Source organism: Phoca vitulina, unplaced genomic scaffold, assembly GCF_004348235.1.
Source record: "Phoca vitulina isolate PV1807 unplaced genomic scaffold, GSC_HSeal_1.0 scaffold19, whole genome shotgun sequence".
Lineage (NCBI taxonomy): Eukaryota > Metazoa > Chordata > Mammalia > Carnivora > Phocidae > Phoca > Phoca vitulina.
In genome coordinates this window covers 4,459,438-4,531,526 of record NW_022589722.1, presented here as the reverse complement: position 1 = coordinate 4,531,526, position 72,089 = coordinate 4,459,438, and positions in this window count along the sequence as shown.

Here is a 72,089-nt window from a genome sequence, read left to right as displayed (position 1 = left end):
GAGGGCATTAATTGGTTTTGTACCTACCTTAGCAATGTTACTTATTTATTTATTTATTTATTTATTTATTTATTTATATTTTTTTATTTAACAGAGACAGCATGCGGTGCGGTGGGGAGGGGAACAGAGGGAGAGGGAGAGAGAATCTCAAGCAGACCCCTTGCTGAGCCAGGAGCCCATCCCAGGGCTGGATCTCAGATACTGAGATCAGGACTTGAGCCAAAACCAAGAGTCGGATGCTTAACCGACTGCACCACCCAGGCGCCCTAGCAATTGTATTTAAATGAATAAAATACCCACTTCAAATGTTCTTTAAACCAATTTTACCATCTGCTGTTTCCTTAATTAATGAGCTGAATATATAAACATCATGTTTTTTAGCCTTTTGAAATTATACTTAGATGTTTTACAAAGTGTATCCTGGGGTATACAAATCCCCAGGATGAGATGTTTTATGGAGAAAATGATTCCATGTGCATCCTCTTGCCACCAGCCTCTGAAGACATTTCACACACACACACACACACACCTGCATTACATTCCTAAATGTACTTGACCCTGGCAACCCTCTCCTTTCTTTCCTTTTTTTTCCCCTTTGGTTATCATGCATATGTCACATCTTACTGACTTTTTCTCCAAAATATGGCTACACTGATCCACCTCTCTCCAGCTTTGATAACCCCAACCCTACTTGAAGTCATTATTTTCTCTTGCCTGGTTTTGGAAACACGGTCTTCCACGTAGGCTGCTCTCCAGCAGGTTCTTCATACAGTAACCTAAGAGATCTTTCAAAAATAAAATTATGTCATGTTTTTACCTTTTTAAAGCTTTCCACTGGCTTCCCACTGCACTCCAACTAAAACCCAGGCTTCCTCCCTGCCAGGCCCTGCATGTAGTGCCCGGCACCCGTCCCTCTTTGTCACTCTCTGTGCTCTAGCCTCACCAGCCTCCCTCCTCTTCCTACAATACTCTGTGCTTCTTCCACCTTAGGGTTTTTCTTCCTGCAGTTGTCTCCCCCCAGATTTTACATGATGGTTTCTCAGTTTAAATGTCACCTCCTCAGAGAGGCCTTCTTGACCACCTGGTTCAAAATAGACCCTCCATATATACAAATAGGCAAAGTAAAAGAAAGTCTACATGACTTGGCTTAAGGGTGCCGAAAATGTGTTGTACTCGACGTGTCTCATGTTCTTTCCTGTAGGATTACCTGGAAGTCTACCATTCTTTTTTTTTAGGATACTTTTTTAAGGATACTTTTGACCTCTTTTGAAATATGTGAATTCCTAGAAGGATTAAGGTGAAGATGGGAGGGGAAAGACTCATGAATGGGGCAGCAATTGGACCTGCAGATAGGCTTCATGTGGTCTAAACAAGTGTTTAAATATTTGAGTTATTGCCAATATTTAAACATTAAGAGGTTTTCAAGTAAATATCTCTTTTTTGTGTTGAAATCAGGCTGATTTTCTCCCTTAGTGACAATGTCGTGGAAGGGCAGCCCTGCCTGATTCATGACATTCTTGGAGGTTACCTGCCTGCACTTTGCCAACCCTAATTATTAGGCTGCCATCCTCGCTTACATAATAATGGATTCACTGAAAGAATTGTGTCGTGTAGCAACTTAGGCAAGACCTTTGAGTTTTCTAATAGGTAGTGAGATTATCATAAAATATAGGGTTATGGCTAATTATAGATGTACAATCTGAGTCTTAGGAAATTAGAGACTAGTCATCCTCCCTCTTTTTTTTGTTTGTTTTTATTATTATTTTTTTACTTAAATTCAACTAATTAACATATGATGCATTATTAGTTTCAGAAGTAGAGGTCTGTGATTCATCAGTCTTATATAATACCCAGTGCTCATTACATCACGTGCTCTCCTTAATGTCCATCACCCAGTTACCTCATCCCCCCACCTCCCTCCCCTCCAGCAACCCTCAGTTTGTTTCCTATTATTAAGAGTCTCTTATGGTTTGTCTCCCTCTCTGGTTTTGTCTTGTTTTAGTTTTCCCTCTCTTCCCCATGATCTTTTGTTTTTTTCCTAAATTCCACATACGAGTGAGATTGTAAGATATTTATCTTTCTCTGATTGACTTTTTAAAAAAAGATTTATTTATTTAAAAGGGGGTATTGGGTGAGGGTAGAGGGAGACAATCTTGAGATTCTGCGCTGAGGGTGGAGCCTGCCCTGGAGCTCGATCCTACAACCCTGAGATCATGACCTGAGCTGAAACCAAGAGTCAGACACTCAATCCACTGAGTCATCTAGTTATCCTCCCTCTCAATGAAAGAATTATTTAATCTTTATGGACATCTTTTGAAGACAGTAATATTACCCCCTCTTGGATGAGGAAAGGGGTCCTCAGAGAACACAAATCTAGTGAGTGGCAGAGTCTGGGCCCTATCTCACTGAATTTGCTCCAACTCCAGAGGCCCTTCCACCATACTCCACTGCTTCCCTATACAGAAGCAGATTCTGTGTGTAGCCAGTACGAAAATTTGACAACAGCCAATATGTATCTCTGCTCAGTTCTCTGGGCCTACATCCTTGCTCCAGACTTTGACTCCAGGCACACTTCTGGACCCTCTGTGTCACTACTTCAAGGACTATGTAATGTGCCTGCCCTTGATTTAAAATGTGATCTCCTGGTTCATGTTCCTTTCTTGTTACTGTTATTCTTCATTCTGTTCACTCTATGTCTTCTTTTTTTCAGATATTGTCTTAGTCTCTATAGATTTTTCATTAATTTTCCAACTTTATTGAGATATAATGACATATAACATTGTATAGGTTTAAGATATACAACTATTGTTTTGATATGCATATATGGCAGAATGATTATCACAGTAGGGTTAGTTAACACCTCCATCCCCTATCATAATTACCATGTGTTTATTGTGGTGAGAACATTTAAGATCTATTCTCTTAGTAACTTTCAAGTATATAATACAGCATTGTTAACTATCATCACCATGCTGCGCATTAGATTCCCCAAACTTACTCATTTCATAACTAGAAGACTGTAGTCTTTGACCAACATCTCCCCATCCCTCTTCCCCACTGCTAGCACCTGGCAACACCCATTCTGCTCTGTTTCCATGAATTCAGTTTTTTTAGATTGCACATAGTGATATCATACACTATTTGCATTCGCTGACTTATTTTGCTTAACATAATGCCCTTATGGTCAATCCAAGTTGTTGCAAATGGCAGGATTTCCTTTTTTCTCATGGCTGAATAATATTCTAGTGTGTGTGTGTGTGTGTGTGTGTGTGTGACATCTTTGTCCATTTATCTGTAAACACTTAAATTGTTTCCATATCTTTGCTATTGTGAACAATGCTACAATGAATATGAGTGTAGATTTCTCTTTGAGGTCCTGATTTCATTTCCTTCAGCTATATGCCCAGAGGTAGAATTGCTGGATCATAGGGTAGTTCTATTTTTAATTTTTTGAGGAACCTCCATACTATTTTCCATAATGGTTGCACCAGTTTAAATTCCCACCAAGAGAGCAGTGTTCTGTTTTCTACATTTCCTTGCCAGCACTCATTATTTCTTATCTTTTTGATAACAGCCATTCTAACAGGTGTGAAGTGATACCTCCTTGTGTTCTGATGTGCATTTCCCTGACATTAGTGATGTTGATGTACCTGTTGGTCATCTGTAGGTCTTCTTTGGAAACATGTTTATTCAGGTCCTCAGCCCACTTTTTAATTGAATTGTTTTTTTTCCTCTTGAAGTGTATGAGTTCCTTAAATATTTTGGAAATTAACTGCTTTTCTTCACAAAAATTCTGTAAATTAGGTTTTTTTTTTTATTATCTTCTTTTTACAAATGAGGAAACAGAGGTGCAAAGATGTTAATTAACTTGCCCTAGGCCATAAAATAAGTACATGGTAGAGCTGGTCTTTGATCCCAGGCAGTGTGAATAGCACACCCATGCTCTTAACCACAGCACTGCATGTGGAATCAATGTGAGAAAATGATTCTAGGTATGGGGAAAAGGGAACTCAATTCATTGTGCCCTCAAGAGTCCTGATTACTTAAAACACAGTATAGAAGATGAGAAGTAATGAAAAGAAAAAAAAAGGATAGCTACAGAATGCCTACACGAAGAAAAAACTTGGGTGGAAATCTGGTGAAGTAGTTGCTCAGATCTCATCTCAGTGTTTCATTTACATAGTGAGCACTCCATTTTAACTTAGTATATGAGATCTGAACTGGCATGGTGGCAGTGGTAGTGGCAGGCAAGGGCCAATGAATAGACAGGGGTCGAGGCCCTGCAAAGCCAGCTCTTGTCATTGCCAAATCTGGATAATTCAGCTGGAGCAAGAGCATGCATGGCCTCCAAAGTTGACCCAGCTAAAGCAAATATGACTAATCTGGGATTTGTGTGCAGAAGAAATCGGGAGAAAAGGATAATGAAGGGTCATGATGGGTAGGGAGGAGATCTGGGGATTTACTGTGGTAGACTAATAGGTATTAAGAACTCAGCTAGAACAGGGGCCACCAGAGTACAAAGGAAGAGACAGTGAGAAGCTGTACCTTATGACTGACATGGGCATGAGGGAGTGGAACAAAGTCAACTCTAACGTTCTGAAACTCAGTGACTAGAAGTTTGATAGAACGAGTAACAGCAGTGGAACCACATGAGGCAACAATGCTGATTGGGCTCAGGGTCTCTCATGAGGTTGCCGTCAAGATGTTGGCTATGGCTACAGACTCTGAAAGCTCGACTGAGACTTCCAAGCTCACTCGTGGTTATTGGCAAGAGGCTTTAGCTCCTCACTGGCTCTTGCTTGGAATATCATTGCCAGGAGACCCCTCTTGGAGGGTGGCTATCACTGCCTACGTGGAAGCGCAAAGTAAGAAATCTTACTCACCTATTTAGGGTGGTGAGGTAGGCTGTGGTAGTATATCACATTGTTTTTCTTAAAAATATCTGTTGCAAATGCTTTTAAAAACCATAGCTTTTGGTGAAGAAACAGGGCATTAGAGCCTGAAGGATAGAAAGAGGTCTGGCAACAACAGATGAGTTTTCCTAAACAAAATGTTATGGTACCTAACACCCCGACAAGAGCTACAACTTAAAATCATTGCAGTCTGGCTTTTAGGCTCTTTGACACACTTGCCAGACATGATCCAATCGAACTTCTGAGTGAGAAGAGCCATGCTGAAATATTTTATTTATATTTACTACATTATACATTATATATTCTATTTCTATTATCTCCTACTTTAATATTATTTCTTATATTATTTATCATCTGTATCTTATATCTTATCACCTTTTTTTCTACTCTCTAATCCAGTATTTTCAAAGAGTGGCCAAAAAAGACATCTGGTTAGCATGATGACCAAAATGAATGGAATTGACAAAGCTACTATTTGGGGGATGGCTGAACATACACATTAGTATATTAAATGTTCTGAAAAGTCCTGCAGTAAACAAAGTGACCTCAGTTTATTTGGCTACAAGTTGTTGTTTTTTTTTTTAACATAATACCTTGATAATCAGCTGAATTAGTGTTCCTTGGAAAACTCTTCAGAAAAAAAAAAGATGACCCAGTCCTTCTCTCTTCCTCAACTTTTTTTTTCTTTAATTGGAGTATGGCTGATACTCAGTGTTACATTATTTTCAGGTGTACAACAGTGACTCCTCCTTAACTCTTGTTCTCATTATGTTGCTGAAAACCACCACAGTAGCCTTCCCACCGGTCATCTGCTTTTATCCGCCTGCCCAATCCAGTTTTAAATAAGCAACATGGCTGTTCTCCTAAAACAAAATCTCCTCATCACTCTCTCCTCTTTAAAACCATCTGATAATACTCAGGATCAGATGCAAACTCTTTAACCTGGCGTGAAAGATCCATCTGTTGCTTCTCCGGGCTTGAATCCTGACATCTCCCTACACAAACTCTGCAGCAGCTGCATGGAGTTCCCAGAGCCTCTCAGACATAACACATTTTTTCACCCTGCCATACTTTTTTCCCTGAAAAGTCTTTTCCTCTTCTCTTTACTTGGAAAGATTATTAGCCTTTAGGATTCTTATATCATCTGAAATCTTTTTTTTGCACTCCCTCCCCAGACAGATGCAATTTTTCAACTTTTGCTGAGACTACTAAGAGGTACACTTTTTTTCCCCCCAGGCATTGCTAAGTTGGTAAAGGGCATGTCTGTAGCTACCTACAGGGAGGCAGGACATGAAGAGGGTGTATGTGCGCAAGAAGACAACAGTGAGAAAGGAAGAGGTTAGACCTGCTTGTGAGGTCATTTGAATACCTGCTCCCACCCTCATTTGGAGTTTTCAATTGTGTGAGCCAATTAATATTTTTTGCCCTTAAATTAGTTTGAATGTGCTTCCTGTTCACTTGGCATTTAAAATATCTTGATAATAAAGCAATTGTTTACATATATGATTTCCAAGTAATTTTTATTTATTTATTTATTTATTTATTTTTTAATATTTTTATTTATTTATTTGAAAGAGAGAGAGCATGAGAGGGGGTAGGGTCAGAGGGAGAAGCAGACTCCCTGCCGAGCAGGGAGCCCGATGCGGGACTCGATCCCGGGACTCCAGGATCATGACCTGAGCCGAAGGCAGTTGCTTAACCAACTGAGCCACCCAGGCGTCCCTCCAAGTAATTTTTTAATAACACTTTTTTCAACCATAGCTCCTGGCATATTATGCCATGTACATCTGTCTTATTTTTCATTGTATGAATCACTGAGCCTCATAAATCAAGTATGTGATTTCCCAAGGTTAAAAGACTACTGATACTAAGTCTACCATTTTTTTTTTTTCCAGAGATAGACAAATTGATAATAAACTTGCTTTAGAAAAATAAGTGAGAATAGCTAGGACAACACTGGGGAAGAAAGGGAGAGGGTGGCCTCTCCAATGGGTACTAAGACTTACTATAAAGCCTCTATAACTAAAACAGTGTTATACTGGCACATGGAAAAACAGACTGAATGATGGAATCGAATAGAAAATCCAGAAACAGGGGCACCTGGGTGGCTCAGTCAGTTAAGTGTCTGCCTGCGGCTCAAGTCCTGATCTCAGGGTCCTGGGATAGAGCCCCGCGTCAGGCTCCCTGCTTAGTGGGGAGTCTGCTTGTCCCTGACCTCTGCTCTCTCTTGCTCTGCTTTCTCTCAAATAAATAAATAAAATCTTTTAAAAAAATCTAGAAATAAAACCAAATTAATTCCTAAATTTAGTTTATGATAAAGAGGATGTACTAGTTTCCTAGTACATTGCTGCTGTAACAAATTACCACAAATTCAGCGACTTAAAACAACACAAATTTAATAGTCTTGCAGTTCTATAGGTCAGAGGTCTAAAATGGCTCTCAGCGGGTTAAAGTCAAGGTGTCTGCAGGGATGCATTCCTTCTATAGGTTTTAGGAGAAAATCCACTTCCTTCTTTCTCTAGCTTTAACAGACCTCTTGCATTCCATGGCTGCTGGCTTCTTCCTTCATCTTCAAAGCCAGCCGTGTGCCATCTTCAAATCTTTCTCTGACTCTGACTTCCTCCTCAGCCTCCCTCTTCCACTTTAAAGGACCCTGTGGTTACATTGAGCCAATCTGGATAAGAGTAAGCTCCTTATTTTAAGGTCAGCTGATTAGCAAACTTAATTCCATCTGCTAGTCAATTATCCCTTGTCATGTAAACACATTCAGAGGTTCCAGGGATTCAGACATGGATGTCTTTGTGGGGAGAGGGCATTATTCTACCTACCACAGATGGCATCTCAAATAATGGAAGAGGATGAATTTGTAAAATAAATGATATCAAGATAAATAGTTTATGGAAAAAGATAAATCTGGATTAATTCCTTAAACCATATACTAGGATAAATTCCACATTTATGAGATTTAAATATAAAATTATGAAACCATATATGTACTGCAGGAAATATGTATGAATCCTTTATAAATAGAAGTGGGTAAAACTTTCCTAAATATGACTCTAAATCGAAAAGCAATAGGGTAGATAAAATAGTGTGTTTGTACACATGTATGACATATGCATATAAGCATGCCTAATAAATTCTATATATACACTCATATATATATAGAATTTTTGCAAGATGCAAGAAAATAGACAAACTAAGGAAAATGCTTTCAGTTTATCTCACAAGCATTCCTAATACTTAAATAACTAGAGAATTAAAAAACCCAACACTTCTATAGAAAAAAATGAGCTAGAAAAATGGATAGTTAAAAAATTCAAATGGTTTTTAAAATATGGAATGATGATCATACTTGATCATAATAAGAGAAATGCAGACTAAAACTCACCAAGATAAAATTTCTCACCTATCTGATGGGCAAAAATCCAAAAGTCTGGCAACATGCTCTATTGGCATGGCTGTGGGAAAATAGGTATTCTCATATACTGCCACTGTGAATGCAAAATGGTACAATGTTTATTGCAAGGATTTGGAAATATCTAGAAATTACATATGCATTTGCCCTTTGACCCAGCAATTCCACTTCTAGGAATCAATCCCAAAGTTACACTAGCACAAATTAAAAAGGCATCTGCTCAAGACTATTTATTGAAAGACTGTTTATCCTATGAAAATCCTGGAACCACCTCAAATATACATCAAAAGAGAAGTGGTTTAGTAGACTATCATAACCATCCAATGAGGGCACTATGCAGCTACTAAAAAGAATGGGAAAAATCTCCATGCACTACTATGGACATGTCTAGAATATACTGTGAAGTGAAAAAGCAAGGTGGAGAAAATATGTATTGTACACTATATTTATCTTAGTATGCTATGTAAATAAGACAATGAAGCAAAAAACCATAACATTAAAAAAAAAAAGGTTACCTCTAAGGAGAGGGAGAAAAGAGGGTAAGAAGAAAGGGATAAAAGCTAGACTTCTTGGAGTGCCTGGGTGGCTCAGTCAGTTGAGCTTCTGACTCTTGATTTCAGCTCAGGTCATAGCCTCAGTCAGAGTCATGACCCAGGATCATGGGATGGAGTCCTGCATTGAAACCTGCATCAAGCTCTGTGCTCAGCGTGGAGTCCGCTTGTCCCTCTCCCTCCCCGCACTTGCATGCTCTCTCTAAAGTAAATCAGTAGAATCTTAAAAAAAAAAAAGCTAGACTTTAAATATACCTTATTCATATATTTTACTTTGGAACTACATATTTTGCATAATTAAAAATTTTGACTTAATTAAAAAATCTCTGTCACTAAAAAGACACACACACATGCATACACACTTACATTTGTATATTCAGTTTGTCACATAGCCACACAGGGAAGAAGTATTTCATTTTACATGACTTTAAAACCCAGAAATTTGAGTGTATGTACTTAATGGTGTATGTCCTAAGGACAAACGAAATGGTAATCAAGAAATCAATCAAAAATTAAGAAAAATCTTAAGCTATTATCAGTAATAATTATTAGTCACAGTGTTGGCATTTTATTCCAAGAGTGTTATATGTTAATCTGGATATAAACAAATCAGTAGTTATGTGATGATTTAATTCAACTAACCTTGTGTCCTTGAGAGTGCCTCAGACTGCCACCCTCAGAATAGGAGATAGGAAATAAGAGTATAAGATAGGAGAGATTAAATAAAATCCCTATAATCTCAAATTTAAATAGGAAGATACTGTAGGTATCTTAGTTTGTTCAGGCTGCTATAATAGAATACCATAGACTGAGTGGCCTAAACAACAGAAATCTATCTCTCACAGTTCTGGAGTCTGGGAAGTCCAAGATCAAGATGCTGGCAGATCTGGTGTCTGATGAGAGACCACTTCTTCATTTGCAGATGGCTATCTTCTTATTGTATCCTCACATGGTGAAGACAGGCTAGAGAGCTCTCTGGGGTCTCTTTTATAAGGGAACTAATCCCATTCTTATGACCTAATCACCTCTCAAAGACCCCCCTGCCTAACACCATCACCTTGGGGGTTAGGATCTCCACATATGAATTTTGGGGGACACAAACATTCAGTCCATAACAGTAGGGATCTTGATGTAATTTATCTCAAAAATAAATCCTAGCTTTGTGTGTAATTTATAATTTGTTCACTAGTCCTGGCACAGAGCTCATATAACCCTTGGAATTTCCTATGTGATGAGAGTGAGAAAGGTGGCGTTTGTTGTTACAAAGGTGACTTTTGGATACCTTTGGGGCTGGTTGCCAGGCGAACTAACCTTGTGACTAGAGGGTTGGAACTTTCAATTCCACTCCCCAACCCAACCCCAACCTTCATGGAGGGGAGAGGGGCTGGAGGTTGAAACAACTGCCAGTGGCCAATGATTTAATCAATCACACCTATATAATAAAGCCTCTATAAAAACTCAAAAGGACGGGATTTAAAGAGCTTCTGGGTTTGTGAACTTGTGCAGATTTGGAAGAACGGTGCACTTAGAGGGGTTGTGGAAGCTCCGAGCCCCTTCCTGTACCTTGCTCTGTATCTTTTCCATTTGGCTGTTCCTGAGTTATATCTGTTTATAATAAACCAGTGACCTAGTAATTGAAATGTTTCTCTGAGTTCTCTGAGCTATTCTAGGAAATTAATCAAACCCAAGAAAGGGGTCGATGGAACCTCTAATCTGTAGCAGGTGAGTCAGGAGCACAGGTGACAACCTGGGCTTGTGATTGGCCTCTGAAGTATTTGTGTTGAGGTGCAATCTTGTAGTGTAGAATCTGATGCCATCTCTAGGTAGATAGTGTCAGACTTGAGTCAAATCTAAGACATCAGAATTGAGTCAAATTGAAAAATTCCTTGTTAGATGTGTGGGGGAACCCACCCTTCACCCCCATGGTGGTATTGGGTGCAGAACTTTTACTTAGTCTAATGGAAAGGCCTAAAAACCATGACTAACCAAAGAGAAATGAGCTCCCTTGCACTCAGGCTTTTATCTTGAAATACTGTTTCTCACTAAAACAAACCAAAGTGCTTGGAACTAAAAAATGTGCCACATGAGTCTGAAACATTTTACCCTTCTAATTAGCAAGGAAGTTATCAGACACGATGAAGGTCAATGTTAAAAGGATTCAGGAATCATCCTAAAGAGGAACCACTGGCAAAAGATCGAGCAATTCTAATAATACTAGAAAAGAACCTGTTATATAGTTGTTTTAGCAGGGTTTTATATATACAACTATGTAAACTCTGTTATTTTCAAAGTTTCTTTATATTTATGGATTTTTGTCTTTTTCTTTTAGTTACTGTGCAAGTAACCATACATTACAGTAAATCAGTGTTATCAGAAAAAAGATGAAATGATGTGATCATCAATAAGGATGCAAGCTGCAATACTTTAATACCAAATCTGTTTAAATCAACAGGTTCATAATAATACTTATAAATAATACTTACAAAAAATAAGTCAATAACCATCAGCAAAATATATTGGTCCCAGAATGCTAGGACACCTACTCATTATTTTTAGATCTGGTAAAAAATAGGAGAGGAGGGAGGTATCAAGCACTTACTATGCCTTTCCTATTTTGTACCTTTGGGAAACCAAGTGGTAGATGAGGGGACATTTACCTTTTTAGAAGTATTCTAGAAAATAAATGAAGGAATGACAGAATTGCAGCATTATCTTTTCACTGCCCTTTGCACCCCACTGATCCCCATCAGTGATCCAGACATTGAGCATCATTGGCAGCTTATAAAATTAAAAGAAAGACTATGTCCCTCCCAATGGAACAATTCAACATCGCCTATAGAGAAGTCTTGTAAAAAAAAAAATCAAATCTAAATCTGACAGAGAACACGGGAACCTACTAACTATACCACAGGGATGCAGTTAGCAAAATCCAGACTGAGGGAAACACTAAAGATCAAATGACTCAATTCTTCCAACAAATAAATATCAAGAGAATAAAATGGAGGAGCCTATCAACTAAAATAGACTTAAGAGATTTATCAACCAAATGTAACATGCCTAGGTGGTAAATAAAGGGAAAGAATCAAGCATTTATATTTTGTTTTCTAGTCAAACTGGGATAGCCCTCTCCCAGCCCCCAGACACAGCTCCTGCCATCTGATCATTCTTTTTCAATCTGTATTTTGGACATGGAATGGACTCCATGGAGATTTATTCTCCCACTGATGTTGATCTCATTATGATAATACTAATGTATTATTATGATAATAATGATGGTAAGATAACACAACTAATTTCTTGAGTCCCCCTCATGCCTGAGGAACTGCATATTATTTCATTTATGCTCTCAGTAACATTAATGTGGGTACGTTATTATTCCCATTTTACATATGAGGAAACAGAGGCTTAGAGAAGTTGAATAAAGTTTTCATGATCCAACAGCCAATATTAAGCTGGAGGATTGTGCCTGAAGACAAAATTCCCTGTCCAAGGCTGTTATCTTCCTCAACCACTTAATTTACCAAAAATGTAAAGGAAGAGATGACCTTTTTGGTTACATGTTCTCTGACACTCTAAAAATAGTTAAGCAAGGGGCTCCATAGCCTTTAAAATAAATAACATTAATAGGAAATACAATGAAATTTGGACCCCTTTTATAGCTGAGGGATTGTGCCTTTGCATCTAGACTGGAGTTCTGCTTTAAATGGATTGCCATTTCAGGATTGCTTCAGGGACCAATAGTGGTACAGATAAATGTTTTAGTCCAAGAATATTAACCTGAATATAAAAAATGTGCTATCTAGGGACATAATGTACTTTTGCATTAGAAAGTAAGAAAGGAAAAAAAATTAAAACTAGAGCAGAGAAGTAGAAAGGTGAAGAGAAAAATAGGTTATGGAAATGAGAAGTCGGCTGGGAAATAAGCTTAATGAATAATTAGTGAGAGGGACTGGGGGGTACATTTAAGGTTGGGCTCACTTTGCAAACTGCATACTGCATGAAACTTGGAAGGACACCAAGTACTGTGCAAAGTTTGGTGTTTGTTTGTTTTTTTTATATTGATGACAACAATTCAAACATTGCTAATGTGTTATAGAAGCCTGGGAGGCCACTACATGGATGAGGTGATGATGTTTATCTTCTATCTACTTAGCGTATGACCTTTGTGTTTTGGCATTCAATCAGGGCTCCTCGAAGACCACCTGGGTGATGATGGTGATTATCTCACATTCTATTCAGGACGCACGAGAATTTGGCAGTATTGTAACAAGTTTCTATCACGGACTATGACTTTTATTAGAAAACAAGAATAAATTGGAAACTTTGATCTCCAAAAGTCATTCTTGAATCTATGAACAAGCTAGCCACAGAAGGATGGTTAGCAAATGGATTTTTAGGTTGTATTTCAAAATATCTACATAAAGTTTGATCACTGTTGTTTGTTTTGTTTCATAAATTGAATATTAATGAATGTGAATAAAATCACATCTTAGGATATACGGGACTATTGATTCAAAGCTCAAACAATCTCAATTTAAATCTTCCTTTGTCACATGGCTCACATGAATCTATCTCCCTGGGTCTACCCCTTGGTCATACATTCCAGTATTTTCTCATATCTTCTGTTAACAGTCTGACTTTGCTTTAAAATTCAAAGCACAGAGATGAGAGAATTGTGTTTCCTTTACCTCTATCTACTTCTTTTCCAATAATTCTTCATTCGTTGAAGTCTGGTATGCTCATCACCACAAAGAAACTTGGTTTATTCTTGAGTTCTCCCTAAAAAAACAAACAAAAGCACAAACTGATAACATTCTGGAATATTTTGGTTAGTTGTGGATGACAAACTGGTTTATAAAACTACCAATCCCAAGGAATAACAAAGTGCACTGAATATGTCAGTTGCTCAACTAATGAAGTTTAGGATTTGATCAAATCCTATTCTCAGAACACATGGAGTTCAACCCAAGCAGTCATTATTTTCATTTTGGCTCTGAATTAGGCCTTGATTAACCTGAATGGCTTATCCTGCAGAATAACAGGGCCCCACCCTGAAATCGCGTAGCCCCTTATAGTATAGGATTTCCTCTCTACAAGGCCAAAAAGTCATTGCACTTGCTATTGTGATGACTTATTATATTAAGAACTCTCCACCCTGTAAACAAGATAATTTAAAACACATTGACGTAAATTAAAAACAAAAGTCATATCATATAAATAGGAGAAACAATAATTTATCAGTTTCTTAAAGAGCTCTCTGTGAACATGAACTTGAATTTTATATATAGCCTTTACTTTTGTAGTTGTTGTTCTCAAGTTTATTTAGATGTTTAATGTATAAACCTCTTTGACTTTCATAAACTGTTTTCCTGATTACTGTATTTTCTTCCTTCCTACCTGTGTTATAAACAATATAAACATTTAACAATTCATCTGTTTTAATTATCCAATCTGAGCTATCCAATATGCTAGCTATATGTGACTAATGAATACTTGAAATATGGCTAGTGTGAATTGAAATATAGTGTAAATGTAAAATACACACTGAATTCAACAAAAAAGATCATAATATATCATTAATATTTTTATGTTGACTATTACATATTTAAATAATATTTGGAATATGTTAAGTTAAACAAAAGATATCATTAAATTTTAATTGTTTCTGTTTACTTTTTAAAATATTACTACTAGAAGATTTTGAATTAAATATGTGGCTCACTATATATTTCTTTTTTTCACTATATATTTCTATTGGAAAGGACTTTTATAAAGAATATAGATCATTATTAATGTATGTCATATCTGGAATAGAAAGTTAATGAATAAAAGAAAACTTGTGTAATCATCTTAGGAAACCTTACAGCATTGGCAGATATAAAAACACTAAGGATCCAACTATTCTTTCCTTCAGGAAACTGATGCGTTTACTGATAATCTTAGTGGCATTTCTGATGCTGTCCATATTCCAACCACGGAAACCCGAGTGACTATTTTAAGGTTCCAGACAAATTCTTTTTCCAACATGGGGTACTTAGAATCCTTTCTCTACCTGGGGCATTCTGGCTCGTTTCTCATTTGTTCTCCAACACATTGTGCCTTGCATTAAGTTTGCCTTTCATTATTGTTATTGGTGTCTGAATAAATGTGTAACAGTTTGAAGGTAGAAGCTAAGACTCATTCATCTTCATATCTACCATATTGCCTGGTAGACAGCAGGTATCCAATAAATGATTGAGAAAGAAAGAGAAGAAAGGAGAGAAGGAAGGAAGGAGAATCACATGATCACTTCTGGCCTGACTGGCAGCATTTTAATTGTTGTGTGGGGGATGGGTGAGAGGAGGATGGATGAGGGAGAGGCTATGGGAACATCTCCAAATCCCTATTCCTTTCAAATATGTCCATGTTCTTTATCCAAGCCAGTGGGTGTTCCCACCAATCTTCCCACAGCCCAACCAACCCCTTGTTGGAGTGCGCAAATGTTTTAAAAATTTTTATTATCACTAAACCCTTCTCCTGGCAAAGGGTTTTCTACATACTTCTTCCAGATGAAACTTTCCTAGATGCACACTGGAAAATAAATGAAGCACACGTATCAATCACTTTGAAGATACAAACGGATTTTGTTGTTGCTGTTGTTATTATTTAGTGTGCTTGTTGGGTTTTGACCTCTGTGCCAGCATACATTCTTTCCTACTGCACTTGGGACATTTGTGAAAATTGATTCACACTGAGCCCTGATGAAAGCTTCAAGAGATTTCAAAGGATTGGTATAATATGGGCCACCTTTTCTTATTAAAATACAATCAAATTAGAAATCAATTAGAAAAATGAGTAGAACTCTCCCATATTTTTGAACATTAGGAAACTCACTTTAAATTAGACATGGAACAAAAAAATGAAAATGGGAATTAGAAATAGAACTGAATGGTTATGAACATACTATATATATATATATATATATATATATATATACACACATATAAACTTGTAGACTACTTTAAGCAATACTTAAAGAGAATGTTATAATTTGAATTTCTTTAATAAGGAAAGAAGTATGAAAAATGATGAAGCATCTGTTTCAGTTAGTTTTTCTATGGTAACAAACAATCATGAATCTTAGTGTTCTACAGTGATACAAATTTATTTATTTCTCACAATACATGTAGCTGGGTGTGAACTACTGCTTGGCCCCAGTGTTGATCTGGCCTGTGGCTCTGCTCCATGCATCTTCTCATTCCAAGATCCAGGCTGAAAGACCCTCTGTGGAGACCAGTCTGTTCTTGTTTTTATGGCTAAAGTGAAGAACCAGAGAACTGGTGGAAACACACTCGCACCTCAAAGCTTTTACTCAGAACTGGCACATTGTCAAAGCAAGTCCATGCCCAAGCCAAAAGTCAATGGATTGAGATGTATTACAAGGAAGTATACTACCACCTGCTATCTTGATCAAAAATATTCAGTTTCCTTCCTTCTGCAATCAAACTCTATTCATTGCCACCTCTGAAGAAGAGATCCTGAGTATCTCATTCAATCTCAGCAAAAGTTCAAAACCTAGGTCTCATGACAATCTTTCTATTAGGTGAACCTCTGGAGATCTATCAAATGAAATGCACTTACCTCAAATAGCTACAACAGCTACAACAAACACTCCCAATGGAAAGAAATTTTACTTGATTAGGCCTTATTTTGCTCAGTCCATTGTTTTCCTAGGTACTGAAATCATTTCTCCAAAAGAGTCTTCTATTATATTCCTAGACCACATCTCATAAGGGCATTGGATAATATGCATCTTTAGGAGTTTAGCAGCTTGCTAAGCCTGTTTTCCCCTTGTAAAAAAGTGGGGACCCGTAAATTGTCTTATGCCTTAACAGTTAGTCTCTTTTAATCAAGCCTGTTGGAACTTCTGGCAAAATATCTCTTAAAAATATGTGCTTTTAAAAAGGTAGTTGATTTCAATCAGCAGCATGGGCAAATAGCTATACCACTGGTCTTTTGAGATGTGGCTTTCTTTCTAGATTTACAGATAACTTAAGCTAAGAGACTTCAAGGAGACTGTGGGTATCTTTTTTTTTTTTTTTTTTTTTGGTAAGCCATTTTATTCGAACTAACGTGATTTTCTAGGGGTCACCTTAAACCATTCAGAGTTTTTAACAAAGGTTATGAATGGCAATGCCCCTTTTGGGGCATTTATCTTCATCTGAGCCTTAATGATGTCTTTGTTGCTCAAAGCATTTCTGTTTATTTTACTAATTAGAAACAGGTCTGTTTTTCAACTTTGTAATTCCTATAATTTCTGGTCGCTCTCATTTCTTTTTTTCCCCTGCTTGCAAAGCAGCCTAGTGCTTTTCTGAGTTCACCTGACAATTCTGGGGGAAAAAATAACCAAGTCACACTAGTAACATTCTATTTTGAAACCTTTTTCCCCAAAGCCACTCATTCATTAGGTAGATTGTCTGCTAAGTTATTGCAGGTGACAGTTTGCTAAATGTTTTGCCACTTCATACCGTGGCTCACTACTTTTCCGTCCTCCAATAATCAGTCGTTCCTTTATAACTTGCCCTTTAGTCCCAAGATGAATACATAGATTTTTGTTATTGTTGTTATAGAAATATGTCACCTTAAGATACCAATATCTGTTTTAGTCAACTTTGCTATATAGTAACAAATAAGCTCAAAATCTTAGTGCTTATACCAACAAAAATTCATTTTTTGCTCATGTTACACAGAATGTTAAGTCACCCACAGTTCAGCTACCTGCTTTAAACAGGATAGGCTCTGCTCTGCTGTCTTCCCATTCTGTGACTGAAAGCTTGGCTTCTATGCCAGCAATTCTCAATGCCTCTCAAAGCTTCTACCTAGAATTGGGAGTAAAAGAACCGGCACCCTGTCCCTTCTGCTCGTGTTCCATTTCTCAAAGCAAGTTACAGAGTTTAGACTACAATCAGTGGGCAAAGGAATACAATCCTTTTATAGGGAAAATGACATGAATTGTTGCAAATAATAAAATTTACTACACAATCCCATCTTAAGTGATTTAAAACACAGAATAAGCCACTCTCATAAAAATGGAAAGAAAAGTTAAAAAAAAAAAAGAGCAAACAAACATCAAAAAATTACTAACTAAACCAAATCCTTAAAAAAAAAATAATAAAACCGAGAAACCTCTGGAAAGCTTGGTAAAATAAAATGAGAGGCCAGAAATGGAAAAGGAGGCTATAACCAGAGATGTAGCAAAGATTATAAAAAAATAAGAGAGACATAGGAACAATTTGATTGGAAATGTTAGATAATACAGATAAACTTGAAGAAATATGTGACTAATCACAACTATTTGTACAGAATGTAAACACAGTAAAGAAATTGAATTAGTAATTAAAACCTACCCTAAGTTAAAACACCTAATCCAGACAGTCTTATAGGCAAGTTTTATCATTCAAGGAACAAAAGCTTTGATTCTACACAAAATATTGTAGAGAATACAAAATGAAAAAAGAGAAAGTAACTTCCCCAAATAATTCTAGAAGGCTAAGTTAACCTTGGGGAGCAAAACCTGGGAAGAACAGAAAGAGAAAGAAAATATACAGAACCATCCTATTCATGAACATGAATTAAAAAATTCTGTGCATAATACTAGCAAAAACCTAGGAATATATTAAAAGGTAAATATATTTTATGAACAATTTGGGTTTATTCTAGCAATGCAAACTTTAACATTAGCAAGTTAGTAAAAAAATTAAAAAAACATTAGCAAGTCAGTTATAGTAGTTTTTAATATTAAAAGTTTAAATTAAAAATATTAGATTATTATCTCAATAGAGTCATAAAAAGCCTTTGATGAAATTGAACATTGGTTGATAAAAGCACCTAGTAAGAATAAAAAAGAACTCTAACAAATAAATAGGATCTAGACAAAATACTCAGAAAATAGTAGAATATTAAAAATGTTCCTTTTTTATAATGAAAGAAAAACCTGCCTTCGAGCACCACTTCTGTTCAACTTCATGTCTAAGGCAATAAGGCAGGAAAAGAAGTGAGAGCTATAAAAATTGCAAAGAGGGCGCCTGGGTGGCTCAGTTGGTTAAGCGACTGCCTTCGGCTCAGGTCATGATCCTGGAGTCCCGGGATCGAGTCCCGCATCGGGCTCCCTGCTCTGCAGGGAGTCTGCTCCTCCCTCTGACCCTCCCCCCTCTCATGTGCTCTCTCTCTCATTCTCTCTCTCTCAAATAAATAAATAAAATCTTTAAAAAAAAAAAATAAAAATTGCAAAGAAAGAAAAAATATATTATTTGCAACATAAAGTTTAGCAATGTTTCTGGATACAAAATCAAATAAAAAATTTACTTTTCTAAGCACAGGCAACAAGAAAGAAGAAAATGTAATAATAATATGCCACTTATAATATCCTCAAGAAATATTAAATATCTAGGCATAGGTATAACTTAAGATGTGTCAGACCAGGATAAAAAAACACAATTTTATTGAAAGATATTAAGGAAATTTGCATAGAGAGATTTATCACTTTTATGACTTCAAAACCTCAATATTAGATAAATTTCAAAATATCAGTGGATATTTTTGTGAAACTTAGTAAATTAATTTTAAATTTTATATTGGAAAGAAAAGCCTGAGAATAGCCAGAATTCTCCTGAAGAAAAGGACAATGACTGAAGATCCATTATCAGTTTTCAAGACTGATAAAGCTTTAATAATTAAGATGGTGTACATTGGTGCAGAGATAGACAAATGAACCATTAGAATAGAAAAAAAAAGTTTCCAGAAACATACCCTGACAGTATGGAACATTGATTTATAGTAGGGATTGTACTGAGATCTCTGGAGAAAGAATATGTTTTGTATTAAGTAGGGCTGGACAATTGGTTTTTCATATAGAAAAAAAAGAAATTGGATATCTTACCCCACAGCTTACAAAAAATCATCTTCTTCCAAATAGGAATTAAATGGATAAGGTAAGTTCACTTAATTCTAGGTGAGTTAAGGATTTAAATGTAAAAGTCAAAATGATAAAACTTTGAGAAGACCATACAAGATATTTTGTCTTAAGAAATATATATTAAATAAGATATTCAAATTATCCCTACTAAAATAATTACAAAGTTGACTATATTATAATTAGAAGTTATGCTTATTGAAACATACCATAAACAGAGAAAAAACATGTTTGAAAATGTATTTGCAAAACACAAAACGCAAAATGGATGTATACCAAAAATATAAAGATTTCCTACACACCACCCACCCCATAAAAACAATCCAAAAGAAATGAAAAATGGATAAAAGCCTTGAAAAGACTTGACTTTACAGAAGAGGAATTCTAAATGATCAGTAACTTAAGAAATAATATTCAGCCTCATTAGCAATGTGGAAAATGCAAATTAAATCCATAATGAGATAGCATTTCATGTCTACCAACTAGGAAAAAAATGTTTGACTATCTCAAGTGAAGCTATGGAACAACCAGGACATTTATGCACTGATAGTGGGGGTATTAATAGGTATAACAACTTTGGGAACAAAGTTACATTTTCTAGTAGGATGAAAATGTATGTATCCTAAAATACAGCAATTTCACTCTTTGGTATATACTCTAGAAAAATGTTTGCACATATTCACTAGGAGTTACTGTTATAAATAGCAAAAAAAACAAAAAACAAAAAACAAAAACAACAAGCAAACAACAACAAAAACTCAAACCTAGAAACTAAACAAATGCCCATTATTAGTAGATGTGATAAACACATTCTGATGCCTTCACATAACAAAGTACTATGTATTTGAGAAGAAAATCATAAATTATTCACAACAATTTGGATATATTCAGGAACATAACATTTATGTTATGAAAAACAAATTTAAAAGATGCCAGCATATGTGGTAAAACTATAAATAAAAGTAAGACAGTGATAAGACAAAATTCAACATCATGCTCCCCCTGACTAGGGAAAAAAATGGGTAAGATGAAAAGCAAATGAGAGACAACAATGGCAAAAATAAGGTATAGTTCTTTTTATTAAACTGGGTGGTGGGTATGGGGCACCTGGGTGACTCAGTCCTTAAGTGTCTGCCTTCGGCTCAGGTCATGGTCCTAGGGTTCTGGGATCGAACCCCACATCGGGCTCCCTGCTCAGTGGGAAGCCTGCTTCTCCCTCTCCCACTCCCCCTGCTTGTGTTTCCTCTCTCGCTGTGTGTCTCTCTGTCAAATAAATAAATAAAATCTTTAAAAAAAAAAAGTTTAAAAAAAAAACTGGGCGGTAGGTAAATGGGAGTTCTTTCCATTTCTTATGTATATATAAAATATTTTGTAACCACTCAGTATCCCATTCATGAAAAAACAATAAAGAATGCAGGATACAGAAGAATTAGCCACACATCAGGGGACACCAGCATGTTGACCCCATGAAACTTTTCTTTCAGGCCAATGAAGACCCAGAGGACAGCAATCGGACAAGAGCTCTGGCCTGACACTGTGAATGAACATAATAAGCTTCTCCTTCAGTATGCCATCTGGGGGAAGGAGTCCAGGAAGACCCCTCCTTTTGAGAAGGCAGACACAGCCCTCATGTAGAATTTGAGCTTTGGATTGACAAAATATTTTCACAAAGAAAACTGTTCTGAGTTGAAAGAGGTTGAATTATCTTCAGTTGACAAATTTCCTCCCATTCCAGTATTTTTAATAAGAATAGGGGCTCCAGGGGTGCCTGGGTGGCTCAGTCGGTTAAGCATCTGCCTTTGGCTCAGGTCATGATCCCAGAGTCCTGGGATCGAGCCCCGCATTGGGCTCCCTGCTCAGCGGGGAGCCTGCTTCTCCCTCTCCCTCTGCCTGCCACTCCCCCTGCTTGTGCTCTCTCTCTATCTCTCTCTCTCTGTGTCAAATAAATAAATAAAATGTTAAAAAAAAAAAAAAAAAGAATAGGGGCTCCAGAGGTAACCTAAAATAAAACTCTATTTTTTAAAGGTTTTATTTTTATTTGACAGAGAGAGAGAGCATGCACAAGCAGCGGGTAGGGGCAGAGGGAGAGGGAGAAACAGACTCCCCACTGAGCAAGGAGCCTGATGCAAGACTTGATCCCAGGACCCTGGGATCGTGACCTGAGCCGAAGGCAGATACTTAACTGACTTAGCCCAGGCACCCCTAAAACTCTATTTTTGAGACAGTTAAGTCATTGGGTATACCCCATTTTACTCTCATTCAAAGTACTGCAGGAAGCTGTGCAGCCACTCTGGAAAAGAGTATGGAGGTTCCTCAGGAAGTTAAAAATAGAGCTACCCTATGACCCAGCAATTGCACTACTGGGTATTTACCCCAAAGATACAGATGTAGTGGAAAGAAGGGGCACCTGCACCCCAATGTTCATTGCAGCAATGTCCACAATAGCCAAACTGTGGAAGGAGCTGAGATATCCATTAACACATGAATGGATAAAGAAGATGTGGTATATATATACAGTGGAATATTACTCAGCCATCAGAAAGGATGAATACCTACCATGTTCACTGACATGGATGGAACTGGAGGGTATTATGCTAAGTGAAATAAGTCAATCAGAGAAAGAATTATCATATGGTTTTACTCATATGTGGACTATAAGGAATAGTGCAGAGGACAATAGGGGAAGGGAGAGAAAACTGAATGGGAAGAAATCAGAGAGGGAGACAAACCATGAGAAACTCTTGACTCTAGGAAACAAACTGAGGGTTACAGAAGGGGAGGTGGGTGGGGGAATGGGGTAACCGGGTGATGGGCATTAAGGAGGGCACATGATGTGAGGAGCACTGGGTGTTTTACACAATTAATGAATCATTGAACACTACATCAAAAACTAATGATGTACTATACATTGGCTAATTGAATTTAAATTAAAAGAAGAAAGTACTGCAGGAGTAAATTCGAGGCTATATTGCAGCAAGTGAGCAGACTGTCCCCAATCCAGACTTGGGAAAGAGGTGGTCAGAGAAGGCTTCCTGAGACAGTTGACAAAGTGAGACCAGGGAGAATAGTCACGGAAGTTTCTTAGTCAGAAGGAGAAGCACATATAAGACCCAGCCTCTTATTTTCCACTGACCCCAGGAAGAATTGATAGATGTATATGGTGCCCTACTTCTCTATGAATTAGAGTGGTAATCTTTTACTAAAGACTTATGATGGCCCAGGGGAGCTCTGTGCATCTTTCTTTAGTTTCACACAACCCTGTGAGCTTCCCAAACTCACAGCTCTTACCACCATCGATTATAACATCCTCCTTATTTATCTTCCCTTCTAGGTTGAGAGCTCCTGGAATACTGCTTTCACTTTGTCTATAACGCCCAGCTAGTGCTTGGCACAAAGTGTTAAAAAAATGTTTAATAAATGTTGAAAGAATAAAAAACAGGATAGAAGGATCAAGGGGAAAAGGTGTATCAGTGAGCTGGTACAGTGGTCCTTTTTTCCAAAAGGAAAAAAAAAATCTAAGAATGTGCAAGAAACCAGTTCAGAAGCAAATTGGAAATAAGATATGTTTTAATTTGAACAAAGTCCTTTTAGTCCCCATTGACCTCTTGCTATTTAATCCATCAAAGAGTGGTGCTATCCTTTAGTAAATTGCTTCCAAATGTTGTTGGTTTATTGGTTCTGGGAATCAAGACAGGCTTATCCAAAACATGATCAATATTAGATTGAAGTTTGATTATGAGATCTGATTCTAGAGAGGTGATCCCAAAAGGTGATGGATTTTCTATATAGGACAGCATATTTAATTGTATTGAGTTGTACTGCTAAATTGGTGATTCTTATCACTGAATTAAAATTATTGCTACTACATTAAGCACTTCCTATTGTTCCAGGTGGTACAACTCTAACAAATGAAAATGCCAAGGACAATAAAATTTTGCGTTACATTCTAGGCTTGTAAAGAGTGATATAATATAACTCCAGGGGTTTGGGCAGGTACTATTAAGGGAGCTTATTATTGGGCTCTAGCTTTGAATGGACCATGGGTTTCCCTTTTAAGTAGGAGCCTGTATCATAGGACAAAAGAGCTTTATCTCTTGTGACGGGAAGGCTAAGAATAACTGTTCTTTATGAGTCATGCAAACACATTCCAAAAAGGGCTTTCTTCTATTCAACATCTGTAAAATCTCTTCCTGTCCTTTCCCACCACCTCAGCCCAGGTAGAGCCGACAAGCAACGGATAATAGGCAGCGGTTATTTTTACTCTATTGAATTCCAATAAAAGAACAAAAAATAATTCACAAGAACAAATAATATTTCGGTTCTCTGTCTTCAGAGACAAAATGTGGCCAAGAGTGACCTTTGGGGACCGGAACTGTAGAAGAATTTTTTTTCCCTAGCTCGTAGCTGCTGCCAATTTCTCACCAATGGAGAGAATTCTAGCTCCCTGGTTGAATACTCCTTTTAGCATCTTTTGTAGGGATGATCACTTGATGTTTGGAGAAAATCTTTTGCCCCAGGGGTAATCAGTCTTACCTGGGAAGCTCCCTAATGCCATTTTTTTCCTTCATAAATGAATCTAATTTGTAATATTTTAGAAAGCTGACATACAATATGAAGATACTATTTTCATATGTATTTAAAAACCAAAAAGGAACTTTCTTTTTTAACAAAATCTTAGATTTATCTATAAAAACTGATCAGAGAGACTACTCTTCAAAGCAAGGGCAGAGGGTGATGATTTTTTTGATGGAGTTTTTGGCTGAAGAGTTCTCCAGCCCTTCAGTCGGAGGAGGGAGGAGGTTGGCTCTGATGGAATCTTAGGTACTCATCTTAGACATAAAACTACAGAGTACTGAGGAAGGGATGTCTGATTTCATACTTTGCACAAGCCACTGTCCTTGCTCATGTGTGACTTCCTGCACTATATGCAGAGTGGACACAACACTGTGTAGCTATACAGTTCAGAAGAATGGCTTGCCTCTCTCTCTCTCCTTGCTAAAATTGTGAAAGTAATAGGCAAACCATAAGAGATTCTTAACTCTAGGAAACAAAGAGGGGAAGGAGGGGAAGGGGTAACTGGGTGATGATGGACATTAAGGAGGGCACGTGATGTGATGAGCACTGGGTGTTATATGCAACTGATGAATCACTAAATTCTACCTCTGAAACTAAAAATACAGTGCATGTTAATTAAATTGAATTTAAATAAAAAACTTAATAAAATAGAAAGAAAGAAAGAAAAAGAAAGAAAGAAAAAAGAAAGAAAGATTTTGAAAGTAAAAAGGAGAGAGATGGTATGTATTTATGTAGATTATAAATAAAAACCAGTATACTAAAAGAGACCCACTTCGAGCCTTTTTCACTTATTCTAGAAAAAAATTTTTTTTCTCCCAACAAAGTTTTCTCCATGAAATGGCAGTTGTGCAGCATCCTAAGAGTCCTCTCACAGACAGTCAATAATATTTGTTGAATGAATGAACATCCTTTGAAAAAGAGAAACAAACATCGACACGTTCTCCAGCTGGATGTCTATGTTCCCTGGAGGCCTGACCTCCAAGTGAAACAAATCAAAACCCGTCTGGCTGGGATATCCCAGTTTCTTAGACCAATGCAGCAAACCAGCTCACTTCGGGCATTTACTGCAGCGAATAAGTAACAACAGCTGCTTAATGAATCCTCAAATTACAGATTTTTTTTGCCCTTGTATCCCAGCACGGTGGAGCTAATGAAGGGTGAAATTTACAAAAATAATTAAAATGATGCCAGCTTTTACAAGAAAGAGGAGGGGCCCTGACTAGCAAAGACTCAAAAGACCAGCAGCTGCAGATGCCAATTTGAAAAGACAACAACCTCTCTCACCCTGGAGGGGCGGGCTCATTGTTTGACCGTAGCCCTTTGGGGAATGAAAACCCTCTTAGGCCCAGAGCGTGAGCCGAACATGGGAAGGGCTCTTCCATGGCAATTATACCGGTGGCCATGATTTTCTGGTTCCAGTTCTTTTTGTTGTGTTCCTGCGCTGCAAAGCAACAGAAGGAATGGGAATATGCCTGCAGGGCTTTTGATGGCGTACACGGAGGCTTTTTTTCAGAATGTATTTCTATTGCCATCTGCATCAAAATAACATTTTTTTTTTAAACATTCAGTTTGAGTGCCTTCAATTCACACAAACAGTTCATATAAATAGTTTAATGTCCCTCATTTTCCACCTCCCCCTAGCTGCCCCATATTCCTCACCTAAATACATGTTCTCTGAATCCTTTGTTCTCTCTACTTATCCATGTGCCTGCCTCCTTCCCTTCTCATCCTGATGTCCAGCAGAGGGAATAGAATTTTTTTCCCCAGTTATAGGATTGTTAAATTATTCTTAGGTGCAGTTTAGCTAGACAGGATCACCTGATAAGTATCTGTCCATTTCCACAAGAACTATGAAATGTGAAAAGTTGATTGAAAAGTGAATTTTATTCCTTTCACTCCATTGGTTCCATTATAAACTTGGGATAATGTTGCTTTGGGAGAAAATAATCAGTCCTGAAAGATAATTTTTAAAAAGTCACGGAAGAAGTATTTTTAAAAACGGAAGCATGAAGTTCTCCATTGTCACGGGAAGTATTACCTTGTCTGAAAATTCTCATTGACATAGTCATCTAGTGTGCTCAATTAAGTACTTTTTTTAAATTGGCTATTTGTTTCCTTTTATAGAGGCTGAAAGAGATGGCATTTCAAATGCACACAATCTTCCAGGCCCTAGGAAAGTTATGGAAAGTAAGTTTAGGTTGTTTGAGATTTTTTTTGCTTCTGGAGGTAGGCCTGTATTACTGTCATCTTCCCAGGGAAGGAATAGCTTTTCCTGTGGCTCTTTATGACCACTACCATTTTAGGCTCACCCTTATATCAATCTGTGCAGTCATGCAGTCCATGCCTTGCCTAAATGGTGAGCATGATAATAAGGCTTGGGTGCACAATATATGCTTCTATCACCATCAACAGGGTATTTTCACCTCTGTGCAACATCTATTTATTGAGCATCCACTGAGCTCTACTAGGCCCCAAGATAGTATGCAAAAGGGAGCCTCACCTTCAATGACTAGCTTGGCTAAAACATGATAAGCATTTATACCAGTTTCAGTTGCAAGTGACAGAAAAATGCAGAGTAGCTTACACTAGAAATAAATCTACTGATAAATGAATGAAAATTATATGGGCAGAGCCGGCATCAGTCTTGGGGGGATTTAGGGCCTCAAACAATGTCAGGTCTATTGAATTAGTTGTGCTCTTTTCTGTGGGTTAACTTCTTTCCTAGACTGACATGATGGCAAGATGGTCCAGAAGCTCTCCATATCATATCCTCTTGGGTGGCAAAGGGACAATATTTCCTTTTTTTTTTTTTTAAGATTTTATTTATTTATTTATCAGAGGGGGAGCACAAGCAGGGGGAGTGGCAGGCAGAGAGAGAAGCGGGCTCCCTGCTGAGCAGGGAGTCCCATGGGGGACTGGATTCCAGGACCCCGGGAATATTATCTGAGCCAAAGGCAGCAGCTCAACCAACTGAGCCAGCCAGGCAAAGAAACAAAATTTCTCATTGATAATTCCTGCCCTAATCTGGGAATCCCTCCTGACAGAAACAACTCTGCAAGTCCCTTTCAAAAACTGAACAAGGAAACCACAGTAGTGGGATTATGATGATTAGTGAAGCTGGGTCATATGATCTAGGAAGAGAATTCAGTGCTCTGACTGGTCAGGCCTGGGTCACATGTCCAGAAAGAGGATTCAGTGCCCTGATTAACCAGGTATGGGTAAGAGTCCCACAAAGGGAATCCAGTGCTCTGATTGGCCAGACCTGAGTCACATGTTTCACCATTTTTATCAAGGGTAGAGGCCAATCTCCTGGACTGAGCATTGGAAAAAGTTATTCCCCAAAGGAAATTCATAGTACTTACCAGGAGAAGAATGAATAAAAAATATACACTAACAGTCTATTGGCTATGTAAAAGGCATATTTAAGTATTTGCTATGTTCTGAACATAGTGCTAAGCACTTAATATGCTTCACCTCATTTGTTTCTTTCATCAACTTTATGAAGTGGTTAATTACATGATCTACATTTTATATTTTTTTAAAAGATTTTATTTATTTATTTGACAAAAAGAGCACAGAAGCAGGGGGAGTGGCAGGCAGAGGGAGAAGCAGGCTCCCCGCAGAGCAGGGAGCCCTATGTGGGGCTCAATCCCAGGACTCTAGGATCATGACCTGAGCCCAAGGCAGATGCTTAACTGATTGTGCCACCCAGGCACCTCTCTGCATTTATATGTAAAAAGTCAAAGTTTCAAAAATTAAGTAACCTGCCTTAGGTCATACAGTTACAAGGAGGTGAAGCCAGGATTGGGGCCGCAATGTCTGATTTTGGAGGCTGCACTGTGAGACACTATGACACATCGCTGAAAAAGATAGTGACAACAACCACAACATCTAATTCTGTTGGTACTTACTATGCAAAGGGCTTTATGTGGATTATGAGCAAAGTGCTGCATCCAAGCACAGTAGAGCAGCTTGTCTTCCTAGGAAGGTTTTACACAAATTCGGAAGTGGACACAGGAGTTGAGACTCCCCTGGGGGTGAAGTAAGGTGAGGGAAGCAGTTTGCAGTGCTATGCCCTGGGGAAGTTTTTTTCAGGAGCAGAAGGATGTGAGCATGTTTGTAGGCTGATGAAGAGCCAAGAGAGGCAATGATTGATAATGCAAAAGAAAACAAGAAATTGTTTATGCAGCAGAGTCTCAGGAGAGGTGGGAGGGAATGGGATTCAGAGCTTTGATGGAGGTCGTCAGGCTTGGATAAGAGGGACACCTTTTCTAAGACAGAGGGGAAGAAAGAAAGAGAGGGACAATGGGGAATAATAGCTTCCTTGTAAAAGAAAATACATCTCGTCGCATTTGTGTTACAGCTTATCCAGTGCTTCATATGAAATAAATGGAATTCCACCTTTAAGTCTGCTTTTATTCCATCTTCCTCAAGGTCAAGAGTCTCTTGATAGCGCCGAATCACCCTGTTGGGGGTTAGTTTTATACAGCGTTTTAAAGACATTTATCATGTGCCATTATGGAATTCCTGTCACATTTGCTTGCTTGCTTGCTTATTTACTAACTTTGATTCGGTAGGTTGGAGGTGCTTTCCCTCTGTCATTCCAGTGTTTTTATGGTGAATGGATTAGGTACATAATTTATTACAGAACGACATATAACTTGTTATTCACAGAACTTATGTATATAAATTAATGCAAATAGGCAAAGAGTATATTTCCATGAAAGAGATAGAATAAACTAATTAGCTACAGTTTGCAATGTAGATAAATTGGCAGCTGGAAGGGACAACCCATTACTTTATAATTAATTGATTCAGATCTTTTTAAAATTAATTAGTTAAGAAGTACATCTGGGCAAAGATTAATGTACAAGGAGCCTTCGGTACTCCCATCAGAAATCAAGGTCAAGCAAATGATTTTGGCTATTTCACCTTTCAACTGACTGGCAGTAATTCAATCAGGCACTGAGTGCTTAGATGCTCCTTAGTTGTCTTCTCCAGGTTCTACTGGGTCTTTCAGTAAATCCACAGGTAACTCTATTTTCCAAGTTTTGACTTATCCTAATTATAGCTCTATTGTTCTGTAGACATTGAAAAAATGCATACTGTATTGAGTGCTTAATACATGTCAGGACCCAGGATGAAACGCTTATATACTTTATTTCAGCTTTCCTCACAGGATCCCTATGAATTAGGTGTTCAAAGAGGTGGCATAAAAGGCAAGGGAAGCAAGGGCAAAAATTAACTATTGGGACTTCATCAAGATGAAAAGCTTTTGCACAGCAAAGAAACAGTCAACAAAACCAAAAGACAACCGACAGAATGGGAGAAGATATTTGCAAATGACATATCAGATAAAGGGCTAGTATCCAAAATCTATAAAGAACTTATCAAACTCAACACCCAAAGAACAAAGAATCCAATCAAGAAATGGGCAGAAGACATGAACTGACATTTTTCCAAAGAAGACATCCAAATGGCCAACAGACACATGAAAAAGTGCTCAACATCGCTCGGCATCAGGGAAATCCAAATCAAAACCTCAATGAGATAATCACCTCACACCAGTCAGAATGGCTAAAATTAACAAGTCAGGAAATGACAGATGTTGGCAGGGATGCGGAGAAAGGGGAACCCTCCTCCACTGTTGGTGGGAATGCAAGCTGGTGCAGCCACTCTGGAAAACAGTATGGAGGTTCCTCAAAAAGTTGAAAATAGAGCTACCCTACGATCCAGCAATTGCACTACTGGGTATTTACCCCAAAGATACAAAAGTAGGGATCCGAAGGGGTATGTGCACCCCGATGTTTATGGCAGCAATGTCCACAATAGCCAAACTGTGGAAAGAGCCAAGATGTCCATCGACAGATGAATGGATAAAGAAGATGTGGTATATATATACAATGGAATATTATGCAGCCATCAAAAGGAATCAGATCTTGCCATTTGCAACGACATGGATAGAACTGGGAGGGTATTATGCTGAGCGAAATAAGTCAATCAGAGAAAGACATGTATCATATGACCTCACTGATATAAGGAATTCTTAATCTCAGGAAACAAACTGAGGGTTGCTGGAGTGGGGGGTGGGGTGGGAGGGATGGGGTGACTGGGTGATAGACACTGGGGAGGGTATGTGCTCTGGTAAGCGCTGTGAATTGTGCAAGACTGTTGAATCTCAGATCTGTACCTATGAAACAAATAATGCAATATATGTTAAGAAAAAAAAAAAAGAAGAAGATAGCAGGAGGGGAAGAATGAAGGGGGGGAATCGGAGGGGTAGATGAACCATGAGAGATGATGGACTCTGAAAAACAAACTGAGGGTTCTAGAGGGGAGGCGGGGGAGGATGGGTTAGCCTGGTGATGGGTATTAAAGAGGGCACGTTCTGCATGGAGCACTGGGTGTTATGCACAAACAATAAATCATGGAACACTACACCTAAAATTAATGATGTAATGTATGGGGATTAACATAACAATAAAAAATTTTTTAAAAAAAAGAGGTGGCATAGTGTAATGGTGAAAGGCAAGATTCAAAAGCCTGACCTCCTAGATTTATATCCAGCCATTCTATTAACTGCTGTGTGATGCTGAATAAATTGCTGAGCCTCTCTCTCAGTTTCCTCATCTGTAAGATGGTGATAAGAGTACCTTCCTCATAAGTTTATACGTATTTTATTTTTCTTTTAGAGAGAGAAGGGGGGGAGGGGCAGAGGGAGAAGGAGAGAGAATCTTAAGCAGGGTCCATGTCTAATGCAGAGTGTGACACGGGGCTCGATCTCACAACCCCGAGAATGTGACCTGAGCCGAAACCATGAGTTGGACGCTTAACAGACTGAGCCACAGAGGCACCTCATAAGTGTACATGTATTAAATTAGCTAATCTGCATAAAGCGTTTAGAATGAAATAGGACCTTCACATACTGATATCATTACTTTTTCCCGTCACATTTCTGAGTACTTACCTTCCTCTAAATAGTTTACCTATATGAACTGACTTAATCCTTCTGAGAATCCCATGAGGTAGACATGCCATAAATCAAATGAATCCCCATTTTACAGATAAGAGAACTGAGGCACAGTGAAGACTGATAACTTGCCTAACACTACCTAATTATTAGTAGAAGATCCAGGATTTACTTTCACATAGTCTATCTTCAAAATTCATGCTTTTAACTACTCTTCCATAGTGTCACATTCTTCCAGCATTGTCTGTACTCCAGACACGTGAAATGGAATGCAGTTTCCAGAAGGAGCAAGGCTCATTTGTGACTGTCATTACGTGAGTTCTTGGCCTGGAATGTTCTGTTTCCCTCGCCCACTTGTTGAACACCCTATTCCACCTTAAATATTCAACAACAACAAAATCACTTCTTCAGAGAAGCCATCCTTAATGTGCTTATGATGGAGTTTTCTGCATCTTCCCCTGAGGCACGGCAGAATCCTATGCCTATCTCTTTTATAACATTCTTACACTATGTCAATCTGTTAGTCAAATAATCAATAAATATTTATAAGTTCATCAATGACCTATCACTGAGTCCCTTTTCTCAAGGAGCTTAAGTCCTAGTGGAGAATGATAAATTCTAAACCTGTTCCAAAAGGAAAAATTAAGATAATTTTGGACATTAAAATTGACTTTTGGAGGATACAATGGGTTAGTGTAGAAAGGGATTGGGTGTGCTGGTTCAACTCAGTTGGAGATGAGAAATAATAGTCAGTAGCCAGGCACATAAAATAAGTGTGGACAGCATTTCAAACAGAAGGACCAGAAGTGCAAAAGTCCTTTCATGGGATCAAGGCTGCTGCATTTGAAGGAAAAAAAGTGCAACTAACATTAATATATGTATAGTCAATATTTATTTACATGTTTATCTTCCTATCTAAACTGTGAATTCTTTCTGGTTAGGGCCACTCATCTTTGAACCCCTACTGTTTAGCAGATCTCCTGGACTATGGTTTTTTTTTTTTTTTTTTTTTTTTTGGATAATTGGCTGAATAAAATCATGACACAAGTGAACTGTTATCTAAGATAACTAATTTCTTTTTCTTTGCTCTTCCTCCTGCCTTTTCCATGTTTGTTACTCTTCTGAAATGATTGCCAAAATTCTCTCTCTCTCTCTCTTTTTTTTTTCTCTAGTCCCCTCTACACATTTCTGTTTCCTTTTGGTTCTACCATCGCCCACATCTATTTCTCCTATCCCTAGATCCCCTTTGTTGTCCCAGGTAATTCCCCCCTAAGCTGCAGGGATCTGGAAAGAGGTATAGTCTTTGGATGGGGATAAAGCTGCCCAGACATGTCTTATCCTCTTTACTCTGACCCCTCTTTCATAGACTCTGAAGAATACCTTATATTCAGGGGGTCAACACCAAAGCTAAAAATATAACCTCGTCCTGAGATCCTCTTTTGGCAAATAAATGCAAGAGAGTTTTCTTTTAAGCCATTGTTCTGGAGACAAGCTTTAGAAGAGGAAAGAATAAGGTGAGCCACCTTGGTGCTTCCAGCTCACCTAGGGAGAAGTTTTGATTGCTCTTAGAAGCTTGATTGCTCTTAGAGACTGAGGTTAAAGAAGTTTAAAAAGCAAAAAGGAAGGACCAATTTTAATAGTTAACTATAAAGGATTCCTAGAGTTCCCTTTCTTCCATCTGGTAGAGAAAAGGAGCAACTCCTGTGCCTTTGTCTTGCAGGGCAGCTTTCTTCTTCTCCCTGGGAGTTTATACAGCTATTCAGGAGCAAAAGATAACCAAGGATGAACTCAAACCTCCCCTGGGGCCTTAAAAGCCATCTCTTTAGTTGCTAATCAGCTGAACCCACACATCTTAGATATATAAATTTTAATCAGCTTCCTTTCCTTTTTTTTTTTCTTTCTTGTCTTTCAGAGACTGGGTTCTACCTACAAAGAGTTTGGAATCAATTTTGAAAATATAGGAGATCAGCAGCTTCTTGCCTGGGATTGTTCTTGAGCTGCCAGCTAAGATGACCTAATTCCCCTTACCTTCTTCTCAGGCACTATGGGGATTTCTGTATGGCCACTTTCATTCCATAGCTGCAAACACAATGCAGCCCAATGACCTTTTGTTGCAAAAGAAAACCTCGTGCTTCTTTAAAAGCTATTTTTTTTAGTGTTTGCTTTAGTTACTAATTGAAAATGCCTAGAATACCTTTAATTCTTCTAAGATATTATAAGAAGGCTCTTGGTGTACAAATGTCTTAAGTAGTAGGTTGCTTTCCAGGAATCCAAAGGTGGAGAAACAATACTGTCCAATTCTGCTCTTGGGCTCTGGACTCAGACTGCCTGGGTCAAATGCCTCCATCAATGCTTATGGCAGTGCCATCTTTGGGAGAGTTACTTAATATTTCTGTAGCTCCGTTTTCTCATACTTAAATGAGAATAGCAGTCCCGTGTTATAGGGTTTGGAGGAGTAAATAAGATAATGCATGTAAAGCACTGAGCATAGTGCCAAACTCGATATAAACACTCAATGGAAGTGATAATTATCTTGGCCATTGGAATAAAGGAGTATAAAGGGAACAGGTAGGTTCTGAATCAGAGTATGTGAATTCTAGTGGTCTCACGTACTTATCCTCAGCTGGAATGTCCTTGCTTGTGTTACCTACTCTCACGTTCCTCAGAGCTCCTGGTGTGATACAGAGTGCAGGCACAATGCCAGTGACATTTCCTGTATGGTCAGAGAGAACGTGCAGCTTTTAATGTGAAGGAAAAACTAAGTGGCATCACACCCAGACAATGGGATAATTACAGTGAAATAGTCAAGAGCATGGACTCTGGAGACAGAATGCCTGAATTCAAGTCCAGACTCCCTTGCTTATTAGCTGTCTGATCTTGTACAATTCATCTTAACCTTTCTATGTGCTTTAATTTTCTCATCTCTCAAGTAGGAACAAGAATAGTCCTCCCCTATAGAGTTGTCAGCGTTAAATGAGAAAATGCACATAGGCCCCAGCTTAAGAACTCAAGGAATGGTAGTTTTTATTATTATTAGCAAAGAGTCCATTTCATTGGGTCTTTCTTTGTAAAAACTCATTGCTTTTTGATCTGTTCACAGGTGTGAGTAAAACCAGTTTGTCCTCACCAAATCCCTTTTAGGTGCCGAGTTACCCAGGGAGATCAGAGTTAAGACTGACACGTTGGAAGGGCTCTTGAAGCTTTTCAACAGAAATCAATTTTTTTTTTGTTTGTTTGGAAAGCAGAAGTGGATATTTTTTATAAAAATTTGACTGGTTCCTCAAATGGACCTCAGTACGGATGTCTCACTCCACATAATGGGCACCCATGAGATGATTAGAGGTAAACTAGTTTACCTGGTCTACTAGTTAAAGCAGATAACCAGGCATCACAAATTGAGAGGCCATTTCTGCCTCCACCACTGGCTGGCTGGGCAAGTCACCTCACCTCACTGAACCTGCTTTTTCCAGCTTCAAAATGAGGATAATAGGATTCCTCTACCCACACAGGGATTTTAGGTAGCTTAGTTAATTGATGTTTGCAATATGCTGGGAGATAAAAGGCAGTACGGAAATATAAAAGTATATTAAAGAAGAACAAAGTAAGATGTTAAAAGTGCCTGACAGTGCAACAGAACTAATAGATTGGGCAACAAACCTGGAAGATAATAAAGTTGGTGTAACACTAAATCATAATATTGATACTAGGGTTTTGAAGAGCTCATTCATACAATAGTGAATTTCTGAGTATTGCAACACCTTCCTTCTTTTCCAAATGAACACTGGCCTTAAAAAATGGGAGGTACTTATCTCAATCAAGGTTAAATCTTTCCTATATTCTTCCATGAATTGATAGGACTGGTTGTAATACTAACGCATGGCATTGAGAGTGCCATTCTAATAATACTTTTTTTTAAAAAAAGATTTTATTTATTTACTTGTCAGAGAGAGAGAGAAAGCACAAGCAGGGGGAGCGGAAGGCAGAGGGAGAAGCAGGCTCCCCACTGAGCAAAGAACCTGATGTGAGACTCGATCCCAGGACCCTGGGATCACGACCTGAGTTGAAGGCAAATGCTTAACCAACTGAGCCACTCATGTGTCCCAATACTTATTTTGTTTTTATGGTGTTTGTCTTAGGTCAAAGATCAGACACTGTCTATCTAGGAAAATTAGCTAGATAAGAATTCTTGAATAAATAATTTTAAAAAGCCATTCTTTCTCATCTCCCAATTCAATTCAGAAACCACTTTGACCTTTTTCTGCTCATGGCAATAAAAGCTGACTTGATCAAAGTGACCTTTTTTTTCTTCTTCTTTTCTGTTCCTATTTCGGAGCCATCTGGCGTGACAGCCATAAGAGCTAAAATACTTTCTTTTGCAGTCTTTAGAAATGTCCCCTAGAGGCAAATAACCATTTGGCAGAACCAGTAAATACAAAGTATAAAAGAATATTTCCTGCTTGTTCTTTCTAAGGTAGTGTGTGGAAGAGTCAGGATGGGGCGGGTAGACTTGCGCCTACTTGGAAGATTTATAGAGCCATTTCAGGTGGGACATACATTTTCAGGCCCAAAGGAATTTGATCTCATTTCCATTCTATAGCAAATAATGGAGCAGCACCTTGGTACTCAACTGTATGGGGTGGCAACCTTGGATAGTTTAAAAAGTTTGCAGAAATCATTCTTCACACTAAAATACATATGTGAGTACTGACTTAAAGTTCTTGGAGAACTCCCAGTCTATCCATTTTTCTTATCAACTTTACCAATTTCCTTTATTGGTTAAAGCACCCTGAAATATAAGACTTTTGAGGGGCTGTGGGCTGAGATCTGAGTTATAAACATAAATCACCTCACCCACTCAAAAATGTAGCTTTGGTTGCTTGGGGTAAGAGTGTCTTGTCTTGATGGCGTTGTATAGATTACACATTGTTCTGTTTTTTACATTATATATTGACCATGTCTCACTAATCTTCTATATAAATATCTCAGCATTACAGAGATCAGGCTAAACTCAGAGATTCATCAGACAGGAGATATTTGAGCTTTTTGCTTCCTTGGGTTTTGCACAGAAAAATTGGGGATTAGTTGGAAAAAGAAAGCCAATTGTCCTTTCATCAGAATTACTCTGGGTGAATGTCAGAACACACTGGAGAGACAGGGGAAAACATTCTAGAAAGGAGGGGTTTCTGGTTTGCCATTTCCCTGGAACAGTGTACAATATATTGAACTTGTTTTTTAAATTTGCTTCAGTAAAAGTGCCTGCCAAGTTCATGTACAAGATCTTATGTTTGCCATAAGGAGTTATTTCCAATTTTTTTCAAACAATAAGCTATAAATAACACAAACAATGACAGGATTGTGTTGATTTCCTCCTGATGTACCCTGGCTAAGCGTCTTGGTCAGAAACCTGAGGTAGACAGCAGGAATTCTGTCTGAACTACAGGGTGATCCATTGCTTTTCCAAGATTAGCCAAGGAGGCAGCTTTCAGGAAGCATGTCTCCTCTCCAGGCACTTACTGTGGGGTGTCTGAATTATTTACTGTGTGAGAGGGCTCCTGGCTTTGAGCACAGGGAATGTGGTTCTTCAGGCCACAAAAGCTTAAAATAGATGCATGTCTCTCTCCCCTCTCACTCTTTATGTACAACCAAATTATCCATCCTTACTTCCCTCCCCCAGGCATTTTTTTTTCCTCCTGGTGGCAAGGGACAATAACACTTAATTTCTACTTATTAGGAGTTGTGTCAGGATGGCTCAGTTTCCCAGGGGAGGGCTTGTGTAATGGGCGGTGCAGAATCACATTCATAAATTCATCGCGATTTTTCTCAGTGCTATTACAAATGGCAGGTGACCAGAAATTAGCATTGCACTGAAGCACAGCCACATAACCAGAAGACTGCTTCTGGGCATGCTGCATAGCTCACGATTTTTCCATGTTCCTAAAGTGTGTGCCTTAATGATTCATTAATTAGAAGTTTTTATCTGAACCAGTTGTCCCATCATTAATTGGTGCATGTTTCATCCAGACAACTTAAGCAACTAGTGTTTTACTCTGATTCCTTGGGTGAAGACTGCATGATATGGGCCCTGATTGCCTTCTTTTCTTCATGGCTATTGAGCCTATACATTCATCTGGCCATGTCAATGACAGCAGACCTGCATTCCCTCAGTTTAATGGGAGATCTTAATTGACCTCAAGGGAATCTGGGAGGAAAATTAATGATATGAGACCAAAGGGAATTATATCTGCTTTCATTTGCCTTGAGCAGAGTAGGTGTTCAACAAATATTTGGTTTTTGTATGGTTTCATTATTATTTTGTTATCAGATTAGAAAGTGGTGAGAGGTCATGGGAAAAAAATCTGGGAAAGTTAGTATTTGTTCCTTAATTTTGGAATTTTGCTCTCAGTTCAACAACTCAGGCCAAGGTAGATGTCTTTGTCCCACCTGAAACCCTATGTTCAGTTTGGTTTAAAGGCACTTGTGGAACATCTATTACATGCTCTGCCAAGCCCAGTGCTGTATGCTGGGAACAGAAAGATGATCCCTTGAGGATCCCATTGTCTTACTGAGAGCCAGTCATGAAAATACACAATTTAAATATGCCAGGTGTGCTTTTGGTAGTGCTTCCCAAAGTTGCTGAGGCTAGCTGAGGCTAGAGTTTGCTCTTGAATGCAAAGAGAAATTAGCCAGGCAAAAATAGCTTTTGCCATGTGTGTTGTTTGGCCTACTTTTCAGACATTATTGGATTGCCAGTGCTTACGAGTTAAGTTTGATTTTTACTTTTCAGTGTTCCATTCTGGTAGCTTTCTTGAGCAGGCAGACCCTCTGGATACAGGACATCCTTAAGTGAAGTTATGTTTACTAACTGCTACAGCTCATTCTATCAAAAGGTAGACTCAAGAATTCTCTGAAAGGAAGAATACCCATGGGTTTGGGACAGTCTTCAAAGTCCCATCTGGACCTTGTCCAACATGCTTTCTAGGTATTCAAAGTCAACAATGGTCTATACCAGGGTTTGCCAAACTTTTTCCATAAGGCCAGATAGTAAATATTTAAAGTTTTGCAGGCTAGACTGTCACACTGCAACTACTCAACACTCCTTTTGTAGCTTGAAAGCATATGTAAATGATGGGTATGATTGCATTCTAGTGTAAGTTGACAACAACAGGAGAGAGCTGGATTTGGCCCTTGGGCCATTGTTTGTTGAGCCTGCAGCATTGAACAGATACATCTAGTTATTATTTGAAGTCAGAATTTCAAGTAAATACCTGAACTTCAGATATTGAACATTAATACCAGGAGTCTAAACTTACGTTTAAATTCTTATTCAGTGCCTACTTTATGTAAAATACTGTGTAAGGGATGAGGATAAAAAGAAATGAAAGTTGGTGTTTAATCTCAAGGAGTAATTTTTTTGGGAAGACCTATTTTGCAGATGTAGAAACAGAGACTCTCAGAATTGACTTGCTGTTGGTTAGATAGTAGCAAAGCCAGGACTTGGAATCAGGCCCCTGTGAGCTCAGGCCTCTTTCCCCATCATAGCATTTTGTTTGATGGGTGAAGATCCTTGGGTCAGAATGAAGTCTATGTGAAAGAAGAGAGGATGTATGATTCATCGAGGTTCCCATACCCTTGAATCTTTGCTTCTGTCATCTGCCAGAAATAACTAAAAGAAAAATTGAAGCTGTTTTCTTAACAGGGCTCAGTCATGCCACAGCTCATGCTAACGACAGAATCACCTGATTTCCCTTGCTGCTGAGAGTTCACCATGTGTTCACCATAGGCATCTATGAAACTTCAAAATAGTTTTGTTCTCATTTGGCAAAAACATCTCATACTTTCCTCAGGTCTTCACAATGCTCATGGGCAGAGAAACAGAATTATCATTGCTGGACTGAAGGAGTCATTGGGAAAATTATTCTATAGTATTTTTACTTGATTCAGATAAATAAAACACAACTGCCAAATCCAATAGTCATTTTGCAATCTCATTCTTCCATGATATTTCTGCAGCATTTGGTACTGTTCTTTGCCACCCTCTTTTTGAGAAATTCCATGACATGGAACTCTCTTCTAAAATGAAAATTTTCCCAAAGAACATTCCTAAACCTTCAACATTTTGCATTACTTACCCTCTCTTTCAGCTCTTCCTGCTCTTAGGGCTTTAACTTTTACTTCTAATTGAAGAAAAAGGAAAAGAGAAAGAGAAAATATTTATTTGGCACTCAAAGTGTTCTAAGGATCTAGAGATAGAAAATAGAGCTCCTTCCTTCGAGGATTTCACAATCTAATAGAGAGAAACAAAGAAAGAAAAGATAATGACTATAGATCGTAGATGCTGGTAGAGGTGTGTACGGGGGGTAAAAGGTGAATACTTAGGGTATGGAAAGGCAATTGTGAAGGCTCCTCAGAAGAAAGCTGAATAATAAATTATCAGGGTGAAGAAGTTTGATCCCTTAAGACAGAATTTGCGGCTCCTAAGTATTTACCCAGACTGTGTCAACTCTGACACTGGCTTCCTATTACCCATTTCCCTATTGCTTCCCTGACTAGATCAAAAACTTCTGGAGGTCAGGGATGAGCTGTGTTCATCATAGTGTCTTCAGCACTTAAACAGTGCCTGGCATGTGATAGGAGCTCAGTAATAGTTACTGAGAGACAGAGATTATTATTCCTACTTTAACACTGAGAAACTGAGTCTCAGTAATTGAAAAATGAATTTATACATCACTCATTATCAGGGAAATGCAAATCAAAGCTACAAAGAGATGTCACCTCACACCTGTCAGAATGGCTAAAACTGAAACACAAGAAACGACAGGTGTTGGTGAGGTTGTGGAGAAAAAGGAAGCCTCTTGACCTGTTGGTGGGAATGCAAGCTGGCGCAGCCACTGTGGAAAACAGTATGGAGGTTCCTCAAAAGAGGACTACCCTATGATCCAGTAATTGCACTACTGGGTATTTACCTGCAAAATTCAAAACAGTAATTCAAAAGGACACATGCACCCTATGCCTACTGCAGTGTTATTTATAACAGCCAAATTATGGAAGCAGCTCAAGTGTCCATCGATAGATGAATGGATACAGAAGTTGGTATATATATATGAGAATATTATTCAGCCATAAAATAAGAATGAAATCTTGCCATTTGCAATGATATGGATTGAGCTAGAGAGTATAATGCTAAGCAAAATAAGTCAGTCAGAGAAAGACAAATACCACATGATTTCACTCCTATGTAGAATTTAAGAAACAAAACAAATGAGCAAAGGGGAAAAAGGAGAGAGAGAGAGAAATCAAGAAAAAGCCTTAATTATAGTCTTGATGCTTACTAGAGGGGAGGGAGGTAAGGGGGATGGGTTAAATAGGTGATGGGGATTAAGGAGGGTACTTGTCATGATGAGTACTGGGCATTGTATGGAAGTGTTGAATCACTATATTGCATACCTGAAACTAATATAACACTGTATGTTAATGATACAAGAATTAAAATTTTTGAAAAAGGAATTTATACGTTACTGAACATTGAGTATTGGGAGGTACTGACAGTTAAACACAGACCTTGACAAGTCCTTCACCTTTTTTTTGCTTCAGTTCACCTAATTTGACATCTCAAGTCTTACCTTCACTCCAGAGTTTCAATTCCGAGTCTCCAATTTTTTTTTTTTTTTTTTTTTTTACATTCTCTCTGAATGTCCTACCTCAAACTTAGCATGATCACAATAGAACTCCTTATCTTTCTCCTGAATGGGGATGATTCTTTCTCTCTATATGACATACTGATGTCATGTATGTATGATATCAGTACCCATTTTCTTGCTGTAGTCTTAGACTCTAGGATGTGGGAGTTAATTACATAAGAAAATAGGAAGCAGGGATCATTTGGCTGACAGAACTTTAGAGAATTTAGGCACATGGCAGCTCCCATACCATGATAGTTCGTCCTCAACCTGACTTCTAGAGCAGCACCATCCAATAGATATGAAATGTGAGCCACAAATATAAACTACATATGTAATTTTACACTTTCTTATAGACATATTTAAAAAGTAAAAAGAAATAGGTAAAATTAGTTTTAATAGCATATTTTGTCCACTGCTCAATAGCCATATACAACTAGTTACAGTATATTGAATGATGTACTTCTAGAGAGTCTTTCATAAAGATTTTATACGTTACAAAATAACATTAAATTTCTAAGTCCCTCCCATCATTTGCATCCCGGTTTTGATTCAATACCTTTACTATTCACATCCAATTGATTGTAAGGCAGATGGTCGTCATGAGGGAGGGAAGCTATCAGGAAAAAAAGATTAATGCTGCAATTATAAATAACCCTTTGTCATGATGCATATTTGATCAGAAAAATCTCAATTATATGTGACATACACATTTACAGAGGTGACATATTCACAAGAAGGCTGTGGCCGTTAGATCTCTAGTCTAAGATCTGGAGAACATTTATTTTATAGAAGTCTTCTAAATCAATTAGGTGGGAAGGAAAGCCATGATAAAGTCTCTGATCTTTCAGTCATTTTGCTTGGAGACCTTCTCCAGGGGTGGACAGAAAGGATTGGAGAAGGTTAAAAGTTTCCTGCTCACTTCACACTTAATACTTCTTCCGTTTAACTATGTATGCTTATTAAAAAATGTCCAAAACATGACCTATTAGTCCTTGTCTTCAAGCTATTTCCTATCGTCTAAACTCAAAACCATAATGCTGTCTGATTCTTTCCTCTCTTTCTTCTTTCTTCAATTGGATACAAGGTCCTATAAATTCCTTATTCACAGAATTGCTTGCATCCTCTTCCTTCCATTTTATTCTTTTTTTTTTTTAAAGATTTATTTATTTATTTGAGAGAGCGAGAATGAGAGAGAGAGAGTACATGATAGGGGGGAGGGTTAGAGGGAGAAGCAGGCTCCTCGCCGAGCAGGGAGCCCAATGCAGGACTCGATCCAGGGACTCCAGGATCATGACCTGAGCCGAAGGCAGTCGCTTAACCAACTGAGCCACCCAGGTGCCCTCCATTTTATTCTTAATGTCACTTCTGAGGTCCCCAACTCCATCACTTCATAATTTGACCAATGCAAGGATCTCTAAAATGATTTTGCCATCTTGAGACTCTTTCTGTTTCCCATCCCCTTTCACCATCAAATTTATTTTTCTAAGACACTAGTTAGAGAACATTTCCCTTTCTCAATTCCTCTTTACCTAATTAAAAAAAAAAAAAAAAAACCTGCAATTACCTCACTTTATAAAGAAGAAATTTAAACTAATTAATAGTAAGTTATTTATTTAGGACCACTCAATTTAAAGATGGAAGAGCTGGATTTAAACCCAGGCTTCCAAATTTTAAATCTTGTATGCTTTCTACTATACACCCTACCTGTAGAATAACGTCCAGGGTCTTTTCTCTTTATTCCAGGATTTGCCCAACTTAAATCTTATATAACATGTCCATCAATCTTCTCTTTAACTCCCATACCCAAACCTATCTGTTATTCCTTAAAAAAACATTCATTCAGCCATTGTACGAATGTTTATTAGGCATATCATGTGTAAGACATTCTGTTAGGCACCTACAGGGGCTAGCCTTCACAGGCTGTGTGGGGCATAAGGCTGACAAGGTAGTTGGAGGCCAAAGCACTGACAGTGCTGAAAATCAGGCTAGGAGTTTGAGATTTAATTCATTAGACAGGGTAGTACCACAGCCAGCTTCTGATGAAAAATATGAGATGACAAATCTAACAGAGTATGCATAACACATTAAAGTCAGAGAGCTTGGGTACCCCTGAGGTTGGAAAGTGGTAGCTTTTGGAAAGAACAAAGCCTACAGATGTTTTCTTTTCTTTTTCTTTTTTGGTTTGGCTCACATGCTGGTTGTGTGTGTGCAGAAGAAAAAGAACTAGTTTGTTAAAATTGGAATGGGGGAGATTGGTGGAGTGGAGGGAGTTTATTTAAACTCTTTATAGACCTTTGTAACTTTTTACTTGTGACAAGCATGTATGCCTTTATAATTAACAAAAATGAAGGAAATTTAATTTTATACCCAGACAGAGGTTCCCGCTACTTGCCCCATAAAGCATGAATTGATCTATTTAAATGGAAGAAATACCTCATCATGTTTACTGCCTATATTAAGCCTGTTAGTCATTCTTCCTATAGTACCTTTCTCCCTCCAATTACCAAACACCTTAGAAACACTGTCTGGAATATCTTATGATGAAGCAACAACGTATGCAAAGATGGCTAACGGCATGGGTGCTGCTGGTCCTTGCTACCATGCTCACAGCAGACATGGCCAACCAAGCTCGCCACCCGTTTCATAGATCCTGCTGTAATCTCAGAGGACTTCTCAACCTGGTCTTGAGGATGTTGCTACCAGTGAGAATTAAAGGAAAAATGATACCCATTTGCCCTTCCTAGTATAGTAAAAAAAGAGCACTTATTTGAGTTTGAATCACATTTTTATCACTGTGTGACCTGGGACACGTTAATAAGCTTATCTGAGCTTCAGTTTCCTATGAAATTGGGCATTGTCTCATGGATAGTTTTCTTATGAAGAGTAAGTGAAATCTTATCCTGGCTGAAGGAGCCCTTCATCATCTCTCTACATTTGCTTATATCCAGTTAAAACTTTTGACTTAAAATGCTTACTGTTATTTTGCACTTATTTATGCTTGGTCTAGATGTACCACTGAGTGAAAGATATTAATTCAGATTGATCTGGAAAACAATGACTTATTTTCTGTCCATTGCCTCTAGGGAAAAGGCACCAGGAGCAGCTCTGATGCTTAATCTGCTCTCCCAAAACTCATGGTCCTGAGCCGGTTTCATCAGCTGTCATATTGTTGCCCCTTTCTGGACAACTATTATCCAGATGTTATTCTCATATTACTTTCATCTTGAGCTTTCTTAGTAGATTTAAAATTCTTTCTCTCTTTTTTTCTGTACTGTATATACAAAGACTTTGGCAAGTGCCTAAAAGATGCCATATAGTCTGGGTTCCATGAAGAGTATGCTATTGGAGTTGATCAGGGATATGAATCAGTCTAGAATAGAACCTAGAAAAAGTCAACTTCATGTTCATCCATCCATCCATCCATCCATCCATCCAATACTTATTGAGCACAAACTCTGTGTTAGATCCTGGAATAGATGTGGACATTTAATAGTGAATAAGCTTTGTTCTCTCGTGGGGTTTCTAATGAGAGAATATGAATGAAAAATGGTTGTCATTAAAGAAATAAATAAAACATATGATTTTAGGTATTACCAAGTGCTATGAAGAAAAGTAGAGAGGGTTTGACAAGAGGACTATCTTGAAGCCAGCAAGTGAGATTGCTTGAAAGCAGTGGTTAAATAAGAGATCTAGAAAACAGGAAGCCAGCAAGATTTGGAGGAGTAATTAGATCTCGGATGACTGATGATAAAAGAGTGGCCAACAGAATACATCCAAAAGGGCCAGATGCAAAGGGCTGCTTACCCTTAATCTCTCTTTTAGCTTCTTTCTGGGAAGGAGTTTCTCTCAGGAGTTGGGCCAGGTTGGTTGACATGAGGAAAATGGCTGTATCTAATTAAGGGGAAAGACTGCAGGAGCAGTAGGAAGAATTTTCTTTCCTAATTGTACTTAACCCATTATACATCTGGCAGGTTTTCATAATTTCCTTAATTTCAAAGAAAGCAGATCAAAGATCAGGTATGATTATTGCACAAAAGTAAAAAAAAAAAATCTCTTCCTCTGGGGGTGTCAAAATGAAGCCCCCTTATAAATTCTTCACAAAGGTTACAGACAGACTTCAACACAATGCTTAGGCGGATGATTAAAACTACAGCAACAAATTAGGTGCAATTAAAGATTTTCAACCTTCCCACATACCTGCAACCAAAGCTGTGAAAAAAGGGCGTATGTCAGGTAATTAATTGCCGAGAAATATTTAATAACCTCTCCTCTGCTACATTTAACATGAGGCATGAGTGTTTTGTTTGGACTTAATCATACGGTTCCCCGGAGCTGCGGGCAGGTTCCCGCAGCGCACCTAAAGGAAGAAAGCCTCGAAGCACAGCTTATTTAATTTGCAACTCTTGCCAACCACTTCACACCTGAATTCTTTATCCTTTGGGCACACATAATACAACCACAATGCACTGTAGTAACATCCACTTTATAGGCAGAACTTTCATCTACCCACAGCTTCCTCCTTTTTTGTAAAACCGTTTGGCTGTCCAAGCTTCTCTCTTTGTAGCCTGACAGGTCAAGGACACCGCTGCATTCAGGAAAGAGATGATTTTATGCATCATTTTGCTCTAATAACAGAGTGGAGCCTCCTTTAATGTTAAGATCCTCTAGAGCAGGGCATATTAAAAAGTATTGACTCTTGAGAAGCGTTGGTGCCTGGCAGCTTTCGACGTGTGTAATGCCGTTTGGCAGCTCCTTCCCCCAGGCCCATTCCCGCTTTGGAGCATTTTTAGAACAGGAGGCATTGAGAAAAACTCCTTTTTTTTTTTCCCTAAGTATCCAAATATGTAACAGACGGGATAGTGGATAAATGTCAACTACAGTTGCCAAAATCTGCAAAGGCAGATCTCATTGGCTTTGGATTTTAGCGTGCTAGATGACAGTGGAAATGGGTGAATGGGTGGTGTTATCTGAATTTAAGAAAGTATTTGCTGAGCCAGGTGGGTTAGGTCTGAAGGTTTTGCTGGTGAGGAGTTTACACATCCAATTTCTGACAGAAAGGAGGTTAATACCAGCTCCAAGGCGGGGGGGGGGGGGGGGGGGGGAACCTTTCAAAATTGAGCTTTTCCAAAACTGAAAAAAAAAAGTTGCCTTAAACTGGGAAAAAAAGAGATGAATTTTATTTTGTGCCTTAGGATAAATTTGGTTTCCTCATCTCAATGCATTTGTGTATAATTCTGAGAGCTATTTGTTATCTATTTGACTTGAAAAATATAACAAATATAGTCAGATTATATATACTTTTCCTCAGCACAGCTGGCCAGAAAGTAAAAAATTCATTTATTTTGCGGGTGTTTTGTTTTCTACGCCATTTACCAGTTTTCATTTCACCCACCTGCTATCATCCTGTCCTGTACACACTGCCCCAGAACCTCTTCCCTCTGTTCCAACACAGATTCTCTACAAAGACATGGACATCATTTGGTTTGGTTTCACACAATTGCCCTCAAGCCCACCCTGTTTGTTCTGGTTTTAGCCAGGGACTAATTTTTGTGTTTGGAACTACTATAGCCATGAAAAATCTTCCAGGTTCCCAGAAATGATATCTTTCTCAGTTCTCCAGAAGCATATCTGGGGAAGTTCAGGGGAAATGGTCACTACTCTCAGAGCGGAGTATCTCAGAGAATTGAATTTGCAATCAGTGTCCATTTCCCAGAACGGGGTGGGGGGCATCTCTTCTGTGTGCCGTAGGTTGTAGGAGGAAAGGGGAGTTTTATCAGTTGGCATTTAAAAGTTCAGTGAATTGTACAAGAAAAGCACGTAGAAGGACTATTTTTAAAATGCCAGGCCTGCTCTTTGTCATTAGGCTTGAAATTTTCATGTATTCATGGCTTCTCCAGAGAAATCCAATCCGTGGGTGCAGAATGAAAAACTCTCTGGAAATTCTGAGGGTTCTCAATTGATACAGTTTTAGAATTTGCAGCTTTGAGTCGCACTGGGTTACTACTTGCTCAGGCTGGCTCTTTTGGGCTTATTAATTTCAAAATCCTGACTGTTAAAAGAATTACCTGGGTACTTCTTTAAAAGTATAGGTTTCTTGCCCCACTCCCAGAAATTTTGATTTGGTTGGTCTGGAATAAGGCCCAGAAACTTATACAACAAACAAAAATTTAAAAAAAAATCCCTAGGTGACTAATGCTTTGCACAGCCAGGTTGGGGAGGCCATCACTCTTGTCACGCTAACCAGCTTGTTTTGGAACTGAACCCTGACCTTAGCTTCATTAGTACCACACTCTGGATACCACAGCTAACTGGTTCCGTTTGGGAATATCTAACCTTGTCTCTGATCTTGCTGGAGGGCATCGATGTGAGAAAATAACCCTTACAACTATTTGCTAGCATAGCTCAATGTGTGATTTCAATACTGCCCTTAGGTCCCCAAATATACACTTTCAAAAAGTGTTTTAATCTTCAAGAGAATATCTACATCTGAGTCGAGAAAAAAGGAAACCTGATTTTAAAATGCTTTTTCCCAGTAAGAATGATTTTACACATTTTAATGACCCTCTAAAAAAATTCAAATTTAAATCTTTTTTTTTTTCAAGCAGGAATTATGCCACTTTTTTTTTAATTTGTTTTTTTTTTTTTTAAGATTTTATTTATTTATTTGAGAGAGAGAGAATGAGAGACAGAGAGCATGAGAGGGAGGAGGGTCAGAGGGAGAAGCAGACTCCCTGCTGAGCAGGGAGCCTGATGTGGGACTCGATCCCGGGACTCCAGGATCATGACCTGAGCCAAAGGCAGTCGCTTAACCAACTGAGCCACCCAGGCGCCCGGAACTATGCCACTTTTAATGATTTATCACAATTGCTAGAAAGAAAGATTCTTATCATCTTTTACATTTTTTTCCCTCTAGGTTAGGATGAGGGATAATAGGTCCTGGACAAGGGCCATGTGCAGTGCGTGTATGTGTGTAAATAAAGTCATTAAGCACTGATTGTTCCTTTTTTTTCCTTCAAAGGCAGGCCTGATCCAACTGCGAGGTCATCTCATTGTTTGCAATGGTGCATGTTTCTGTATGCCAGGCCTGTTTTTGCACTTCTTATGGCCATTATTAATGGAGAAAATCAAAGAATAGAGGATTCAGTTTGTACCAAGATGAGACTTAAGAGAAAGGATAACAGGTCAAGAAAAAAAACTCTAAATCCTATGCCTTAAAGAGGGCAAAAGATTTTAATGGGCCAATTGATTTATCTAAGTCTACCTGGAACACATTAACCAAGGTGGTTTACTGAGTAATCTCTCTCAAACAGGAACACGGCAGACATTCTGAAAAGAATTTGGGAGCTCAAGAAAGCTCTGTGCTCAGTGAAGCTGAGCCAGGCCCCAAGCTCCAGATGGGAGCAATGCGAGACTGATTAGCATCAATGCCAAGAGAGATAAGGAAACGTACCTAGGTGCTGTGCGGCCCTGCTCTGGGTCACTGGCTCTTAAACTTGAGTGTGCATAAGAATCCCCTGGGAAGTTGGTTGACAATTCAGATTCCTGGGCCCCATCCACTGAGGTCCTGATTCATTAGGCCTGGAGCCAAAATAATAATCATTTGAATTAGCTAGCTCTGTGATTTAAATCACATTTTGAGGTATACTGCTCTAGATAATATATATGGTGAAAATAATATCAGATTTAAAAGTAAACATCCCCTCATTTATAAAAGGAATGCCCTGACTGTTGCAGAAAATATGGAAGCTTCAGGAAAACAGAAGGAAACAACTCTTCAAATGCCCCTAATTTGAGTGTTCCCTGATATTGTGTGCTAAGATCTCTCTTCTTCCCTCTTTTTGCAAAGTCCAGTGAATTTCCTCCTCAGGCTTCCCCAGTTAGCACCTGTGGGTGGAAGTTACTCTCCATTTTAGTATGTTCAAATGCTAGCCCCCCCACTTTAAATCATGTATCTCCTCCTTTGATTAGTCCCACTTAGATGTCCTAAAATCATTTCAACTTAAACATATCTAAAACCCTCTCATTTTTACTATCAAAACTAGCTTCATTCTGCTTTTTGTTAAGAGGAACAATATTCTCCCCAGTATATGCTAGAAACTTCCTTAATACTTCTGTTTTTCACATCATTGTTTCTTAACCAGTTGCTAAGTCCTTTTAATTCATTCTTCCCAAATGCTCCTTGCAATCCTCCTTTCTATCCCAGGCACACAGCAGGTGATGTGCTGTTGAATGGCTGTACTGATTTTGAAATGTTGAAATATTTCCCTCTACCCCTGCCCTGCATCCCCTAAAGGCTCACCACCACCTCACCACTGGGTCCCTTCTCTTGTCCGCCCCTACCCCCCCAACAACCTTGCATAATTCAGCAGCTTCAGAGTTTATGCCTGACCTTGCTTCAGGGACCCTCTAGAACCACAGCTTGGCCAGCTTCTCTTCTGTTTGGTCAGTATCCATGCTACACAGGTTGCTAAATATGCTGGTTATCACTTTTGCTGTAGTTCATTCCTGAAGCCCATCCTAAAACGACCCTTTGTACCTAAAATACTATAGCCATGAATCATCTACACTTGCTAAATCCAGCCTCTCAGCACTTGAACTGTTTGATCACCACTACCACATCCCCCTTCCTAAAAATCTGCTGTCATCATCCGTCTCCCCTGCTTTGAAACCTTATTGGAGTGCTTATCTAATTCAATTCCATAAACTCTCAAGAGCTTACGATATGATAAGCACCAACCATTTTGAGCACTGAGAAGTTATAAAGATCACATTACTTGGTCACTAGATAGAAAATTTAGGAGGTTTAATATGAACACTAATAAGAATTGGAGAAGGCAGGATGTGATAAGAAAAGAAGCACAGGAATCTATATAATTTGGAAGAGAAGCTTGTTCTGAATATTATCTCATGTCACTGGGGAGATGGGTGCTTGTTTTACTACGGTTTCAAAGTCTCTGTTTTATTCGTTTTTCCATGGCCACATGCCTTCTTGTGTCTGAGTCATAACCCTGACTTTTACAGCTAGTTCCATGATCTGCCCCTTCTTTCTCCCATGGAAATGACCATGTTTCAATGAACAATCAAATTTCTTAGAAAATAGGGAGATTAAAATTTTCTTTACCATCAGACCTTTTTGTCAGCTGTAGTGGGTATGCTGTCATGGTGTTTTAGTGCTTATGATGTACTGAAAAAGGTTAAAACTGTTTTTACTTTGCTTTTTCTATTATACAAATAAATAACTTAAAATCCTCTTTGTCCTACCAACAAAAAAAAACCTATTTGCATTTATAATCTATTTTAAATTTTATTTCTATGAATATTTCTACAAGTATAAGATTATAAAAACATATCTTATATTGTGTTAAAATTAACATAAGAGAAGGATTTTCCCGTTACTAAAATTGATTTGTAAGTGTAATTACTGGCATCATAACATTCCCTCATATTCAATCACTTAGCCATTCCACATTGTTGTATATGTAGGTTGTTTCAATTTTTACTATGGTTATAAACAACGCTGCATTATCTATAATAAAAGTTGTACATAAAACTATGTCTCATATTATTATCATTATATATATTCCAAAAAGTGGGCTTATGAGGTGTTTAAATAGTTTAAGGTTCTTACAAAATATAGTCAATTACTTTCCAAAGGATATTTTTAAATCAATGTTTATTATTAACAATAAAAAAGATACTCATTTTACTGTACTCCTTCCACAACAGTATTATTTTAATGTTAATTTAATGAGAAAAATACCATTTTTTCTTTGATTAGTATTCAAATTAAATATTATTTTCCTCTTTGGTAACCAGTTGCCATTTTTAGAATCACTATCATATCAGTACAAGTGCTAACAATTCTGCCTTAAATCAAAGTTGAAAATGAATGTTCAGTGCAATTAGAAAAGTATATGACTAGGAGTCAGGAGACAAAAATTTTTTTCTTTAATGCCAGTTATTAGCTGTTAACCATAGATCAATAGCTTAATCTGTTTTTGCCTCAATATAATATGGAAGTGATTTATTATTATAGATGTTATAATGGTAAAATGAAAGAATTGATGTGCAAGTGTTTGGATAAAAAATTAGAAATGACATAAAAATATAAATTGATGTTATTTTTGCCTCCTTAATTGGTTGATTACAACAAATATCACTGGACCATTTTGGATAAAATTTGATAGCTACATTAATTCTATTTTCACCTATACTTGTTATTCCCAACTAACTACATGCTAGTGACACAGTAGTTATTGCTATTAAAAAAAATGAGTGAGTCTGGGGCCCAGAATTTGAGAACTGAGAGTTTAGGAAGTAAGAAAGAGAACAGAAATTAAAAGATAAGATACACACACACACACACAAATACACACACACATTCATGCATGCATGTGTGTGTACATAAATACAATTTAATAAGTGTTATCATAAGAATATGTAAAAATATTGTGAAAGCAGGGAAAGGAAGAGCAAAAAAATTGGGGGAGGGTTTCCATAGAATGAACATACTTAAGGTAAACAGGAATTCATTGGGTAAAGAAAGGAGGGGAATGACACTACAGGAATGGACAGAACAAAATGCAAAATGGCAGAGAGGTATGAAAGATATAGGAAAAATGACAGATTGGTATTTTTGGAATATAGAGGGTGTCTATAGGAGTGTAGAAACCAAGAAGGCAAGAATGTGGTTACAAAGCCCTTTATGCCCTTTTACAGAATTTGTACTTAGCCATATTCTAGTTATGATTAACACTTCCAATCACTATTTCAAAATGGCAAATATTGGCCAAAACATAGATATTCCTTTTAAATCATAATTACTATAATTTCTTCTTTTCAGGTGGAAGAGTCAAGATGAACGCTTTATTAGTGATGCCCTCTGCTTAAGTTCAGAATGCAATCACTAATAAACATCCATTCAGTTAATGTCTGTTAAGGACAAAGCACTGGAGATACAGTGGGATTACCACGCCTTAATGATGAGGACATTCTCGTGGAGAAGATAGTCATTGAACAAGTAAAAAAGTTAGGAAGAAAAGAACTATAATCAGTTCCATGAAGGAAATAAATGGGGATCTTTATTCAAATAGATTTTGAATGCCTAAACAGTGTCCTAGGTTCTGGTAATTTAGTGATACACAAAATAGGCATGGAGCTTATATTCTTTCCAGTGAGTGATGAATTAAGAGAGTTAAGAAAATAAGTTTAGGGGCTGCTGGGTGGCTCAGTGGGTTGTGCATCTGCCTTCAGCTCAGGTCATGATCCCAGGGTCCTAGGATCCAGCCCTGCATCGGGCTCTCTGCTCAGTGGGGAGTCTGCTTCTCCCTCTCCCTCTCCCTCTTCCTCTGTGTTTTCCCTCTCTCTCTCAAATAAATAAATGAAATCTTAAAAAAGAAAGAAAATAGGTTTAGATAAAGTGGTAAAAGGAGGTCCCTCTATGGAGAAGCTCTTTAAGCTAAGAACTGAAAAATTCAGAGCCAGGGGAAGAACATTCCAGTCAGGGGAAAGAGAACATGCAAAGATTTTGAAGCAGAAAATGGTTTAGCCTACTGGAATGTTGAACAGAAAGGAGACCAGCATGGCTCTAGTATAGCGAAAGAGATGGAAAGTTTAATGAGATGAGGTAAGAGTTGAGAAAAAGTTCACTCAAACTGCTCAGCAGAAAATGGGCTTATAGAGGGGAAAGAGTTAGAAGCAAGAAGACAGTTTAATTTAGTAGGCTACTGCTGTTGTCTAAATGAGAAATTAGGGTGGTTTAGATGAATGGATCTGAACGCACTGTGGACCTATACATGGTGTGATTTCTTAATGAATTCAACATGGGAATAGATAGAAAAATAGAAGACAAGGGTGTTTCCTACATTTTTAGACTGAACTGATGGATGGATAGATGTGGGTGGCATTTAATGAGATGTTAAAGACTGGAGAAAATAATAGGTTTCATGGGAAAAAAAACAAGTGCACCATTTCAAGATGTGGAAGATATAGATATAGATATATATGTGGAAATTTCAAGTAAGCAGTTAGAAGCCCATATTTGCTATGCAGAGGAGAGATTGCTTCTGGAGACATACATTTGAGGAGTCATCATCTTCACAAATAAATTTAAACTTTGGATCTAGAAGAGTTTTAGTCAATAGCTAGGAAGAGAGGATGAGTAGAGAAGAAAAGAGGACCCACAACAAAGCTCAGATTTGGACACTGGAAGCAAAGGCAACAAAGGGGACTGAGAAAGAACAGGTAGAATCGTAAGAAAAAAAATAAGAGAAAGAGGGTCTTATAGAAGTTATGGAACATGTTTTTTTTGTGTGTGTGTGTGTGTGGATTGAATATTTTTCCCTGCATCTTAATCTGTGCAGCTCAGTGGGACTGATTCTTTCCTAACACACTTGACCATCTTCACCAATTCTAGGTTGCACATGGCACCAGGTTTGCTCAATTGAAGTTTTCCCATGACTTCTGAAGCATGTTTTTCTGCCCCTTAATTAAGACCAGCAAAGAGAAGGACGATTGACCTAAGTCTAGAACTGCCAAGGCAGAGGCTTAACCAACTGAGCCACCCAGGCACCCCTGATGGCACATTTTTAAATGAAAATAAAATGGTATAAGGAAAGTCTAAACAGGCAGCAAAAATGTGGTAAAAATAAGGTCATTGTTATCTGACTTATAATGTTTTGTATTCTGCAAAATTTTTCGTCAAAATAGCTCAAAAATATTTGGTACACATTGAGGTGGATCGTTCCTTCCAAGGAAAGACAAGATTTTTTTTTTACTTTTGGATTATAGATGTAATAAAGAACTATTTCAAGTCTGTTAGACCATCTTTTATCAGGTCAGTTTTCTTTGATAAAAATGGTAATAAACAGCCACAAAGCCTCAATTCAAGGAAAACCAAAAAAAAAAAAAAAATAGTGCTTGTGATGTGCCAAATATTATGCAAAGTAGTGTGAATAAAGAAATGAAAACAGTCTTTGATATCTAAGAAATCAGTATCCAGTACAGGGACAAATATAAGCAATTAAAAAATGTGATAAGAATCATCAAAGAAGTAAACACAAGACTCCATAGGAAATCCTCAAATGGGTATCTACATTAGAGTATGAATCTTTCCAGAAGGAAGTAGAGTTTAACTGAGTCTGGATTGGTGAGTAGGACTTGGAAAGACAGTTGGCCTCCCTTAGCAGATTACTTGCTTCTCATATCCAGCCTGTTTTCATGCAAAGCTCTTCACACAATAACACATAGGAAGAGCTCAATAAGGTGTAATTTAGCTATTATTATCAGTAGACTCTTACCTCTCTATAGACATACACAAGTAATAAATTAATATTGGTTAGGAGAAGGCAGGTAATTACTAGTGTGGAAGGAGCAAAGGTTTGGAGTTTTGCAGATCAAATTTGAAATGTACCTCAGCTACTTATTAACTCTGTGATTGTATTAATTTACTAGGGCTGTCGTAACAAAATACTACAGCCTAAACGGCTAAAACAACAGAAATTTATTTTCTCACAGTTCTGGAGGCTAGAGCTCCAAGATCAAGGTTTAGTCACTGGCTTGGATTTCTTCCCAGGACTCCCTCGTTGATTTGCAGATGTTTGCCTTCTTGCTGTGTCCTCACCTGGCCTTTCCAGGGTATTTCTTTGTGTATCCAAATTCCCTTTTCTTAAAGGATACCAGTCAGATTGGATTAGGGCCTGTCTTAATAGCCTCACTTCAATTATATCTGGATGGGTTTCAGAATTTGGCTGTTTGCAGGACTAATGGGCTGGTGACCACTCCTATTTTCTACTTGCATAAATTGATATGCATTGGTATGGTTTGTTATTGGTTTGATTTTTACCAGGTTTGTTGTTGTTTGTTTTGGTTTTGACTTTTGAGCTTTGTCATTTGAGAACATGAAAGGAGCTGAAAGCCAGTGTCCCCTTGAATTGGCATAAAGACTTGGTAGAAGGGGCTAAGTGACTTTTTTTTGGAAACAGGGTACAGGAAGTCCTCTTTTGGGACACAACGGCAGAATTCTATGCAACCCTGGGAGAGGACTATTCTTCCCACTTTTGTAAGCAACATAACACTGCTCTTTCATTTCCATTAAATTCCTATCTATTAGTTAGCTTTGCTGTAGTAACAAACATCCCCCAAATCTCAGTGGTTCACAAAAACATTTATTCCCTGCTCAAGTTACACGTCAGTATTTGTGGGTCAGCTGCAGCTGCTGTAATTCTGTTTGGCTCTGCTTGGCTCAGCTCCATATGTCCTCTTATTTTAGCCCCTCTATGGGACATGCCATTTTCACAGCAGTGAGGGAAGAACAAGAAAGCTGGTGGAGACAAGTGATATCTGCTTCTGTTTCTGCTCAGATGTGGCAAACATCTGTGTCTTCCAAGAGGTCACTAGCCAAAGCAAGTCTAATGGCTAAGCCTGATGTAAAAAGGCAGGGAAATATAAAATAACTACAAAGAGGACAGCAATGGTTCGAAAGAGGGGAAAATAGGGAAAGAGGAGGTGAATATTGCAATACAATAAATACAAAACAATAATACAACTTACCACATGTTGTTTGCTGCTCGTTTGAAAACGCCTCGCCTCTATCCATATAGAAGAATTGTGCTAGTCTGCCTGGATGGATCATGTTGATATATTTTCCCAAATTGCTGATTCATTGCCCCAGTAATTCACTTCTTTTTTTCCTGTCATTTAGAGCTATGTAAGTGATTGGAATTTTCATAGAAGTAGAAATATCACGTCAATATGCCAAGCAATCCGCTTCAGAATCCATGACACATTTACGGTGAAGTTCAAACATAGACACAGAGATGGCAGGAGAAATCTTCTGCCAAAATCTCAGTCAAAAAAGTCAGACTGGCAGTGCATGTTTATAAAAAGTGGTTTACATTGTCTTGAATTACGATAAATAACAGACTTGCGTTAGTTTTTTTAAAAAGAGTTAAACACTAAATTAGATTTTTAGAATTGATGCTATTACATATTCAAATTATATGACTGACATCCACTGCTTTGTTTTTATGCTCACTATGGAAATTCTGTTATTCATTCATGCATTCATTCATTCTTTCATTTGTATATTATCAAACATTTATTAAACACTGGGTAGGCACAGTATTTGGTGTTGAAGAGACAAAGATGAGTAGTCCTATCCCAGCCTGGAAGAACTCATAGTCTGGAAAGGGATATACACATGTAAAAAAAGTACAGTAGGTAAGACTAGTGCAAAGGGCAGCCGAGTGAAGTGGAAAAGAATGTTCTCCAGAGCCTGACAGATCTGGGCTCAAATCTGAACAGTCACCAGGTGTGTGACCTCAGGCACTTTACAAAAGCTCCTTGTGCCCTGGAGTGCTTATCTTTAAAGATTATTGTAGCTACTTTATTGGTTTTTATGAGGATTAGGCACAGCATATATACAGCAACAACTACAGTTTCAGAACATGGTACATGCTCAATAGAGGCGGTGGGGTTTATTATATTATGATATTTATTGGACAAGCTACCGAAACTCAGAATAAGTCATTTTGGAGTGAGAAAACACCTGGAAAATTTTTTCTAAAAATGGGAGTGACAATACAGAAGGAAATGTATTCAAGGCAAAGGGCAAAATGGCATATGGGAAGCGACAAATAATATGCATAGGGGTGGGGAGAAACAAGAGCTTGAACACTGGGCAGGACAGATCACAAAGTTTATGTGCCATAGGAAAGAATGGGAACTTATATAGGCTCTTTCTTTATAGCTAGAGTTGCCTGGCTGTCTTCCATCCTCCTCCTCCGCTTCAAATGGCCACCTATAATTTGTGAAAAATAGTTTGAAAAATCTTTTACTGCGGTCATTAGGAGATTAAATAGTGTTGTCCCAGTCTGCTCCCCAACTCTAAACATTCCTTCCCTACAGCCCTACCCACCCCCAGCCATTTCCAGGTTCTTCTCTCATCTCTGCCCTGAGTTTACATTGCCTCTCACAGGCTGCCCAGTTTGTGAGACATTCCTCATGACTTCTCTCCTTCATTGTGAGGTTTCTCTTTCCAGAAGCTAGTTAAGAATCTTTTTGATGAGCTCATCCTCAAGACCAATTATTTTTATTTTGGAAATATAGACCTCCTTTGAAATTGTTTTACAAAATATGCTCTTGTTTTCCTTTTTAGACTCTTTGATGTCTTCCATTCTACCATTTCCTTCACCACATTCTATTTTGAAATTGGTTATTTCCATTTCTGAACATTTTTCTCTCTTCAGTGAAGCATTTCATTCCTCCAATCCTTCACCAAGAGCAGGTAGAATTTGAAGCTTGCCCTTCAGTGAGCGTTTCCTGCCCTTAATCCTCCTTTAATAACAACTAAGCATTGTTTTATAATGCTTTGCCCCCTTCTGACACTTGGGGAAAGAAGTGCCTTCTAAAGTGTGTCTTACTGTTTCAGGAAAGCATAAGAAGTGTCCACATCAAGGAATCAATATCCTGCCTCTGGAATCTTGCATAATCAATTCGCAAGAAAATGGCTTTAGAAGCAGCTTTCTGAATCTCACTATGTGACGATGCTGAGATCCCTCATATTCATATTCTTGTCCTTTCCTTGTTTTCCCCATTTTTATTGTTCAGTCTTTCTCTCACTTTTTTCTCATTTTCTGATTGTCCTACTGCCAAAATTCCCACCCATTTTAATTTTCCAATTGTAACTTTTCTATCCTGTGCAATTTTCCTTTGTCTCACATTTTTATTTTTATGGTTTCCCCATGATGATTTCTCCAATATTTTTGGAGACCTCCAAGTTAATTTTCAATATCATCAGCCTAACATTTCATTTTAGACAATCTGAGGGACCTTTAGATAGCACATTTATTCTTCTTAAAGTCAGCTTGATTGAGATATAGTTTACATAAAATAAAATTCAACAATTTAAAGGATATAATTTGATGAGTTTTGACAAAGACATATACCTATGTGATCACCCATCAAGATGTAGAACATTATCATTAACCCAGAAACTTGTCTGCTGTCTCTGTACTATCAATCCTCTCTTTCCAAACCAATTTCCACAATCATTGACCTGTGTTGTCACTAATTTTGCCTTTTTGAAAGCTTCATATAAATGGAATTATGCTGTAAATGTCTTTTGTGTCTATCTTCTTTCACTTAACCTAATACTATTAAAATTAATCTATTTCATTGCATGTATCAGTAATGTATTTCTTTTTATGGCTGAGCAGTATTACATTGTACTCATATATGGCAACTGGCTTATCCATTTACCAGATAGTAAACATTCGGGCTGTTTTGAGTTATATGAATAAAGCTGTCACAAACATTTGCATACAAGTTTTTGTGTCACCCTATGTTTTCATTTCTCTTAAATAAATATGTACCAGTGAGATTGCTGGGTCATATGGCATGTCAGCTATATGTTCGGCCCTTTTCTCCCAATCTCTGGCTTGTCTTTTCATTTTCTTAAAAATGTCTTTTGAAGAGAAAATATTTAATTTGGGAGAAACATCAATTTTTTCATTTATGGTTTGTGCTTTGTATGTCTTATCTAAGAAATTTTTGCCTAGCCAAAGGTCACAAAGGTTTTTTGTTATATTTTCTTCTGGTGGTTTTACAGCCTTTGTTCCTGCATTTAGGTCTTATGCTCCCTTGTATAATATAAATTCTTTTTCCTTGATAAATATAAGATCCTTCAGGTTGTCTGTCTTTTTCCTGAGTAAGCTCAGATAGTTTATATCTTTCAAGGAACTTGTCTGTTTCTTTTAAGTTATGAAATGCATTAGCATAAAGTTGTTCATGATATCCCTTTATTATCTTTTTAATATTTATAGGATCTGTAGGGATGTCCCTTTTTTCATTTTTGATATTGGGAATATATGACTTTCTCTTTTTTCCTTGATAATTCTGCCTAAAGTTTATCAATTTTATGGCACTTAAGCAGAAATCCAGCTTTTGTTTTCACTTATTTTTCTCTATTTTTATTGATTTTCTGTTTCATTACTCTTAGCTGTAAATGTAAAATGTGAAAAATTTAGATTAATGTGATATCTTAACCTTCCTTTTGTTCTACTTGGTTTGTTAATTATGAGGGGAGTTTAGACTTAGCATATCACTCTTCAGACCTCTAACCAACTCAACAATTTAGGTGCTTTTCCTTGTTACTTAAGTGGTAATAAAACTTGGAACTTAAAGTAATTTTTAAAATGCTATCAGTTGTGTTAAATCAAAACAATCTAATACATTTGACATAAGAGCACATGCCAGCCCTGAGCCTGAAGATAACTTTGTAAGCAAACATTGCTCCTTTTATCAATTCTGACTAGAATTTTATATAGGCTTCAGACCCTTCCAATTAGGTTCATAAGGAGGGCATGTAAACACCCTAAAGACATTCTTGTTATTACAAATTTATGTATTTTTTTTCAATTGGTTCTTATCTGAAGGACTCAATTTGTTTCACAGACTCCTGTTAACTTATCTGTGGTCCCTGGCTAGGTCTGATTGACAGGAGCAATATTATAAAGTAGAAAGTGGGACACATACATTTTTCTTAGTTTTACTTTGATGGAGAGATTCTGAGAGTATGAGAATGACAGATATTTGGATCTTCAGGGAATAAAGGAGAAGTTGAAATATATTATTATCACTGAGTAGATTTTGTGTCATTTTTGGCTCTCACTACAAAGGAAGATGTAAAAATATGGTTTGCTAACTTTGTACTTCATAGCCTAAGACAGTCTATATTTTAAACCCTGAAGAGGTGGTGGTTTTTTTTGTTTGTTTGTTTGTTTTTGGTACTTATTTCATAGACTCTGAAGCCTAAGGGATCATCAGATGAAAACTATCCTTTGATTTCATTGCTCTATTATATCAGATTCTTAGGAAAAAGCCACTGACATACTCTTATAGGTTGCTGAATCCAAAATGCTATTTAAATTGTTGCTGAATGGGTTAATTTTATAAAATCAATTTTAAGTTGTGGCTGGAGACAAATCTTGGCAATCTTTGATTGATATGTCTTTTTTTCAAAACCCACTTTGCCCCCAAATTAGCCTGTTTTATGACTGATAGCTATATCTCAATCACTTTTAAATGGTATTCATGAATTTTTTAAAGATGTTACATCTTTTATCATCACATGAGTGACTTTCCTGAGAACACTTTGGGACCATAATATGCCTTTGACTTCAGGGATAATATAAAGCAATACTTCCCATACTCATATGTCCAAATTGTATGTTATTCAGTATGTATTTGAAGTAACCCCTGACTGGGCTTGTGTGCTTTTGCAGAGTAGATTACAGACAAAATAATCAGGTTTACATTTTGTCCCAGAGTCTACAGTCTAGATCAGTGATAAGCAAACCAATACTCATGTAGCAAATTTTAATTGCAAACTTTTATCTCATATAAGACATTAAAATTAAGAATAGTATAATAAAAATTCCAGAAATAATTTTATGATTTTTTTTTTCTCAGAAGCTATAGCTTTCAGGGGATTACCAGGTAAGATTGTCAGCCCCAAACTGAGTACTATAGGAGGTTGGGGGTTCATTGAGTTCATGACAGAGTGAATCAACAGAACGAATCAGCACAGAATGAATCCCTTGCTATCTAGGAATGTTGTGGCCCTTCGTGCAGTTCTGGGTTTAGAACTTCCCCAGATGATGGGCAGAGGTACACATCTTCTTAACCTTTGCATCTTTAGCACCTTTTACAGTGTCATGCACAGAGTAAGCATTTAGTTGTGGCGAGCAAAATGAACTAATTCTAGCCCACCTCTACCATTAATTGTACTACCTCAATATACCCTGGACAATGCACTTCACCTGACTGAAACCTAGTTTCTTTTTTTCTTTCTTTCTTTTCTTTTTCTTTTTTTGAGGCAAGGGTGGGGAAGGCACAGAGGGAGGAGGAGAGAGAATCTTATGCAGTCTCCGACACAGGGCTTGATTTCACAATGCTAAGATCATGAGCTGAAAAATCAAGAGTCAGAGATTAACCGACTAAGCCACCCAGGTGCCCTAAAACTCAGTTTCAGTGGAAATGGAAATAACAATTCCTACCTTAAGGGGATATTTTGAGGCATTAATGTATAATGCATTTATAAGAATATCTCTTTCTAATGGGAACTTAAAATACTTTAATTTTATGAAGAGAAAAGTTTTGGGGCCTATAAATTGTATTTATCCTGATTTGGACTATGTACTTGGAATTTTTTTTTTTAATGATGATCATCTAATTTCCAAAAAGTATAACCCCTAACGATATTCTCTTGCACTTTGTACCACCCTTTATTTTTATTGTTTTAAAAGATTGATTTATTTATTTGAGAGAGAGCAAGTGAGAGAGGAGGGGGAAGGGCAGAGGGAAAGAGAGAATCTCAAGAAGACTCCCAGCTGAGGCAGGTCTCAATCCCACGACACTGAAATCATGACCTGAGCCGAAATCAAGAGTTGGACGCTTAACTGACTGAGCCACCAGGTGCTCCACCCCCTTTATTTTTTTACATAGCTGTGTTTATATATGTATCCTTATTTTTATAGCCTTGTGATATAGATAAAACCAAGGTGTCTTTGTTCCCCAAAATACAGCAACCCAAAAGATAGAAAAACTAATGCTCATTTTTCAGGTGCCTCAAAAAAAGAAATAGTTACAGTCTGAACAGGTGAATGTGTTAGGCTACTTGAGTCCTCCTTGCGTTGGTGGCTATCGCTTGCCTATATAAGAGGACAACCCAACAGGGCTGGAAGGGGAATGCTGCCGTTGTGTATTGTCTGAAAATATCCCTGCTTCTCCTGTGCGTATTGTCTGAAAATATCCCTGCTTCTCCCGTGTAGCAGACAAGAGACAAATTTGGGGAGCAACCTCAAAACTAACCTTAGTGGGGTTAAGTACCTATCAGCTTTGTGGCGTATCTCATGTCTCCCTGCAATCCAGCCTCTTCTCTGTAGCTGGAAATTGATCTCTCTAAAATGCATACTTGACAGTGTTGTCCACCTCTGTCTCCATCCTCCTGCCTCCCAGGGCTTAAGACCTTTCACTTTTCTGTTGTCCACTTACTAACATCCAAATTGCTTAGCATGGAATAAAAAGAACTTTATTACCCAACTCTTGACTCAGTCTTGCGATTTCTAACCCCCACCCTATCAACAAACATATGCACACTACCCCAGGCCAATTTATGCTCAAGCATATTGAACTATTTTTAGTTTCAGGAAAACTTCCTTCTCCACATACACCTAAACATCCATGTACACACTCGCTTAGTCCCTTGTGTCTTGGCTAACTCTTATTCATCCTAAAGTTCCAGAATTTCCGACAGGAATACATTCTTGATTGGCTAGCACTGAGTTAGATGTCCCTCTGTGTGTTCCCATAGTTCATTGCACTTATCTCCAACATACAGTCCTTTCCTACTGTATGGAATGTTTCTGTTTATATATCACCTTCCTCCAGAAATGTAATCTCCCAGAAGGTGGGGATACCATTGTGTCCTAGAAGCTTAGAACTGTTCCCGGTTGGTTATAAACTCTTAACTTGTGTTGAGCAATGGCTGGATAACTGAATGCATTATTACTTGTAAGAGGTATCCTTAGAAAACTGTGAGTCTGTGCTTCTATGTCAGCAAAACAAGGGATCAATTTTAAATAACTTCTTAATACCCTATAGTTTGTACAAAAAGTAAATTATGCCTTATTTTTAAAGTGATTTCAGGTTTTAACAATAAAAAGTAATTCTGAATCTTTGTACCTCTGTATTCCAAGATATGTCTTACTGAATTGAGAATTAGCAAGGAGTGTTGCAATGCTGCATTAAATATAAACATGTTAAATGAGATCTTCTCCTCTCTCCCCATATTTCCTTTCATAGAATTAAAAGGCTTTATCAGAAATATTGACTAGAATTCTAGAGTTTTAGAGCTGTATTAATTGGAACTGCATTAGATTAAAATACTTCATGTTGAAACTAGGTCTTTGCCATCACTTATGAACTAACCAAACTGACAAATACTGTTTCTCAGGAAAAAAAATAAGACTAACGCTTTAAGATGTTTGAATCAGAACAAATGTGTAAGAAAAAAATCTACGAAATGGTCCATGTTTGAGTAGATACTGACAAAAAAATGAAGAAAACATAATTTGCTTAGTAAAACTGATTCCACTGTCATAACCTATATAGTGTAAGAGAAACAAATAAATTCTCAAGAGAGCCAATAATTTGTGGTCTAACAAGGAACTATTCTCTGGGAGTATCAATATGAGGCCAAGAATATATTTACTAAACTGATTTAGTGGCAACCAGAGATAACCTAATTTTGGCCTCAATTAGAAAAGAAGATAATTATGGAATTTTGGCTCAATCTTCAATTGCTAGCTGGGTGCTTTGAAGTCACACATACAGAGGCTCAATGTTATCACTACCATGGATATGCCCAGAGAGCTTTCCTTTGGGAAGATTCTGTACATTCAAATAAGTGTATATAAAATTAGAGATACACCAGCAAATTCTTCAATGGGAAGAGTCAGAGTACTTTGGTTGAGGGACAAGTTGTCTTCTCTGCTAATGGCATGCTATTTTGTTTGTTTTAATGCTTCCTATCTGTTTGTGCTTCATGATCTACTTGTATTGCCCCAGAGAACAGCCAAGGAGTGTGAAATCCCCTGGATATTCTGCTTTAAGGGTGACCACCACCTCGGAAGCTGAGTTTGAGGTTATTTTTTCAAAAGAACTCTCTGGAGACTGATGAAGAAAGGAAAGAAGCAATCCCATAAATGCCAAATGGTGATGGTCACACCCCATCACAACACACGGAAGTTGACTTGTTAGGCATTTTAATAGAGTCCAGAAGAGAATGATTCTAATCTCTGAAAATTCAGAATGATTACAACAGAAAATGTTGAAATTAAATCAAGAAGCTTATTTCTTTTCCCAATTCTAAAATTTCAACATACTGTATATCTATGCCAAGCCAGATTGGCCTTTGAACAAACATTACAACAAAATGCTTGACAGTTACTTAGGCCATTCACCTGGTGGCACTGATATTTTTACAGAACTAATTGATTGATTGCAGAACTGATTGATTGCAGAACTGATTGATTGGTTGATTTTCATTTTCACGCCATCTGGCAAGGATTAAATTCTGGTGGTATGGTAAAAAAGCCTTGGCCTGGGTCTGGAGCTAGGCTATGCTCCCAATTTTGACACTAACTGGATGGCCTTAGGCAAGATGCTCTTCCATTCTGTGTCTCTCATCCTCATTTATCAAATGGAGTGAATGGACTTATCCAGATTTAAAATTTTTATCTTGTTACTTGTTCTTTGATTCAGATAAAAGAGTTCCAAACATCAGGCCAATGGTGCTCTCTTTCCCAGTAAGGATGTGTCCGATCTTGTATAGTAGGATGTTGCATCTGAATTGCACGGCACAGGCATGGTTAAAACCCTGTGCTTAATATACTGGATGACAGAGAATAAGATGCCCTTGTTCACGTAAATCTGAAAAACCCAGGCTCAGGGGAGAACAAAGGGACTTGAGGGGATCAGCTGAACAATGGGAATATTAATGAAACTCTTTTCATGTTTCTGCTTTTCATACTTCAAGAACAGAAAACAGGATTCAACATCAATTTCATGATTTACACAAAAGGCTGACAGTGGTAGTAACAGTAATCATTTACTAAGCTGCAATGTGTTAAAAACTGTGCTAAGTGAGTCAAATATTGTCTCATTAATTCCTACAACAACTTTAAGAGATGCTGGACCTCATAAAGTATGAAAATGAGACCCAGAAAAGTTAGGTAATTTGCCCAAGATCATAGAGCTGATAAATTTATATAAAAATAAAATTACATCCAATAATATTACAAATCCCGTGCTAGTCTTATATAACACTTTGCTTGCATGTGAGAAAAATTAGGGAAATGATAATGAGTAAATATGGCTACTAGACCTCATATTTGAATTGGGTGTATGATGATACTAAACCAAGGCCCCAACAATTACCATTGAGGATACCCTTTTAGAGTTTTATTTATTTATTTGTTTGTTTTAAAGTTTTATTTATTTATTAACTTAAGAGGAAGAAGGAGGGAGAGGGAGGGAAGGAAAGAGGGAGAGGGAGAAGCAGACTCCGCATTGAGCAGAGAGCCCAACGCAGGGCTCTATCCCAGGATCCCGAGATCACGACCTGAGCAGAAGGCAGATGCTTAACCGACTGAGCCACCCAGGTGCTCCAGAGGATACCCTTTTAGAGTTTTAATTAAAAAGAAAAGGTATTATAAAAATAATATAGCAAATATATACAATACACTTCTAAATAATCAGAATCTCATCCAGTTAAGATCATTATTTTATTTCTGTATACTCCGTACTAAATTTTTTATTTTTCTTAGATGCAGATATTTCTCATTCTTCTTTTTAAAAAACATATAGTGATGGACCACTTACTGTCTGTGCCAGATACTATTTTAGTCCTTCAACATACAGGGGTGATCATTCAGCAAATGACTTTTCTCATAGTTACATCCCAGTGGAAAGAGACAATAAGAGGTAAACAAATAACAAGATAATCTTAGATTAGGAAAAATCTATAAAAGAAATTAAAAGGGTGATATAATAGAGTGATGAGGAGTTAGTTTGGGTGAGAAGAGACATATCTTCTGAGGAGCAGCCATTTGAGCTAAGTACTGATGAATGAGAAGTAGCTGATTATGCAAACAGCCAATGGAAAAATGTTTCAGGCCTAAGGATGTCCTGGGAATGCATTTGATTTGTATGAAGAAAAAAAAAGAAGCCAATGTGTAGAGCTTTTAACTAAATTACTCCTCTCTTTTTGGATTTTGAGGTAACTTAATTTGGAAATGTTATAAATAATGCTGCAGTGAACATCTTCCTAAATACAATTTTTTTGCTTTTGTTGAACTATTCCTTTAGGATCAAATAATTGAATAGGTTTAAGAATTTTATCATTATTCCTGAATCTACTAGTGGTTATTCAGGTTACTATAATTCCTAATAACTATAGGTTTAGCCATACTTCAACACTGAAATATAGACACAAATTTATTGGAATTTCTTTTTTTAACAACACAATGAATGTTATTTCTTTTTTTTTTTTTTAAAGATTTTATTTATTTATTTGAGAGAGAGAGAATGAGAGACAGAGAGCATGAGAGGGAGGAGGGTCAGAGGGAGAAGCAGACTCCCTGCCGAGCAGGGAACCCGATGTGGGACTCGATCCCGGGACTCCAGGATCATGACCTGAGCTGAAGGCAGTCGCTTAACCAACTGAGCCACCCAGGCGCCCAACACAATGAATGTTATTTCTTAAAGGGCTAGAAGATGAAGATAAACACAAAAAAGCCATAATCTCACCATCCAGATATAAACAACCACTGGTAAATATATGTACTTCTATTCTCTCTGCTTCTGTGTATATGTCTGTCCCTCTCTTTTTTTATTCATTGATGACTGCAGACAAATTTGTCTACAAATTATATATTCACATAAATAGGACAATTGTCCTGCTTGGTTTTTATACTAAAATGTAAACTATTTGAGGACAGAAAATACAATGGTGAACAGAGAGTGTAAAAAAACCATAGAATTTTGGAAGTTTAATATTAGAAATTACCTGATTTATTTAATTTATTTTATGAAAAGGAAAATGGACTCAGAGAAACTGGGATTTTTTCCAAAATCAGATGTCTAATTTGTGGCTGAGTTGAAATTAGAGCAGAGTTTGTTAATCATCTGATTAAATATTCTGAAAGCACTTCTTGAGATTGATTTATATATTTCTTTTGGTATTCATAGACTCTATTGTTAAATGGATTATATTACTCTTAAAAAGTAGTACTGGCATGTTGGAATTTCTTTAAAGTTTTTTTCTTAATTGAGGAGAAATTCATATGCCATACATTGAGCATTTTAAAGTGTATAATTTAGTGACATTTAATATATCTATAACATTGTATAACTACCATCTCTATCTAGTTTCAAAATTTTCATCATCCCAGAAGAATATCCCTTTCTTATACAATCACTCATCATTCACCATTCCCCCATTCTCTGGCAATCACTAATCCATTTTCTATCTCTATGGATTTGCCTATTCTGGATATTTCATATGAAAGGAATCATACAATATATGACCCTTTGTGTCTGGCTTCTTTCACTTAGTGCAGTGTGTGTATATGTGTGTGTGTATTACCTACAATACTCATGAGTTTGACAAGATATATGCTGATCAGCATAACTTCTAAATAAAAATAAAGAGGGGTGCCTGGGTGGCTCATCTGATTAAGCATCCAACTCTTGGTTTTGGCTCAGGTCATGATCTTATGGGTCTTGGGATTGAGCCCTCTGACAAACTCCACAATCAGAGGGGAGTCTGCTTGGAAAATTCTCTCCCTCTGCCCTTCCCCTCACTCACTTGCACGCTCTCTCTCTCTCTAAAAATAAATGAATTAATGAATAAATAAATAAATACATACATATAAAGGGCCCCATATGTTTGTCATAACAAACGAGATTGTTATACCAAAATTTCATCTGCTTTACCACTGAATAAAGCTTTAACGATTAAGAAAATTAATAATTCTCCAAATATGTTGAAATATTAGATTCTTTGGATGTCTTAAAGTCTATGTGTATGTTCTTTAACAATAGATTTTCTTTTTTTTTTTTTTTTATAACAATAGATTTTCTTTCACAATATTACATTTCCAAATGTTCATGCTCAATGTCTAGTTTAAAAATAGTTCTTTTCTTTTCTGTCCAAATCTTCATGTGATGTGACAAACACAGACTATATGAACTAAATGTCTATATTTCAACACTGGACTCTGGGGAAAAAATGGCCCTCTCAATTGACCTCATAGAAGACAAGAAAATAGTAACACTCGGGGCACCTGGGTGGCTCAGTCATTAAGCATCTGCCTTCGGCTCAGGTCTTGATCCCAGGGTCCTGCGATCGAGCCCCACATCGGGCTCTCCTCCCTCTCCCACTCCCCCTGCTTGTGTTCCCTCTCTCACTGTCTCTCTCTCTCTCTCTCTGTCAAAATAAATAAATAAAATCTTAAAAAAAAAAAAAAGAAAATTGTAACACTCATATTCTTTACAGAATAAAAAAAAGTTTATTAGGAAGCAATTTACAAAGGTTAAGAATTCACTGATTCTGGGCGCCTGGGTGGCTCAGTTGGTTAAGCGACTGCCTTCGGCTCAGGTCATGATCCTGGAGTCCCGGGATCGAGTCCCGCATCGGGCTCCCTGCTCGGCAGGGAGTCTGCTTCTCCCTCTGACCCTCCCCCATCTCATGCTCTCTCTCTGTCTCATTCTCTCTCTCAAATAAATAAATAAAATCTTTAAAAAAAAAAAAAAAAAAAAAAAGAATTCACTGATTCTGGGTAGGTGAAAAGATGCTCAACATCATTAACCATCAGTAAAATGCAAATCAAAGTCACAGTGACATCTTACCTCACACCTGTTATGGTTATTATTAAGAAAACAAGAGATACTAGGTGTTGGTGAGGATGGTGGAGAAAAGTTAACCCTAGTGCACTCTTGGTGGGAATATAAATTGGTTCGGCTGCTATGCAAAACAGTAGGAAGATTCCTCAAAAAACTGAAAATAAAACTACCATATGATCCAGAAATTCCACTTCTGGGTATCTACCCAAAGGAAAGGAAAATAGGATCTCAAAGAGATATATGCACTCCCATGGTTATTGCAGCATTATTCACAATAGCCAAGATATGGAAACAACCTAAGTGCCAATCAATGAATGAGTGGATAAAGAAGATGGAGTATATATATTTACAAGATAATATTATTTAGCCACAAGAAAGAGGAAAATCCCATCGCTTCTCGGCCTTTTGGCTAAGATCAGGTGTAAGAAAGAGGAAAATCCTTCCATTTGTGACAACATGAATGGACCTTGAAGACATTATGCTAAGTGAGATCAATCAGACTGCGAAAGACAAATACTATATGATATCATTTATATGTGGAATCTAAAAAAAGCCAAACTCATAAAAACCAAGTGTGAAATGGTAGTTACCAGGGACTGGGGGATGGAGGAATAGGTGAGATGCTGTTTAAGGGTATAAACTTAGAACTAATAAATACGCCCTGGAGATCTAATGCACAATATAATGATTATAGACAATAATATTGTATTATAAACATCAAACCTCCTAAGAAACTAGATCTTAGTTATTCCCACCAAAAAAAAAAAAAAAAAAAAAAAAGAATGATAATTATGTAATGTAGTGGAAGTGTTAGCTAAGGTTACAATGGCAATCATATTGCAATATATGAATGTATCAAATCAACATGTTGTATACTTTAAAATTACACAATGTTATATGTCAAACATATTTTAATTGGAAAAAAAAAGAGTTCACTGATTCTAAAAACAAAACTCCAAGATCTTTTCCTTTGAGTTTATCTCAATTTGTCCCTTATTTGTCTTATCTTGCAGCCAACTGAATGGTCATGATTAATGCACGTTTAAACAGGAGCTTCTTGAAGTTTCTTTTCACTACCTCAGGGGCAGCTGCTCCTCAGTGATGTCATGTTTCCTTCCTGACCTTGGGAATACCATTTAAAAGCAACCATTTCCAGGGACTAAAAAGCACAGCTTATGAGTCTCAAGTCATGCTACCAAAATAGTCCATTAAACTGTGCTTTTCAGCTTAGTTACATCATAATGAATCAGTTTCTTCTCTAGACTGTGTTGATGACTTTTCCCCACCTTTATCAATTTCAGTATAAAGGTGCACCCGCCAAAGGCATTAGGAGGGAACTAAGGAAATCCTATAGCAGAACAATGACAGGAAATTGACATAGCCATTAAGAAGTCTGGAAAAATTAAGTTAGAAGAAAGTGGGGCCTGGCTTATTGCCATTTTTGGAATAAGAAAAGAATTGCAGGCAGGAATGGCTTTAGAAAAATAAACATAAAACTTAAAAAACATAAAACAAAAAAAGTTAAAAATGGCTGTGAGTAAGGTATTGAAATAAAGGTTAATAACTTGAGAAAATAGGAAAAATGGAAATATAGGAAAAATAGGAAAAAAAATCACTTTTCAGGGGTAGGTCATAACCATTATAAAATGAGGTTCTAATTTTTTTAGTGTTTTTAAGATAAAAATTTCCCTGGGCTTGGGACCAGGGGATGGCCAGGCCTCTCAGCATAGAGCTGATTCACTGAATCAAGGAATTGTGAAAGGAAAGGTTTGTTTTCCTTAAACATCTGTAAGGAAATATGTTGTTAAATATTTATCAGTTCAGAGAGCAGTCTATGATTACAAATCTGAGATAAATAAGTGCAATGTGTTGGGGAAAATGACCTCATTCAGGGTATGATACAATGGGAAGCAATTTTTACATTTATTTTAAAGGAAATTCATCAATGATTATTTTGACCTCACTTCTACATATCAGATGCCCACATCGAAAGTCCATTAGGGAAATGAGTAACAATGAAAGAAAATCCTCCTGAATGACTGGATGAGGCATGTGAGAACAGATCATGCCTAAATTTATCCTTGTGTTGTAAAAAGCTCTTGCTTCTGCCTGTTGATTTTGAATTATTCTCTGCCAGACTGAAGAAGATTATATAAAGCACAGATTTATCTCATTAAAGAGCACTTGATATGGTAAATCAGAGAGATCAGTAACTTCATAAATTTTCAGAGTTGGGAGAGACAGTCAAGTCAATCTAACACAACTCTCTTCTACAGTTAATAAGTCCAGGCTGAGAACACTTACATGACTTATCTGAAGTCACACATCATTAGAATAAACAGGCCTACATACCAGGTTTCCTGATGCCCCATCCAGAGCTGCCAGAGAAGACTTACTGGATCAATAAATCTTTAAATTTATTAATTAACTTAGAATCCCATAGTCAAAGAATATGAGTCAAATGGCCTATCATTTATCATCCCCCAGGCTGTAGTAAAATATATGCTTCATGTTAAATAGACAATGGTTAGTTCTCCACATGCAGAAAAAGAAAAAAAATGCTGTAAGAGACCCATTTTGGGGACTGACAACCAAGGCACAGTCAGATGGTCAACCAAATGGCACTTGGATTCCCTTGTCACTTGGATTCTATGAGCCTTGGAGCAGGTAGCCTTTCCTGCCTGATCCTTTAGTCAGCTGGTTCTTCAATTGTCCAAGCCTTTATTTAGATTTCAAACATAAATAACACAAGTAAAGAGAAAGGTCGAAGCCCTGGTTAAAGAAAAGGAATCCTGTCATATGTGAGATTCACCTGTCTGTCCCATGCAAAAGGGCAAGAGCAAGGTCATTTTTCTAATTGGCAGTGATATGAAAAAAGCCCCAGAGAACTCCTGGGAGTGGTAGTACTTCATTCCTGCATCTAGAGCAGGAGTATTTCCTTCTCGGTTTCTCTTAGTCTCAGCCAGAAGTAAATTTAATAATTGAATATCTGGCTGCATGAGTTCATGCATTTATTTAAAAACATGGATTGAATGTAAGATATTTAATCTTTTTAAGTTTTGGGTTCCTTCCCTAGAATAAATTAATAAATTTATTAAAATAAAATCATAAAAATAAAAAGCTACATTATTAGTTGAAGGACTGGCTTCAACCTTGTGAGGTTTGGATGAATGCTTGTATGCAAAGCTTCAGGCAGAGTGCCTGGCTCTTAGGAAGTGCTTAAATATCAGTAATGATGATGCTGAAGAAGAGGAAGAGGAGGAGGTCAATCACAAGGTTCTATTCCAGATGCTTACAGGAGCATTTATGATCCTTGACCACAATGTAATCTTCCATAAAGAAAGCTTCTTGTCATGGCAGGAAAAAAAGAAGTTTTTTTGATTGTTTAGCTTAGAAAATCTTCACAGACTTGTTGGAGGTGGTCTCCCAATAACTAAAAATAAATGGATATTGATTTTATAAAATAGTTGAATCCAGTATAGATCTTATTATTAATAAATCACCCACTTCCAAAAAGAATTTGAAGTAACTTACAATAAAAGATACACGTCCATGGCACCATT